A 71419-nucleotide genomic window follows, 5' to 3' on the forward strand; every position below is an offset into this window, starting at 1 on the left:
TAATCAGGAGATGAATTACAATTTTAAATAGGACAAAAGGTGACTAGAAAGTAGAAATCATGAGTTATGATTTTAATTTTTTAATTTAAAAAATTATCATTTTTAAAATGGTAAATTACGATTTTTTTTATTATACAAATTAATCTTCACTATTTATGTTGTACATTGCACTTATAAAATACACTAATTTAAATTCATATTAGTGTACTACACAACTTTATCGATTATATAAAAATAATTAGTAACCTAGAGAATTAGCACAATTTTTTTAAAGATTACATTATATGTATATTATAACATCCTATCATAGAGAGTCTTATGCTTAAGTTATAAAGTTGAGGTAGCAAGGTATTACGATTTCTAAAAATAATATATTAGAGAACCTGTTTTTTCAAGTCGACCTCTAAGAGGGACAAAAACATAAAATATACCTAGTGGATATATAATAATATCTATTTGTACAACTTAACCAAAACCTAAACCCAAAGGACTAGGATCTTTCGTTGACAGAAGCTCCCCGAATGCTTTAACGAGGTGCGTCTTGACCTGCATTTGAAAACCATAACATATATATGGGGTGAGAGCTAGAGGTTTTCAGCATGGTAACAGTTCCTACATAACTAACATATAAGGTCTCGAAAAAGCTAAAGGTGATCCTAGAACTTCCGACAACAGATTATAAAACTTAAAGATTTAAAATGGAAACCATAAATAGGGTGGTTCCCTAAGGTTCTTCAATTTAACTAAACTCTAACTAAAACTCTCGACTATTCCCTCTTCCTTCACAATTCTCTCAAACACCAGTAAAACTACACAGACAAACAAAATAGATAAAGTAAACACAAGTAGATTACAGATACGACAGGTAGCAATTATAGCAGGTAAGCATAGATTATCAATTAGGCAATCCTAAGAAATGCAAACTCAAACAAAACAAATAAATGCATATGATGAATGCCTACCCTATAGTTGATGATATCATATGTCGGTTATATAGCCAATCCGACATGTCCTGGTAGCTAACTATGAACTGAAACACCCATTGCGGAGCAAATGAATTTGAGTTACAACCCCCTTACTACTACCCGCTTAACCCCGAGCTAGTGGAATAACCACTACTGTGACTACTACCCAAGCGGGTGTTTAAAAGCTCAACTTGGAGCAAGTGGAATGAACTACAATCCTTGCTACTATCCAGGCATCACAAACATTGACCTGGAGCAAGCGGGACGAACGACGAACCACAATCCTTACTACTACTCAGGTATCTCATTCAAGAATTCATTCGATCTCAAGTCAAACATTCAGTGTAATTCATAATCATTTCATCATTAATCATTCTCACTTATCATGTTCATTAAAAATTCTATAATTAACTCAGTTTTTCATAATTTTCCTTTCTCATCTCTTATCCGGAGCAAGTGGACAATGCCACTGCCTACTACCCGGTCATATATATCTCTTTAAATTACAAATCCTCATTGCTCTCATTTTCCTCGTCAAATTAAGCATCCATTTCCTCTACTCCTTCGACACCAATTCTATCTTTTCTCACTCACTGACCCTTACTTCCTAACCCAAAACCTAACTAATAGGCCTTAAACAGAGTTTCTAATTTTTTCTACAATTTTGAAAATTCAGTTTTTACACATAATTTTTTACGTTTATAATTTTCTCTACGAAAATTTGTTTTTCACAAAGTTTATACCATCTTAAAGCCTTTAAAACTATCTTTAATTTGAATTAAAATTCACTCAAATTCAATATCCGAGACTCAGGTTATGGATTGACGAAGTTCATTAAAAATCTGCTTTTACCAAAAGAGTTCAAAACCTTTATTTTTTAAATTCTCATTTTCAAACCAAGTTTCACAACCCGAAACAACATTAATTAAATACACTCAAAATAATTCTATAACCATTTTCTTCATTCTGCAATACTTCTAACACTAAATTTCATTAACTCTAACCCACACAATCATAACCAAAGTAACAACACTCATAAATCATCAATATAACATCATCATCATTTATAATCAAACTCAAACCTCATCATTACTCAATAATTCAGCAACACATTCACATATTCAACTCCACAGTTTTACTAATTCACTAAAGTTTAACAAGTCATCCTGGTTCAACCTAACCTAGGGTTAACTAGTCTAAGTTTTACAAGACATTATATTTTAATTACGAGAAGCCGAAATCATATCTTGGCTGATTCCTCCCTAATGCTCGAAACACCTCAATTATCCACCGTTCCTCAAGTTCCAAAGCTCCAACTCCTCACCAATTGAATTTTCAGCTTTTCAGGATTCAATTCCAAGCTTCCAATATCCACCAATTTAACTCAAATTCAACAAGATACACGATCTAATTCATACAATATCACAATAATCAACACTGAGCTCACTAAATCACCTATCCACAAGGGTTATTTACCGTTACTCACAAGTCAAATGGACAAAATCCGGTGATTATCCATTCTTCATTCTTCATTCTTAAAATTTTGAGAAAAGGACAATTCCATTTCCACTCCTAGGATTGCCAACAGTAAAAGTCTTTTTTTGTTCTTTTCATATTTTATGAAACAATTTTTATAGCAATTACTTTTGACAATATTATTATTTTTGACAATATTATTAGTAAAAGTCCTTCTTTGGTTCTTTTCTCATTGAAGTTGTCCATGGTTCCTTTGAAAAGTATTCTTTGATTTATTCTCATTTGTTCTCATCGATAGTTGTAAACATTCAAGCATTTCTTCTGTCAATATTTCTTTTTTGATTCTAAAAGGTCTAAACTAGACAGAATTGAAAAGGAAAAATAAAAGCTAATTGTTGCCAAGCTATGTATTCTATGAGGCATATCCTTTTTGGCACCTCTTGCCTAAAGGTGTGTCTTTATTTTACCAGTTTAAGTTGGAGTGAAAATGAACCTAATCCATTAATTCTTTTATCTCGTATTATAAAATTTCTTTTCTAACAGAAGAATTTAGAAGAGCATTTGGAGAATACCAATGTGGATGATTCCAGCTGCTGTTTGTAGTTTTTGCGGGTTTGATATTTACTTCTAAATGATGCATTGAAGCTTTATAATATATAGAGCATGAAGTGATAAATTATCCAACACTGACAGTAAGTGCTACAATAGCAACAACTAATCCTATTTTATTTGCAACATGAGAATCCAAAACTTCTTACCATTAGAAAATGAGGTGGATCTATTGTTAAGTGAATACAAAGTAAAGAAATGACTTCCGATATCAATGTTGGATGAGGTTATTACTAAGAAATTAAATGTTGAATCCATCTCTCTATATATAATAGGAGAGCAGTACATGGTTCATTACTCGACAAGTGTTTAGCCTCTATAATCGACACGTGGCAAAGCAACAAAAGCAGATCTGTGAATAAGGTAATTGAGCGGGAGTTTGATTTAACTTCAAATTCAAAATCATTTTTCAGCTTATTCTTATCCTCATATATATACATTAAACGCGAAGAGAAGACCAAAAAAATTGTTAAACGCAAAGAGAAGATGAGAGACAGAGCAGCAAGTCTTGGTAGAGGGAGTAGTTGGCGCTGGCAAGGGAAAGACTTCCTCCAGCGACTTTGTAGAGATGAAGAAAACGGGAAAGACTTCCTCCAGCGACTTTGTAGAGATGAAGAAAACAACGGTGAAAAAAGAAAAGTCGAAGGAAGAAGGAGAAGAGGGTGGCGAGGATGACAGTGACGGTCACAGAGAAGGAAGCTAAGTCTACAGAGAAAAGAAGAGGAATGAGGCGACGGCGGTGATAGAGTCCACGGTCGCTGTTCGATCCGTAGAGCTACGTCCTCCGTAGGATGGTGTCGCAGCTATTTTTTCGCCGGTGGATGTTGCGAATGAAGAATGGTTAGTTCTCTCACTCGGACATACTTTATTTTATTGTTTGACTGGTTGAAAACGCTAATTGAAGTTGAATATGGCTTTTCATGTTAATATCTTCAAAATGGCGTGCCGCACTTGAAGAAGAGAGATTACGAGATGTCGACGTCGGCGATGGTGGAGCTAGCCTCCTATCCTCGCCAATGACACCTATGAAATGATGCAACAAAGGAGTGGAGCAAAAGAGACAAGCTTTTGGTGGTTTAAAGTCACTATCTCAAAGCATCAGAAGTGGCCAAGAAAAAAACAATCATTTTGGGACTAGAATCCTAGCAGCAAATTGATGACACCGGTGATGAAAACTGAGAGCTTTGATATCCTATCTTGGGCGGTATTACAGAGGTAATTCACTTTTAAAAGTTAGAATAGCCACACAAAATCATTGTGTTTCTATGAAATCAATGAAACTGAGGAAGTATTTCCTTGATCTTTAAACTTTACCAGAAGGCTGTGTTTTCATATATCTGAAAAATTACAACACATTTAGAAAATTTATGTTATTTTTTTTTGTTTGCAGTGGTAGCAGGTAATTAGGAGCTAAAATCATGTTTAGGAAATTCACTAAATTTTGCTGTTGTCAGTGAATATAGTTGTGAATGAACTAGACAAGACCTTGCAACACCAAAGAAAAAGCCACTTTCTGAAGGTGAGAAGAGGTATATATCTTTGGTTTTCTTTGTTTTATTCAAATTTTAATTGATGATTTCATTCTAATATTGTTTTGTTCTGGGAAAATAAAGGAAGAAGAAAATTGTGCTTGGGAGTTTAATGAAAGCGTGGTGAGGCCTGGTGGTGATGATCAGGTTATTTTTGTCATATGTAAATATGTATTTTTTCTAATATATAATAGGAAAAATAAAAATTCTTTCCTTATTAATGCCCTTGATTAAATTGGTGAGTGTTAGTTATAATGTTGGGCATTTTGTTCAAAAAAGTGATTGCTTCAATCCTGTAATTGTGGTAACTGATTACGTATTTTTTGGCCTTTTTTGTTTAATAGTTAAACAAGATGAGGTATTATTCTTTTGTCTTCTAAACATTTGTAAATCTAGACTTGGATTCCATTGTTTGTTTGAAACTCTATATGCAAATTCATAATAAAAAGCACTTATGTAAAATATTTTGGATCTATTTTTTATTTTTAAATTTTTTGCTTTTTTATTTATTTAAATTTGTTTCAGATTTACATGTGCTTCCCATAAGTTGACAAGGAAAAGTGAGATAATAACATACTAAATTTTGTAAGATAATAACATACAGAATACGACATACATATTTATATACTAAGATGAGATGCATGATAGTAAGTTGGGTGTTTTAATATTAGTATTGGTATTTGTATTTTGATATTGTCCCTTAAGTGTTCGTTTATTTAACATAGCTTGAAGATTTAGAGATTTTTAATTTAATTCTTAGCTATCATCGTTATTTTTAGGATAAGGAAATAGAGTGGAGCAAGAGGCCAAGGCTTGGCTCAGAAGAAGAAATTTAGTTTAGCATCTGTGTCACTCTTTGTATGACTACAAGCTATATGGAGGGTTAGTATATAATTTTATCGATGTTATATATATACATTCTTATACTTTACAACTACTTTACTCCCCTTTCTATGTTAATCTGATTAATTCTGTTTCAACTCATGTTGTTGGATCTTCATTTAAACTCAGCTTGCCTCCCTTATAAACTATGGAGATGGTCCCATCTACTGCTGTTAGCAAAGTGTTACGTAGAGGAGGGGCAAATATAACTAATTTCAGGAAGATATGTTCTCCATAGTTAAATTTATTTTTTTTCACTAAATGTTTGAGGGGTTGAATTGTTTGTTCTAAATATAATTAAAATGTAAAATATATGCAAAATAAAATTTATTTTCTTAGCTTAGAATTGTGACTATCTTCATTGTGGATGATATTCTTTTTGACAGGTGAGGTGGTTTCTGAATTATTTTTGTCATTTTAATTCACTTTTTACTATTTTTTCATGGTTTGGTTTGTTTTCATGATGGTATAACTAATAATTTGTTTCCTTTTGTTGTTCATTATTTTATCTATTTTTGTTTGTTATAAAAATGTAATTGAAGCTTAACGATTATCTCACTAAGTATATGTCTTTAAGAATACATACTTCATCATTTAAAAGCATCGATAAGAACTAAAAATAGTTATGGTTAATACTACAATTGTATAGATAGCCATTGCTTAGTCAAGCATGTAATGCATTTACAGTGATGAACAACTATGCATTGATCTATATTCCTTGATATTTTATGGGTCTTGAAGTGTGGATCTCTCTTTGCATCCAGCCAATATTTTCAAGTTTGGTATTTTTTTAATTGAGCTTGAGATATGACTGCATGATGTAATATTGGCAATTTATAAGTAATCCTGTTTATTTGAAAGATTTTTGGTTTATTTTCAAAATTGGGTGGTGGTGTGTAATTTACATTTTGTTTTCTCATGATTATCTGATTTCTTCTAGGCACATGGTAGTTTGATGTGTGTGCTTGGTTATATTTTTGTTGAAAATTTATATCTAAACTTTAATTCTATTCAGCCACACCTATAATTGAGAGAATGGAAAGTAGCCATGAACAAGAATAACATTTCAAATTCTAATGGATGCCTGGACAATTTTGCAACTTTGGAGAAGAAACTTTAATCTATTTATTATTATTTGGCATTTGTAATAAATAGTACTCAAATAATATAACAGATAAAAAGAAGAGTAAATATTTGCTGGCTTTAATTTTTGTTTTTGGAATTACCTGATTTTTTTCATTGGTCTATTTATATAAGTTGTTGCATTGGCCTCTCTTCCTTAATTAATTTCTTAAAATTTAAACATAATTTTCAATGTGCTGATAATTTGTGTTTTGTTATTTTTCAACTATTTCTATTTTATGTTATATTTACACAACCTTCCAAAAAGAACCAATTCAAAGCAAGTATTAGATTCATCCTATAAAGAGTTTTACTTGCAGTTGATATGTTTTACTAAAACTATAACCAAGATTCACATTATTATCTCAAATTGCTTGGGTTGTTGACATTCATGTTGCAATTGGGGATTTAGATATATTTTTCTTTTAGCAATGATAGTGATAGCAAGTAGAAGATAGTTACTTGAAAGTTTGTCTTAAGGCTTCTCTTATTGACAGTATCTTAAGGTGGGATGTCAAGGTTTTGGGGCTTAGTTCGGAGTTGGAGAGAAAGGGGAAGAAAATGGGCAGCTCACCAAGGAGGTATTTTATTTTATTTTATTTGAATACGAATAAAATATTTGTGAATATAGGTAGGTAATCAGAAGTTCTATAATTCCAATGGAATGATAACTGGAATTCAAAATGAATTGAAATGTTCAATGAATATTGGCATTGTTTTTTTGTCTTGCTGAAGTTGGATACTAACATTTTTTTTTTGTTTTCTACGGAGAGTAATGGGGCATTTTCTACTGACATGAAACTTCTTCATCCTTTTTGCCTTAATGCTTATGTTGTCTAGATTTAACTTTTGAAATTTGAAATTAGCTGAGCGTAAAATTTCCCAAAAGAGCTTTTGAATATATCATTTGAAAATTCTCCATGCTCTCATTCCTTCATTTTGTTTCTCTCATTCCACCGGGTGCTTCTACGTGATGAAGGTGGTGGACACGGATGCGGTGCAATGAAACTAAAGTATATATATTCTAAGTATATGGGTTGGGCCCAGTTGTTGCTATGCTGTGTCGGATAGGGCATCCTCCTAGCTCGAAGAGGAAGCCAAGTCATCCTCCAAAGGCTGCTCCTGTTTTATTTGCAACATGAGAATCCAAAACTTCTTACCATTAGAAAATGAGGTGGATCTATTGTTAAGTGAATACAAAGTAAAGAAATGACTTCCGATATCAATGTTGGATGAGGTTATTACTAAGAAATTAAATGTTGAATCCATCTTTCTATATATAATAAGAGAGCAGTACATGGTTCATTACTCGACAAGTGTTTAGCCTCTATAATCGACACGTGGCAAAGCAACAAAAGCAGATTTGTGAATAAGGTAATTGAGCGGGAGTTTGATTTAACTTCAAATTCAAAATCATTTTCAGCTTATTCTCATATATATACATTAAACGCGAAGAGAAGACCAAAAAAATTGTTAAACGCAAAGAGAAGATGAGAGACAGAGCAGCAAGTCTTGGTAGAAGGAGTAGTTGGCGCTGGCAAGGGAAAGACTTCAGGATGACAGAGCAGCAAGTCAATGTCTTAATTTTTGCTTGAAATGGTATTGCTATTCTAATTTAGCTTTTCACTATTGCTTTTGGTTTGTTTTCAGGATGACATAATTAATCATTTGTTTCATTTTGCTGATATTCATTGTTTTGTGTTTTATTTTCTATTTATTTTACTTTGTTTAAAAAATATAATTGAAGCTGAAAATTTCTGTTATTAGGTGGTAGCCAAGTAACTATGTTGAAGCATAATTTCTTATTGGGATTTTGGTCTCTAATCATTGCCTTATTTGATCTATACTTATTTCAGTTTATAGGTTTGGTGTTTGATATTGATAGAAATGTTTATATCACAAATTTCTTTTCTCTAGCAGATTCTATGATGAAAATGCCATGTCACTGACATTTAATATTTTTGTGGAGCTGATTGAGGTTTGTGTTTGTGTTGAAAAGTTAATTCAAATATGTATATATATGCTTTTACATGTAAATATAAAATTCCTTTTAAGAAGCTGTGGTTACTAGGCACCATCCTCTTTATATCTTTTTTATAGTAAGAAATATTTTTGCATTTTGCAGGAAATGCGAATTAGGTCATGTTCTATTGTGTTTGTTGCATTTTTTTGCTCTGTCAAAGGCTTGTCCATACAAGGTATTTCATGTAATTTTTAGTCATCTAATCTATCATTGACATATAGAGATTTGATTTATGACCTATTAAAATAGATATTTCCATTGCAATGACTTTTACTATTGAAGTAGGACGTGAAACTCCAATTCACATGGTAATTCATCTTTCTTTTTATCTTTATCTTAGGCTAATTATGAATTTTGCTTTTTCAAATTCCATGCTTTCATCTTCGATCGATAATATCTTTTACTGCAGATTTTATTAATACTTATTGGTTTATTTTTTTCTTATTGGGAAGCTTACATATTCCTTATCATTTTAATTGCTCTGTTGTTTCATGATAACATTTGTGCATTGAGTTGTTCTATTGTCTATATGCGGCAATTTCAGGCTATTGATACATTTTTTGGATTTTTTATTAAATTTGCAAATCCATTTTCTTGGGTGGTTGGATAATTTTTCAGATACATTTCTTGGATTTTTAGTTCTTGAGAAAGAGAAGATAAAAAATAAGTGTTTAATTTTAGCTTTGTTTGATGTTTTAAACTCCTAATGCATCCTCACTTTTGTTCTTCTCTTTTTAGCCATTGAGAATGCTATGACTATGACTAATATTCCAAAGGAAGAGGCAGTTTGTAAAATTTGTGCTCATTATAATAAAATATGCTTTACTGAATTTTATAAAATATTAGAGGTAAATATTAGGTAAGATATCAAGGACTTACCCAAGAAAATGATGCTTTCTTCGTTGATGGATTTATTCCTCTGTTTTTCACCTATTCTGTTTTTTTTTTCTTTTTTAATTATGATATTAATGCTGTTTTTGAATCAATTTGATGCAGGATTCAAATTTTCTACTATTATGAATTGTTACTATTTTGTGATGAAATTTTTTACTAACAATTTTGTCTTGGTGATTCTATTTTTTGAAAAGCTTTCAAGTTTAATGGACCATCAAAATTTCTATATTTGTTTTTTTGTGTGCTTTTCGTTATAAGAAGATTATTAAGTTACTTAAAGATCAGATTAAGAATTTGGTCCCTCAAAAGTACACTTGACATGAGATTAAAAAAATTTGTGGTATTTTCAATCTTAAAATGCATTTCATAGTTCATCTTAGAAAGATGTTATATCTATTTGACTAAATTTGGAATTTTAGACATAAATATACTCATTTTCTAAGGGTTTTCGACATCAATTTTTTTTACTTATATAAATCTCTATATATTAATATTATGTCTTTTTAGCAGCAGCAAAGACAAAAATTCTAGCAAACGAGTAAGAGGATCAATTCTAAGAAATAAGAACTTGCTTCTTTAATGATAGAAAAGCAGGCAGTCTCTTAGTATGTAGGATAATCTCCTATATTTCTCATACTGTTAATGAAGGGTCCTAGATAAATGCTTTTTGCTTATCTTACTTCATAGTAGTGTGTATTTATTTATTTATTTATTTTTGGTTTTTTGGAGACGTTCTGTGCTCTTTGTTGTTATTACTTTTAAAGTGTTTTGAGTTTTATTATTTCATTGTATTACTTTGAAGTTGAATCATTCCAATTAAAGTAATTTTAGCCCTAAAAGCATGAACTAGGAAATGGTAACTTAGAAATTTAGGATATATATGTTATGTTTAGGTTCGATCGATAAATATGTATTTGTAAGTCACACCAAAGATAGGTTATAGTTTTGTATTTGTTATTGGACCTATAAAAGTAATAAAAGGTTGAGGATAATTCTTTGACTTTTTTTTTTCCATGAAACCACGTATTTACAGACCAAAAGCCAAGATTATTTTCATAACTTTATTTTCAATTGATTTCAATTAAGCAACAAGTCATATAACTTCTGTTGAGATGCTGATAAATCATGTTAAATGTGAAGGCCATGGTTTTATTGAATGAATAAATTCTCTGTTTTGGTGTCATTTTGAGTGTTTTATATGTGAACATAATTTGATGATTTGTAGTGTTTTAAATTTTAGAATAATTTTTTTGCTATAATAATTAAAAATTTTGACATTTTAATTTAATAAAAAACGTTTGCATGAATAATAAATTTTTAGAATTTAAAATGATTAAAATAATTAATAGACAAACGTATTAGATTTTAGATTAATTTTTTTTGTTATGGAAGTAGAAGTGGTAATATACCTTAATTATCTTTGTATGGTCAATCAATGAAATGCAATTATAATGATTTCAAGTGTTTTTCTATTTGAGGTCTCATTCATTTTGTATCAAATATCAATATTGATATTTTATACATATAAAATGGATTGGTTATAGTAATTTGTGAAATAACATAAATTTAGTGTGGGATATTAAATTTCATGATTTTTTGTTATAAAAAGGGGCATTTATAATTTTTAACCTCTTATGAATATTATACAAAAAATCACTCAATGTATTCTATATTTTGAAAAGATTAAATAGCGTGTAGTAAGAAATTATCTTAAATTTTTTAAAAATATTTTATTGCTATTTTTCGATTTTAATTAATATACTTTTATATATAAACATTGATATTTATTAAATTTGTAAATTTTTTATATGAAAGTTGTGAAGCATTTTAGGTAATTGCTTTGTAAAAAAAGATAATTTAAATTTAAATAATAATATTGTTAAAATATTTGTTTTTTCCTTTAAAAATTATCAATTAAATATGTATTATCTATCTTAGATTAGAAATCACTAAACAAAATTATTAAATAATCAGGTTGAATATTAATTAGTATATCTATATACTAAGTAAATTATTTTTTCTCACAAATATGTAATAATCTTTTTGTGGCTAATTTTTTTTATATAGAAATTATTGTTGTATTATTTTCAGTTATGGAAAAGTAATGTATTTTAATTTAATACAGAGATAGTTACAAATAGGAGGATTCGATTTGTTGATTTAAAAATTAAAAAAAAAATAAAATTCACAAATTAGAGGATAAGGCTTTTAAAGGTCACAAAATCCAAAAATGGGTTTTGCATTTTAAACATTTAAAAAAAATTAAAATTTACAAATCTAACTTTTTGATTTGTGATCTCTCTATGAAAAAAAACACACAAAATATATATGTTATTAACAAACACTATTATAAATCTCTCTTTATACAAGTAAATAATTTATAAATATAATAAAATAGATTCTATAGATGACTCACGCAAAGCGCGGGTTCTACACTTTGCGCGGGTTCTACACTAGTTAGTAAATGATAACCTTCAACTTCAAATAGGATGCCCATGAATTTCCACGTAATGGCTTGTATTGACTGCAAGCAATATGAAGTCATTCAAATGGCAGAAGATTACTTAACAAATTTTGTAATAGGAAGTCATCCCCGGTACCATGGATTTTAATTTCTAGACATTCAAATGTGAGGTTATTAATTAATATAAGTCTAATCAATTAATAAGGCTCTTGCTAACGTTTATTGTAGTAGCCAGTTATACGGAACAATAGTTTGACTTGACCCAAACAAAGTAGTCATAATGAAGTAGCTACTTAATTCAACATGGTTGTACATTCAGGATAGCATCGCCATTGCATAAACATATCTTTATATAAGAATAATTAAAAATTATTAAATAATTAATATATTTGATAAATGAATATTTTTAGTTATCATTTAATTATTAATTTAATTCTTTTAATTTAATAATCTAACAACATATTTTATCATACTCTTTAAAATATATTAATAATTAACTGATAATTAAAAATAATAAATATTAATAACCCATAATATTTTTTTCGTTATTATTTTCACACCAAAGCATTTTTCCATAGGTAGTTAATATATACAACTATGAACAGGGTTTAGAGCTTTATGCTTTAAATAATTATAATAATGTCAAAAGTCTTTATAAAAGTTGACTCGTTAACAGAACCAAAAAATTCAAAAAGAGTGAACTAGCTTAAACAGCAGTTTCCCTCAGTCAGTTGACTTCGTAATACAGATCAAGAGTGAACTACCTTAAACATGCATTAATATAGAGACATCCAATGAGACAATTTAATTTGTTTATTTGTTAACTACGTATTATTATTTTTAGTTTAACAAAAAAAAATATTTCTAAGAGAGACAGACCAATTCAAACTCCATTTCCAATTTTCTCTATTACATCACGTGCAGGCTACCTGCCTGCCTTAGCTAATTAGTAATGCTTTGAATAATGTTTTGATATTGTTGCCAAGCTTTACAGGTTTAATTTCCAGTTAGGCAAATTTCTTCTCTACTCATAATATAATAACTTCCATTGCATATGTGTGAAAGGAAACCTTTGAAATTGAGACATTGGTCCAAAAGTAAAACTAACAAGCTAGATAAATAATAATAATAATAATAATAACAACAAGAAGAAGAAGATGGAAGAGATCAGATCAGAGGCATATTGTGATATGTTAAAAAAATGATTAAAAATGACCGAGATAAGGTTAAAAGGAAGAATTTGGTAGCTTGATATATTTTGATGGATGTGAAAGAAAGAATTTTGTATATAGTTTGATTGGTTTCTTTGTAAAATTAATTAATAACACCCACCTAGTTATATATACAATATACTTGTATTATTTGTATTAGTGATATTCCAACTAGGTAGCTGACTTATTCCTAACATGCCCCACAACAAACACAAGAAACAAAAGGCTAATTATAGTAAGATTTTTTTTTAATAAGCGCTAACAATAATATTTGTTAAGGTTTAAAAACAATTATAAAAAGGTATGTTAAATAGTTAAAAATTAATGAACACTCTTAAAATACTCATTATATAATAATAGAAAAACAATAGAAAACTATCAAAATTTATTATTTTTTACTATTACTTAGTTATTAACTAAATTTTTTTAGTTTAATTCATTTAGTCTAGTAATCCAATACATGATTTATTCTATATTTTTAAATATTTATGATTAATTAATGACTAATTAAAAATAATACATTTTAATGATCCTATATAATATTTATTTATTCAAAGTTCAAAGTAGAAATTGAAATGAAAGGTGATGAGAAAATAATAACCTTCAAAGGCCGCTACCTAACTCGGGCCAAAGGGTTAAAGTCAAAGAACAAATGGTGCCTTGTCAAACTTCAATTCAAAGAAATGAATAAGCAATTCCCACGCTAGCTAGTAGCTATATATAGAGAACTTGTTTCACTCTCATCATGCTTCACACCAACCCATTCCAATTCCAATATATATTGCTTCACTCAAGTAAAGTCCTTATTAAAGAAAAAAAAAGAAATGAAAGGTTACTACTCTCTTTCAGTGGTCATGGTCTTGTTCCTCTTGTTCCTCTCATATTCTATCAATACTGTTGAGGCCAGACCACTCCTCAAAGATCATCAATCTTCCTCTGCATCTTCCTTCATAACATCCATAATCAACCGGGCTTATTCTGGGCCAAGCCACAGAGGTATTGGTCATTGATCACCAACAAATTAAACTTCATTTTTTCATTTTCTTTACAATTAAATTATATGTATTACTATACACTAGGTATGGCAACTGTATGTGTTTAATTAATGCTTAGGAAAATTGGATTTTCTTCATGTAGACAAAACAATGATATAATAGTTGTAGCTTATAATGAGTAGGATGAACATGCACGTGACAATTTCACGTGACAATTTGCTCTTATTTTTAGTGTAGCATAAAGCAGTTTGTTCTTTTTTTTTTTTTTAAATTTATACAAATTTTATAATTAAGTGTGAAAAGACACACTTTCAACATACATACACGACTCTATTATGTTAAATTAAAACAAATAAAAATGAAGAGACATACAAGAGGGTGGTTGGTTGAAACATTTTTTCAAGAGTAATGAGTAATTCGTTCCTTTTTTGTTTTACATTCATCCATGCGTTCACATGTTACGTGCATACAATGAGCAATGAGACAATTGAACCCTATTTGATGTAAACAAATGTGGCTTTAATGAAACGCAAAATTGGAAAATATATTTAAAGGTTTCATCAGATTAAAAGGGATTACCAGCAAATACACTTGCATATATGAAAATTTAACGCAGGTTAAATAACATATATTCACATAATCTATATATACATATATCAGCGTGGCAGATCAATTTTCTGTTGTTAGAACTAACTGATACATTTTGCTAATCTATTCATACATGATTTAGTAAGTTGGGTTGGTTTAGTGGTTAGTTCACTATTCAGTTTAAGACTTTAAGCAAATGTCAGTGATTTAAATCTCACAGCAATCCATTGTATATAACAAAACCAATATATATATATAAAATTATTGTGTATAACAACAAAACCAATTCAAAGCCTATAATGCCGGCCACAACCAGTAACATTTTTTTATCTCGGTTTGAATTGTTCCCGACCATGTATAAATGTATGATTACAAGCAACATAAAGTGTCAACAGTCAACAAAATTTTATTAAAAAAATACTCTTTATACACCCAAATCAGTTATAAATATATTTGTGTATAAATATATGTATGGTTTAATTTATTTTCAATATGTATTTGTATTTTAACATGTATTTTATACTTGTGATCGACTTTAGTGGTTGATTTTGGTATACTAACATAGTCGAATTTTATATGCTTTATTTGCAATATGATTTTGTTTTATCTTGTGCAGAGAAATGAAAATCATATTCAACATAGAATTTCAAACTGAACAAAAATATGCATAAGATTAATAGAAGTTAGGCATCCTCAACTCTGGTTGATTTATTTACTTTTACTCAGATGATGCGATATAAATATGGTATTTACATAAGATATAAAACATGATACATGATGGGCTAGCTATATGCTATTTACATAAGATATAAAACATGATACATGATGGGGTAGCTATATCGAAAACCATAACTCATGATTCATATTTCCGAATTGCTGATACAATTTCAGCAATGCCTTCAAATTTTCTCCTTTCTTTGAGAATCGTCTTAGCTAAATCAAGTGCCCGCTTTTCACATGTTGCACGTTTAGCAGCATCAGCAATGGATTCAAAATCTTCAACATGTGCCACACCAACTATTCTCCTATGTATTAGATAATAATCAAAGTGATAAGTGTAAGCTAATATAAACAAAATAAGTATAACATTCTGGTGAAAAATGATGATAATTGATAAGTAATCTCACCTTATCATTTTGGCAGCACCAAACCCAAGACTATCATGAAACAAATCCGTCATGTATTTCTTCTGTACAAGCAGCTGAACCTCAGGATTGTTATAGATAGCTGGAAGATATGCCTCACCAGCACCATTTCTATGCTCATCCCAAAGAGCAGTGAATTTGTGCTGGAAAAGATTCCAGGTATCTTCAATTGTCTTAAGAATCCACTCCTTGTACGCCTGCATAACATAACATCAGTATATATCAGAATTCAGACAAGGAATAACACACTTTTGCCGCAGTAATCATTGGTCTTCGCCATTATCATCAAATGAAACTATAAAAATTCCCATCATGTCATTGTTGCAGCAAAGCTAAGCAATAGAATTACCAGAGCCACAAGTCCAGCAAAATGAAGAGGAAATACAGCAAAAGATAATGGCAGTTATAACTGACATTCCTACCGAGTCTTGTTTTATAACTAAGGGAGAGCTCATATTTCTGTGAAACTATCCCTACAACTTCTTAGATATCAAATGATATAACTCTGATTGCTCACCAATGTGCACAAAGAAATCCTTCTTAGGATAACAAAGCAAAGTCACTAGCACTACACAAACATGACGAGAAAACAGAACATTCCTTCAAACCTATAAAAATGCACAAATTTGGATCTGAAATGAACCAAAGAGAATCAAAGTGTTTAAGTCAGATTACGTAAAGTAGGAGGTGTGCAAGTTTTTCTGTTTCCTTCCTTTTTCTTTTACAGTAAAAAATTTTGGACTATATTAAGATCAGAAGGCACACAGAGCCACAGCAGCGCACAATCAATATAGCTAAAGAAGGAAACCTACTTTTCGATCATTTGCTTGATCAGCATGTCCATCTTGAGAACAGTAAGCCAAAATCAAATTTCCTAGGAATGCTCCAATATCATAACCCATTGGTCCATAAAATGCAAATTCAGGATCAATAACTTGTGTTGATTCATGAGTAACCATCATAGAACTAGTGTGCAGATCTCCATGTATTAGAGCCTGGGCCCTCTCACAGAACCTACAAAAATGTATATTCTTATAAAGTAAAAAAAAATCCTAACACCACAATTGCTGCTGCACATACTGCAGTAAAAGAAGAGTGTTGGTCATAATACTTGGATTTCAGCTCAGCAACTTCAAGCTTCAGCAAATTGTCTTCCCGTAAAGCCTCAGCATCATGATCAAGATAAGGGGAAGTCCAACGATTATATTCAGAAACTTTATAAGGGTCAGAGAACACGACCTGCTCAGTGAGTCTGCACATCTCCACATTACCACAATATTCGGCAACTGCATGAAGCCAGCATGAATTCAGCTTAACACAAACATGTCTTAAGGCAACATCAATAAGCAATGTTCCTCATACTCACAGAAGCAAAATATCAGTTTATCTATTACATCCATTTTCAAAGGGAGAATATACTACAGAGGCATCACAAATACAAATATGCAAAGTACAAGCAGCCAAACAAGGGAAGGGAACCATTTTTTCTAACGCAAAACTCAAACTGAAATAAAGGTTTCAGCTCAATCAACTTTGAAGCAGAGTAATAGATTAATGAAGGCGACACTATGAATCAGTGAACTTCTTAGTTCTTAGATAAACAAATGTACTGAATTGTACAACAAATGAATTGAGTGTGAATCAATCAATAACAATGGCTCACACATACCGTCCCTTTTGTGCTCAGAAGTTGTACGGAAAAGGAGAGAAGTGAAAAAGAGTGTCTTGGCCATGAAATCAGCCATGTGCTCTGCAAGCAAAGGGTACTCAATCCCAGCCACCAACCCTTTTCTTAGTATTATGTGCGGTGGTTCCAAGTAACGCATGCCGATCAATGACATTGTGCGGTCAAAGTGGTAGACTTCAGGAACATGCTCAGGGCACAAGCGACCCTTTTCTTTCAGCGCCAACCATTCAAAATATGATCTCTCCTTCGTCATTGCCCATGACTCTCCAATGGAACGAACATACGGCAAAGCCTAGAAAAAACTAAAACTTTGAATCAGAAAGCTAAAAAAAAAAACGAAATTTGCGAGTGCCCACGAGTTTTTGGATAAGTGGGGTAGTAGTTTTTTTTTTTTTTTAAATTACCTGCTTGATGACAAAAGAACCTGCGGAGTTGAGAACAATGAAGACGAAGTTAAGGTTGCCATCTCCAACTTCTTTGACGAACAAGTTGTCGAAGTCGTTGGCGATCTTAGAAGAGAGGGCAGGCACTGATTTTATGTAGTCGATGAGGGAGTTGTCGTGGAGTGGTCGGAACTCTGAGAAGGCCATTGAAAGCGGCGGAATAGTGATGGTAGTAGGGTACTAAGCGGGTGGAGAGAGAGCAATGATCCCCAAAGGTGGGAATCTTCAAACTTGTTTTGTGGATTTGGTGCGTTTTGCTTTCGGAGGAGGAACGCCATTAGCTAAAGGTAGAATGGGTGGACTGAAAGACTGAAACTTGGAGCGTCAATGATTCGAGTGCATTGAATCTGGTCACAATTTAGATTAATCAGCTTCGATTCTGTGGAAATTTCAATGCCTCATTCGGGTCTATGAAAGCTAAAATTCAGCACAGTCAATTGTTTTTAAAGTTTATAATTTAGAATTATTAAACAATTTAAATAATTTGACTCAATTTTTATGTAACCGTTCTTAATTATCAATTTTAGATAAAGTTAAGTCTCCATCTACTATATAAGAGGAGCTAATCCAGTTTCTGCACTTGGCAGAGTGATCAAAATTTGTATGCCTAATTTAAAAATTTAAACATATTCGTTTAAATAGATTTTCTTCGTTTCTTTTAGTAATATTTTTTTTATTCACGGTATTTCCTAACTCGACAGGTTAAAGATTAATTTGTCGCAGATCTAAATTTCATTTAAGGGTCTACCGCTAGCTAATAAGTTACTGCATGCATAAGGCAAAATTCGAATATTGGATACTTGATTAAACGGACGAATAATATTATTAAATATAAATTTTTATTATATAATATTAAGCTAGACCCATTATCAGACATAACTATGGATTATAATCATAAAAAGATTCTGGTGGGCGTCTAGTTATCCAGTTATGTTGCCTCCGACAAAAAATCCTAAAAATTAGCCACGAACAAAAATACATACTTACTACCATCCAGTTTGTCAGTTTTCAACCCAAAATCAATGTCAATGCCCCAAACACCAAACCCAAATTCAGGAAAACTACTTGCAGTACTATTTTGTAAAGAGAATATCCCCATGACCAAAAAGAAAAAAAAAAAACGAAAGAAAAGAGAATATTATCCCCATGAAAAAAAGAAACGAGAGAGTATATTATAAAACTTAAGAGATTTTTTTTGTTCACTCTTAAATTATCCACCTAAATCTTAATATTAGGTCCATCCACATACTTAGTAAATTAAACATCCGATAAATTCATTGTCCACATTATTTAGTATTTTCATTATTTACCTATTGTTCTTGCCTGGTTATGGCCGAACTTATGTAGCTCGTCTTCCCTTATTGGCTCAGCCGACCTTCTTGCCGAATGATGACGTATCTTGGTCAGTCGGAGGAATAATGGAGGAAGCACCTGCAAAAAGCACTCCGATGCTCAAGTCAATTAACGATTATTATCAGAGGGAGTTTTTTGGAAAGATAATCTACCTTCTTCAACTCTGACTGCTTCCTTATATAACTAGGAGAGACTAATAACCGTTTTCCGCTGAATTGATTATTTCTAACGTAACTGATCATATGTTGTTTATTGCCATAAAGTCGGCTGAATTAATACATCGGTTACTGCCAAGCTATAACTCGTAACCGATATACAACGGTTATATCACAGCTCCCAAGCGCGGCCTGAATTTGAGTGAGGCAGGTTGAGCTTTTGAATTTATTTACCCGAGTTATAGATCGGCAGGATGAGCCCCCAGTTCAACTTGACTCAACGTAATGAATATATAAATATAAATTTTTATATATTTGGAATGGGAAAAGGTATGATGACATGTATTAATGAGACTAGAGGGTTTTCAATGCTGGGTGCAAGTTCCTAAGTGGGTTTGGAACCGTTGGGAGTGGGTTATTAATGAAGGGTTCTGATTTTAAGTTGGAACTGAAAGGGTTTCATTAACAATCAATATTTATTTTGAAGTCACATTTTCATAAAGGGAAGAGTTGCTGCTCTGAACGGCGTTGGTCTTTGAAGAGTTTTTATTTTAAAGTATGAGTAAGAGAGGTTAGTAACAACATTTCTTTTATTCCTTTCTGTTTCTAATTTGTGGTTTATGAGGGGAAGTAATGGGAGATAAGAAGGTGAGGGTTGTTCCAAAGGTAGAAGATGACGGGTCCTATGAATGGGTCGACGCTGATGTGAAAATAAGAGCCTCTCTCTTTATTGATAAAGCGAGTGTTCATGGGGTGAACCTAACAAGGGTAGTCAGACCTAGTTTTCGTGTTGAACTGATGCCATGCAACCGCATGGATCGCATTTTTCACAGAACTAAAGATTTTGAAAAAATTTTTATGTATAGCTGTGTGCTTGAAGAATTGTCTGTCAAACTTTCCTTTACTACTTTTGAGTGTAATATTTTGAAACAGATGAACTGTGCACCGTCGCAGGTTCATCTAATGGGTGGGCTTTTATTAAATATTTTCAAATACTGATGGATTTTCTGTGTATGGTTTCTAATTTGGAACTGTTTTTTTTTTCTCTTTTTCAAGCCAAGGGTGTTTGAAAAGGGCTTTGGATTAACTTGAATAGTACTCCTGGATTTGCTATTTTTAAGCTTTACAAATCTTCTTTCAAATATTTCAAAGAAATGTTCCTTAAGGTAAAATCTGTAGAAGAGGATTTTCTTTTTTATTTAGATGAACATCTCGGGGAAAAATTCCCCCTTTACTGGTGCTGTCAGCCGAATCATATACTGGGTCCCGAGCTCATAACACCTCGCAACGAATGTATAATAAGTTTTCTGATGGAAATGGTTAATACTGAAGGCTTGTTATCCGTATCGGATTTGCTTCCATGGGAGGAAGATAGATCGTCTGTTTTAAAGTATTTTGGTGAGGTGTTAATGTTTTTCTTTTATTTGGACTTTATATTGATAGTCATCTAAAAAAAAATTTTTTTTTAGCTGGCAAATATCCTGGAGTTTCAGCATCAAGCCTAAGGGCTCAATTTAAGATGAAAAATTTTGAAGGATCTTCGTCAAATCAGGAAAAAATGGAAGGGGAAGCCGAAGTTAATCAACCTCCACCGAGAAAAAAGGGGATTGTATTTAAGAAGAGGAAATCTGACTTAGTTAACCTGAACGAGGGAGAAGATGTTATTCATCTTACTGAGCTGTCGAGTTTTACTGTGAAACAAGAGAAGCTGCACTCTTTTGAAGAGGAAGGTGATGGGTCATCGGTTTGGGATAAGAAATTTCCTTTTAACGTCATAGCCGATGAAGTTATTCAGTCTGCTTCGGATATGTCTCGTGTGGAAGAGGTCGGGGATCTTGGCATAGATCAATTCATGCAGGTCGGTTTTTATTATTATTTTTAACACTATAGCTAAGATTAGTACTAAAATAAGTTTTATTCTTGTTTGTGCGGCAGGTTCTTGGCTTTCGGTTGGCTAGCATAGGCCGAAGCCAAGAGAAGAGACATAGAAAAATGCTGCAAAGTTCTGTTAAAAGTGCTGACCTTAAGGGGCAGCTGGAATCAAAAGAGGCTGCCCTAGTTAAGTTAAGGAAGGAGGTTTCTACTGTGAAAGAAGAATTAAAGATGGAAAAGGAAAAATGTGGTAGAGCTATAGAATTACTGGAGAAAAGGGAAAATGAGCTTGCCAGTATGAGTGGTCAAATTATTGAGGTTACCTCAAAACTTAAACAAATGGAAACTGGTCGTGAGACTGAGATCCTTGATGCCTTTGCTGAAGGCTTTGAACGTGCTATCATCCAGGCAAAATTCATTTGTCCTGAGGGTGACTTTTCTGCTATGGATCCGAGTAAAATAGTTCAAGATGGCAATTTAGTTGATGACGAGGAGGTTCCAGAGGAGGGGGGTGATAACCTAGGCGATTTGAAGAACGTTTAACTTTGTAAAGCTGATAAAAATTTAGATAGAAACTGTTTGTGTTGAATGGGGTGTATGGGATCCCCTTTTGAACTGTGGTGATTACTGTTTGGTTTTAGGGTATTATCACTTTTGCAACCTTATGATAGTTGAGAGGTATATATGCTCTCATTTAAACTGTTTGTTTTGAGTATGGGATGTATAATCCCTTTTATGACTGTTGTTTTGGTTAATGGCAATATATTTGTATGTATTTGCTCCAAAAATTTTTGGCATATATCCCCATTTAGGGTCCGGTGATTGGAATGTGCTGAAAAAGTTACCAGCTTTTGAATATGCACACGCGATACTAGTGCGACTTTTGATTAATTGTCTTTGTTAGTTGTTTAACAAAAGCATGTAATGGAAACAAAAGAAACCATAGTAAAAATAAATATTGTTTTGATTCAGTACCTTTACAACTTGAATTAAGTAAGCTAGCCAACCTCCTTGAGAAAAACCCTAATTTGGGAAAAATCTCGAGGTAGGAAAAAGAGTACTAGCCTTCTGCAGTTAACTATAGTATTGTTTTAAGGAATCAACATTCCAAGTGCTAGGTAGCTTTGTTCCGTCTAATTGCTCCAAAATGTATGCTCCTCTACTGAGTACTTGGTGGATTCTGTATGGCCCTTCCCATGTCGCGGCAAGCTTGCCATGTGAAGGTGATCTCCGTGCTTCTTCAATTCTTCTTAATACCAGGTCGCCGGTCTGAAAGAGTCTCGGCCTCACGTTTTTATTGTGGCGCCGACTAATTCGTTGCTGCAATGCCTTCTGACGAATCGCCGCTGTGCTGCGTACCTCTTCAATTAGATCTAGCTCGGTTCTCCGAGCATCATCATGGTCTTCTACCTGTGTTTTTAAAGAGCCTTGTGATATTTCAATTAGAATCATTGCCTCTGATCCATACACCAAACGGAATGGTGTTTCTTTTGTTGATGAGTGTTCTGAAGTGTTGTAACCCCATAAAATTTCTGGAATAAGCTCGGCCCATAGACCTTTGGAATCTTCGAGCTTCTTCTTTAGAGCTTGAAGAAGGACCTTATTCGCAGCTTCTGCTAAACCATTGGATTTAGGATGCTCTACTGAGGAGAAGTGCTGTTTAATTTTCAAGTTCTACAAAAAAATCTTGAAAGTATGGTCAGTAAACTGGCGACCATTGTCAGTTATAATATGACGGGGTATACCGAGTCTGCAGATTATATTTTGCCAAACAAAGGATATCATCTGTGCCAATGTGATTCTAGCTAGTGGTTGAGCCTCAATCCACTTAGAGAAATAATCGATTGCCACTACTAAGTATTTTACATGTCTTAAAGCTGTAGGGAATGGTCCGAGAATATCAATTCCCCAATGATTAAATGGCCAGCTTACCACTGACTAGTGCAGATCCTCGGCTGGGATGTGAATAATCGGAGCATGTTTTTGACAGTGGTCGCAAGTCCTGACCTTTTTCTTACTGTCGTCCCATATTGTCGGCCAATAGAATCTAGCACGGAGAATTTTCTGTGCCAGGCTTCTTGCCCCTGAGTGTGTCCCACAGCTGCCCTCATGAGCTTCGGCTAGGGCTAAGTCTGCTTCTGACCTGTCCAAACATTTCAACAGTGGTCGAGAATAACCTCGCCGATACAATTTATCATTTAGCAACGTAAAGAAAGAGGCTTGTCGTTTAAACTTTTTCAGGTCCTGGACATCTAATGGAAACTCTCCATTCTTTAGGTATCGTATATATGGGTGTTGCCAGCTATCCTTATTATCTATATGAAAGGCGCCGATGATGTTTATGCTCGGCTCATGAAGGGTTGATTGCAAAAGTGATGCAGTTTGTGACTGAGTAGTGGCTAACTTAGACAGTATATCTGCCCTATGATTTTGATCCCTAGGTATGTGAGTAATTTCAATTTTTGGAAAAATGTTCATGAGGTTTTTTACCATGTCTAGGTATTTTAACAGGATAGGGTCTTTAGTTTGGAAGCACTGATTTACCTGTTGAACAACTAACAAGGAATCACAATAAACTTGTAAATTAAGAACTTGTAATTCGATGGCTAACCTGAGCCCTGCTATTAGGGCTTCATATTCGGCCTGATTATTGCTGGCTTTGAAAGAAAATCGAAGAGAATGCTCAACAACAACTCCTTCAGGATTTTCCAGCAGTATTCCTGCTCCAGACCCCAGGGGGTTTGAGGCTCCATCCATAAATAGTTTCTAGCTTGCGGATGCTGCATTCGAGCTTGGTCCAGTGAATTCGGCAACGAAATCGGCTAGGTATTGTGACTTGACAGATCCTCTCGGTTGATAGTGAATGTCAAACTCTGAGAGTTCACTGGACCATTTAATCAACCTACCTGCCAGCTCTGGCTTGGCAAGTATTTGCTGCAGCGGTTGAGAAGTTCTAACATTGATCGTGTGGCTTTGAAAATAAGGACGTAAACGCCTTGCCTGCGACAAGGACAGAACTGATTTCCATGTCAGTAATCGATAAATACAAGTATAATGGTTCACCGACCTTAGGTTTTTGTAAAATAGGGGGTTCAGAAAGAATTTGCTTTAGACTTTTAAAGGCGGCTTCACAATTTTCATCCCATTGAAAAATTGTATTTTTTCGTAAATATTGAAAAAAGGTTAAGGATTTGGATGCTAAACACGGCAGGAATCTGGATAATGCTGCCAAACGCCCTATTAATCGTTGGACTTCTTTGATATTTGTGGGACTGCTCATATCAAGAATTGCTTGACATTTTTCAGGATTTTCCTCAATTCCTCGGCTGGTAAGGATGAAGCCGAGGAATTTTCCTCCTCGAACACCGAAGGCACACTTCTCTGGGTTAAGCCTCATATTGTAAGCTCGGATTTGACTAAATATCTCGGCGAGATCGTCAACATGTGAATGGCCGACCTTAGTCTTAGCGACCATATCGTCGACGTATACTTCAATGTTCTGCCCTATTTGCCGGTCAAAAATTTTGTTCATCAGCCTCTGGTAAGTTGCACCTGCATTCTTTAAGCCAAAGGACATGACATTATAGCAATAGTTGTCATATTCAGTGATAAAAGCCATTTTTTCTTGGTCTGATGGATGCATAAAAATCTGGTTATAGCCAGAATATGCGTCCATGAAACTCAAGGTACCATAACCACAAGAGTTATCTACTAAAGTATCAATAGAAGGGAGAGGATATGCGTCTTTTGGACAAGCTTTATTTAGATCAGTAAAGTCAACGCACATCCTCCATTTACCATTGTTTTTCTTTACCACGATGACGTTGGCTAACCAAGTCGTGAACCTGATTTCTCGGATAAAGTTCGCATCAATGAGCTTCTTGGCTTCGGTCATGGATGCCAGCCTTTTCTCGGTTCCGCGATTCTGTTTTTTCTGAGACACTGCTTGGGCCGCCGGACTTATGGCCAGTTTATGAGTGATAACAGATGGGTCTATGCCTGGCATATCTCCTGATGTCCAAGCGAATAGATCGGCATTCTGTCGTAGAAAGCAGACGAGCTTATCCTTTTCATCACCTATGAGGGAGGTTCCCACAAAGGTAAACTTCGTAGGGTCATCAGTCAATGGAAGTTTCGTTAGCTCTTCATTTGGTGTAGGACGATCTTGAAAATCGGATCTGTGGTCTAGCTCGGCTAGTTTTGATTGTTTGACACCTATGGAGTTTACTTGCTGCTCACTGCTTTGTTTGATAGGCTTGAGACTCGTATTGTAACAATACCGAGCTTCCTGTAAGTCGCCATGAATTGTGGCCACAACATTATCCTGCACAAAAAACTTTACACAAAGGTGGACTGTGGAAACAATTGCAGCAAATTTATTTAAAAAAGGTCTTCCTAGAATAAGATTATAAGGACTGAAACAGTCTACCACAAGATATTGAATATCGTGAGTTCTAGATAGTGGTTGCTCACCAAGTGTGGTTTGTAACCACACTGAACCCATGACTGGCACTCGTTCTCCTGAAAATCCGACCAAGTCTCCTGCAGATGGTTGCAAAATGTTAACACTTAATTTCATCTTTTCAAATGTTGCAAAAAATAACACATCAGCACTGCTGCCTGGGTCCAGCAGTACTTTCCGAACTATTAAGTCTCCCAATTGTATTGAGATGACAACAGGGTCATCCAAGTTTCTGTCAGTGCAGCTAAAATCGTCAGGGCGGAAAGTCATTTCAAGCATCTCATGTTCGGGCTGAGGATTATTGGTAGTATCTCCAAGGGCCAACATAGCCCTGTACGTATGTTTCCTAGCCGAGCTTGTTTGTCCAGCCCCAGCATAGCCTCCAGAGATGCAGTTGATTATGCCTTTGGGCTGAGCAGGGGCTTTTTCTTTGTCCCTAGATGATGATCCCACAAGGGACGGATCTGTACTAGTAGCGTTTCTCTTCTGCATATGCCCTGTGATATCTTCATCAAGATGTCCCAGTCGGGCTAGGCATTCAAGAAGATCTTTTTGCGATCACGCATTCATCGGTTGTATGGCCATACTTCTGATGAAATGTGCAGTACTTGGACTTGTCAGCGTTCTTAGGCTCGGGATAGCTGCCGGCCTTACGAGGAGGCTTGATCAGCTTGGAATTCAGTATCTCCTTAATAATGTCGTCTCTATTCGTGTTGAACTGTGTATATGACTCATATCTGGGTGTGGGCTTGAAACCCTTCTTGTTATCGCGCGGTTTGTCATCGTCCTTGGTATTTGCCGACCTTTTTGCCTTCCGAGCTTGACGAAGCTCTTCAATGTCTATTTGCCCTTTGGCCTTTTCGCGAAACTCGGCTAACGTCTTCGGCTTGGCTACGGCAATGGTCTCCTTGAATTTTCCCGGACGCAGGCCGCTTTTGATGGCATGCAAGTGGACCTCGGGATGGAGGTCGGGGATTTTCATAGCTATCTTCGTGAAGCGGGTGATGTAATCTTTCAAGCTTTCTTGAGGACATTGTTTGACGGTGGTTAAATAGTCAGAATCATGCAAATATATTGCCGATGCTACAAAATGGTCTTCAAATTGCTTTGACAACTCTTGGAATCGTGATATAGAATCTGCAGGCAAAGAGCAAAACCAGTCAAGTGCAGGACCATCAAGAAAGGACGGAAAACAACGGCATAAAATAGGATCAGATGCACCGTTAACGATCATAATAGATCAAAATTTCTTGACATGTTGCTTTGGATCCCCTAAACCATCATAAGGTGTTAGTGACGTAGGCAAAGTAAATTGTCGAGGAAGCTGAAAATTCATAATGTCGGCTGTGAATGGTCCTGCCGAATTGTCAGGCTCGTTATCCTCGTCATCGGGGGAAGCTCCATCATTCCGAGGGCCACCACCTTCATCGTCCTGAGGTGTTTCGGAAACATGGGTCGGCCCGGATCGACGCTCATCATTGTCTTGATGAGTGTCATTATTCTCAATGCGGGCGTTGACTAGCTGTTCAATTTGTTGTTGTATCCTCTGGTTTTCCTCCACCATATGTTGATTTGCCTCAGCCATCCGTTGGTTTGCTTGTTGAAGCTCGGTTACCATTCGGAGGAGCTCGGATGGAGTGGGAGGAGGTACATCAGCCATTGGGGCCTTTTCAATTTTTCGGTACCCACAGTGGACGCCAAATGTTCTTGCTTGGTTATGGCCGAACTTATGTAGCTCATCTTCCCTTATTGGCTCAGCCGACCTTCTTGCCGAATGATGACGTATCTTGGTCAGTCGGAAGAATAATGGGGGAAGCACCTACAAAAAGTACTCCGACACTCAAGTCAGTTAACGATTATTATCAGAGGAGAGTTTTTTGAAAAGATAATCTACCTTCTTCAACTCTGACTGCTTCCTTATATAGCTAGGAGAGAGTAATAACCGTTTTCCGCTGAATTGATTATTTCTAATGTAACCGATCATATGTTGTTTATTGCCATAAAGTCGGCTGAATTAATACATCGGTTACTGCCGAACTATAACTCGTAACCGATATACAACTGGTTATATCACCTATATTTTTCTTTTTTCTTTTTCTTCTTTTCTATTTTTTTTGAACAATTCACACACACTCTTGATAACTTTCTCACGTTTCAACTAAACTTGTACCACTAATTACTAGGTTTATTGAGCCAAAATCATAATATAACCTTGTATTGAACCAAGTTAATTAAAGATGACTACTAACAAACCTCAACATGAAAGAATTACTTTCCAAGAATATTCTAAAAAAAATATTTCCATAGAGACTTTTAAGGTTTCCTTCTAGGTACAAGCTAGTTTTGTTTCATTATTTAAGCTTAATTTTGCGAGTCAAGTAAAGCAATCAAACATTTTGGTACGATTAGATTTAGATTTAGATTTAGTAGTAAATTATTTTATTTATTTTGAAGAGAGAAAAGACAAGAAAAAACAAATGAATTTTTTAGGGGAAATGTTAGGTAAATAATGACTATTTTAAATAACTTGAACAACTACCAATCAAATAAAGATATACTACATCCTAATTTAATGCTACTAATTTAAATTTATTCTTTTAACCCTATTAATTCACATTATTCATACATTGTTTAAAAATATTGTTGTTATCTATACTTTTCTATTTTTTAAATACATTCAAAATAATCAAAGATTGATATTGAGACACGATAAAAGGAAGCAAACACGGACATGAGATGAGATGAGGAACTAGCAAGAAAAAATAGTAGGGTAGCCACAGGAGAATAGATAATAAACTTGTCGTGCCGGTTTTAAATATTAGTGTTAAGGACTCTCAATATTCAATATTGACTATAATATAATGCGGCGGCCAGATAATTAACCAAGAGAAATTGACATATGTCCGTAAATTAAGGGTGCGCGCCTCATATTTATTTTGAACAAGTCAGTCAACCCAAACGACCTAGTGAGTAATGACGGTCTTATGAGTTTGTGGTATCTACAATCGATTCTACAAGGGGGATATATTAAGAGGCCGGTTTATCATTTTTTAATTTTTGTTTCAATCATAATTAACCTTGAAAGCATTTATTTAATTTCCTTGGAGAACTTCTTGTAAGCAGTTATGTGTATATACATATAGTATATGCTAACAGAGTTGTTATGTTTAATAGACAGTTCAACTAATAAAAGTTTAATAATTTAGCGTTGGTTGCGTCTCATTAATTGCGCTAGCAAAATGAAATGCAACATATTTTTCTTTCTTATCCACTAAGATATAAGAACATATGTCTTTCCTCATCACGTTAGCAACCTAGAAGACTTGACCAGGTCATATAATAATTTAATAATGGAGTCTCGCTACGGAGTCGATAGAGTATTTGTATAATATGTATAATTAACTATTTATTTGGCTTAATATGAGTTAAAAAATAAACATCTAAGATAAAATACTACTAATTTTTCAAACACAATACATTCATACTATTTAGAATAACCATCCAGGTACAAAAAATAATAAACATCTGATATCCTACTGAATCAAATATCCTTAAATCCCATTGTACATATTATAAAGATACTCCATTAATTTTCTATACTTCCACTTAATAATAATAACAAATGGGACGGAATATAATGAATACTCAGTATGTAGAGTTAATAGTTGAAAATAATTAAATAATTTAATAAATTTAATTAAATTATCATCTCAATTATAGTAAAAATTTAGATGCAGTTGAATTCACCTGAAATAGATAGCCGAGAATTATTAGATAATTTGACTAATTTAACTAAATTTTCATTTAACAACTCTCAACTATCAACTTTATGTGAAGTTAACTGCACCTGAGTTTCCACCCTCAATTATACCTGGTTTCCACCAACATCAGCATAAGTTGAATTAGTAAATGTAATAATTGACCGCTTGTTTTTCTCTCTATATAAAGCACCCTATAATGCTACATAAATGTGTCACAAAACAATAAGCAATATAACCTGAAGAAGCAAAGAAAAGCATGATGAAGCATACTCAAGAAACCACGCTGTGTTTGTTCCTAGTAATCCTTGCAGCGGGAAGAATGCAAGGATCAAGTGCAGTGGACTACACTGTAACGAACAGAGCCCTCTCAACTTCAGGGGGTGTCCGATTCCGTGACCAAATAGGTGCAGAGTACGCAAGACAAACCCTTAACAAAGCCACACAATTCATATGGTCAGTGTTCCAACAAAACAATAACCCCTCTGAGAGAAAAACCGTCCAAAAAGTGAGCTTGTTCGTTGATGACATGGACGGTGTTGCGTACACCAGCAACAACGAGATCCACCTTAGTGCAAGATACGTTGGAAGCTACTCAGGTGACGTGAAGACAGAAGTGAGTGGCGTGTTGTACCATGAGATGACTCACGTGTGGCAGTGGAACGGGAATGGCCAAGCCCCTGGTGGCTTGATTGAAGGGATTGCGGATTTTGTCAGGCTCAAGGCTAACCTGGGTCCTAGCCATTGGGTCAAGCCTGGCCAAGGGAATAAGTGGGACCAGGGTTATGACGTCACGGCTCGCTTTTTGGATTATTGTAATGGCCTCAAGAATGGCTTTGTTGCTGATTTGAACAAGTTGCTTAAGAATGGTTATAGTGACCAGTTCTTTGTTCAGTTGCTTGGCAAGACTGTTGATCAGTTGTGGAAGGATTATAAGGCCAAGTATGGCAACATATCATAATCATTTTCAATATCTAACAAAACAATAAGATCAAATCATACTGCATATGTATACGCTATACGTTATACCGTAATTTATAATCATCAATAAGTGTTGTATGTTCTACCAATTATATTATAATGGTTTACTTATAGCTTGTTTGATTCATCTTGTGTTTAGTTATTTCTCTGAGACTAACTTAGCATATCACCATGAATACTAATGAGATTTGAAGAAAGTAATAAATAATCTAACTTTCTTTAGAAAATGACATACTATTAAAGGTAAGAAAAAAAATTAGTAAATTTTAAGGCAATCGTTTATATGCAATTGTTTTTTTATAAAATTGATAATTGATAATTGTTAGATGATAATTTAGTCAAATATGTTATAGTGACAATTGCATACGAGTTTTTTCCAAATTTTAAACTTTCAATTTTTTAAAACCTTATCAAAAGAGTGGTTAATTTGATTAGCAGGTTATTCTTTTAAACTTGAATTATTGACATAAAATATATTACGTAAAAGAGTTAATATTTATTTAACTAAAGGTAAAAATAAACTAATGCACCAAAGTTAAGGTGACAATAGGCTTCGACGAAAAGTAATTATGCAAAAGCTAAAGCTTTATAACTATTATTACTCAAACATGCATGCACCTAATTAAGCATTCTAATGCTAAAGCAGATTGTAGTATTATCTTGTGAAGTTTTACAGTCTGGAAATGGGTTTGTGGTGAAATAATGACAAGACAGGCTTATTAAGTTATTGATGCATTTTTTCAGCTAGTGGATTAATTAAGTGCCACTTACCCATTATTCCAAGTGGGGATTGGGGAACCTGCACTCTATCTGCCATAATCATGTCTCATTAAAGTAAACTCTATAAAGCCCTTCTGTTTCAGGGTTGGATAGTGTTTTTGATAAAGAAATTAAGTAGCAACAACTAGTGTACCGATTGTTGTTTGGAACCGAACATTTTGTTTTGAAGTCGTACCAAGCATGATTACTATCAAAGGAGATTTTAGCGTTGATGATCAACCTTTGACTAATGTAACATCGATCTATTTGTAGGGCCGGTTTCCAACAATTGAGAAATTGAAAATTTCTGCATATGCATATTCTGAAGATCTATTTGGACTTGCAATATGGAAACTGCCTGTTGGACAATCTTTGTTCCTTCTATTAAAGCCAAACAGCAACTCAGACGATCTCATAGTATTCCCAACACAAACAACAATGGCTCTAAACCTCAATCACATGATCCTGTGTCTTGCACTAACTCTAACAGCTGCTACCTTGGGGAATGCAATTGAATACGTTGTGTTAAACAATGCCCTCTCCACCCTTTGATCAGGAAATTGGTGCTGAATATGCCCAGTAAACGCTCATTGCTGCCACCAACTTCATAGACAGATTATTTGGCCTAAACAGCAATCTTGCAGCAGTCAACAAAGTCTCCATCACAGTTGAGAACATCGATGGAGTCGCATTCACTACCAGCGACAACAACATTCATGTGAGTGCAGGGTACATTGAAAAGGTACCCTGCTGGTGGTAGGTATATCAAAAGGGAAATAACCGGGGTCATCTGTCACAAAATGGCGCATATATTGCTATCCGATGGGAGTGACAGGGCCGGCCGCCTTCAGGACTTGTTGAAGGCATGGCGGATTTTGTGAGGTTGAGGGCTGACTATGCTGCAGATAGCTGGGATGATGTAGGTGAAGACCCTAATTGGGACCAAGGATACCAAGTCACTGCATACTTTCTACACTACTCTGAAAATATCTGAGCTGGGTTTGTTGCAATTTGAATAAGTTGATGATGCAAAATGGATACAGTAAGAGCTACTTTGTTCTGCTTCTAGGGAAGCCAGTTGCTCAACTTTGGATTGAATGCCTTATATGATCTCAACAACTGATCAATCCTTAGTTTGTAGCTTTGTAAGAAATACGACATAAGAATAGTTTAAAGTGTTTTTCTAGCCTCACTCACAAAAAGGTATGTACAAGTTATAAAAAGAAAAGCAAGTATATATTAAATAAAGTTAGTTGTAACTTGCAAGTGTGCCTAAATGTGATATATTAAATGTGTGTCCATGTAAAAAGTAGTTTGCACATAATAATATATCTACAATATAATAAGTAACAACTGAGCTGAACAAAGTTGTGTTAACAAAACGTCCTTGCTGCAAGTAAGATGTAACATAAAACTGTAATTAGTACACTCAAGCAGAAAATTTATATTTTTGATACATAATGTTGACAGTGAAAGTGTTAAATGTAGCAGAACACCAAAATCTCGAGTAGTGTATAGGAGGAAAACGTGATACATGATGAGGTATCAATATGGAAAACCATGAATCAGGATTCATATTGCCGAATTGCTGATACAATTTCAGCAATGCCTTCAAATTTTCTCCTTTCTTTGAGAATCGTCTTAGCTAAATCAAGTGCTCGCTTTTCACATGTTGCACGTTTAGCAGCATCGGCAATGGATTCAAAATCCTCAACATGAGCTACACCAACTATTCTCCTGTGTATTAATGATCAATTGATCATAATGGAAGTGTTAGCCATGCCTCCTAAGAATTTTCATGTTCCTCAAATCATAAATACAAGCCATTGCTTCAGAATCATACTGTTCAAGTTCAACAAATATATATCTTACTGAATATAAAATCAGAACATGGCATGCACAATGGAGATAGTTCTAGGGCCGGGATGACCTCAACTAAACATCAGTGTAAATGATTATATATGCATTTGAAAGTAGAGAGCAATTCCAACATTGTCACTGAATTTTATACCTAACATGTTTCCTCACACGAGCACTTTAGACTAGAGTCATGCAAAAGACACATTCTAATATTACCATTCCATATTTTTATAGGAAGAATGCAAACTACAATCAAAATTGTCGCCATTTTGGTCAAAAATGGTCTGATCAAGTCAATTGCCTAATTTAAGCAGAAGTTCTCAAATAGTTTTATATCTAACTAACAAAATAAGTCCCATTAAACATATAGCATTCTGGTTAAATATGATGATCAGCAATTTCACCTTATCATTTTGGCAGCACCAAACCCAAGACTATCATGAAACAAATCTGTCATGTATTTCTTCTGTACAAGCAGCTGAACCTCAGGATTGTTATAGATAGCTGGAAGATATGCCTCACCCGCACCATTTCTGTGCTCATCCCAAAGAGCAGTGAATTTGTGATGGAAAAGATTCCAGGTATCTTCAATTGTCTTAAGAATCCACTCCTTGTACGCCTGCATAATGTAAATATCAGTATATATCAGACAACGAACAACACACTTTTGCCCCAGCGGTCAACGGTCTTCACAATTATTACTAAATGCACAACTATAACAAATCCCAGCTTGTCACTGATGCTGCAGTTCTAAGCAATGACATTACCAAAGCCACAAGTCCAGCAAAATGAAGAGAAAATACAGCAAAAGAAAATGGTATTTATAATTAGCATCCTACCAAGTCTTGTTTTATAACTACAGCTCGTATTTCTGTAAACTATCTCTATGACTTCTTGGATTTCACATGATTTAAATCTGATAGCTCACCAATGTGCACGTGCACACCAGGAAATTCTTCTCTTCATTAGTATAATAAGGCAAAGTCACTAGCACTACACAAACAAGACAAGACAGGACAAAACAACAGAACAGTCCAAGGTATTTCAAAACTGTAAAAATGCACAGATTTGGCCTCTGAAAAGAACCAAAGAGAATCAAAGTGTTTTAATCAGATTATGCAGAATGGGGTGTGTGTGTGTGTGTTTTTCTGTTTCATTCCTCTTTTTTTTTTCCGATAAAAAACTTTGGACTATGCTAAGAGCAGAAGCTGCAAAGAGCCACAAGAGTACACAACCAATATACATAAAGAAGGAAACCTACTTTTCGATCATTTGCTTGATCTGCATGTCCATCTTGAGAAAAGTAAGCCAGAATCAAATTTCCCAGGAATGCTCCAATATCAAAACCCATTGGTCCATAAAATGCAAATTCTGGATCAATAACTTGTGTTGATTCACGAGTAACCATAACAGAACCAGTGTGCAGATCTCCATGTATCAGAGCCTGGGCCCTCTCACAGAACCTACAAAAATGTACATTCTTATAAAGTATAAAAACCCTAACATCACAATTGCTACACATAATGCAGTAAAAGAAGTGTGCTGGTCATAATACTTGGATTTCAGCTCGGCGACTTCAAGCTTCAGCAGATTGTCTTCCCGAACAGCCTCAGCATCACGATCAAGATAAGGGGAAGTCCAACGATTATATTGAGAAACTTTATAAGGGTCAGAGAACACGACCTGCTCGGTGAGTCTGCATAACTCCACATTACCACAATATTCGGCAACTGCATGGAGCCAGCATGAATTCAGCTTAAAGCCAACATGTCTTAAGGCAACATCAATATGCAACAACGTTCCTCATACTCACAAGTAGAATATCAGTTTATCACTTATCACTCACTTTCAAATGGAGAATAAACTACAGAGGTAAACTTCCACAAGCACAAATAACTGAATAAGCAAAGCACAAGCAACCAAACGAAGGAAGGGAAACATTTTTTCTAATGCAAAACTTAAACTTAAATAACCAGTTTCAGCTCAATCAACTTTGAAGCAGAGTAATAGATTGATAAAGGTGATACTATCAATCAGTGAAGAAGACAAATAAACAATCTTCTTAGTTCTCCGATTAACAAATATATCGAATTGTCCAAAAAAAGAGTTGAGGAGTGTGAATCAATCAACAACAATAGCTAAAGAAAAGAGTAACAATGGGAAAGCTCAGACATACCGTCCCTTTTGTGCTCGGAAGTTGTACGGAAAAGGAGAGAAGTGAAAAAGAGTGTCTTGGCCATGAAATCAGCCATGTGCTCTGCAAGCAAAGGATACTCAATTCCAGCTATCAACCCTTTTCTTAATATTATATGTGGTGGTTCCAAGTAACGCATGCCGATCAATGACATTGTACGGTCAAAGTGGTACACTTCAGGAACATGCTCAGGGCTCAAGCGACCCTCTTCTTTCAGCCCCAAGTATTCAAAATATGCTCTCTCCTTCGTCATCGGCCATGACTCCCCAATGCAGCGAATATAAGGCAAAGCCTTAAAATAAAATAAAAAATGGAACTTTGAATCGAAAGCTACCAAATAAACTAAATTTGCGAGTGCCCACGATTTTTGGATCAGTGGGGAGAAGTTTTTTTCTGCATATATATAAAAAACGTTACCTGCTTGATGACAAAAGAACCTGTGGAATTGAGAACGATGAAGACGAAGTTAAGGTTGCCATCTCCAACTTCTTTGACGGACAAGGTGTCGAAGTCGTTGCCGATCTTAGAGGAGAGGGCCGGCACTGATTTTATGTATTCGATGAGGGAGTTGTCGTCGAGTGGTCGGAACTCTGAGAAGGCCATTGGATGCGGCGGAGTACTGAGGCGGGGGGAGACGGAGCAATGATCCCCCCAAAAATGGGAATCTTGTTTTGTTTTGCTTTCGGAGGAGAGACGCTAATAGCTAAGCTAGAAAGGTTGGACTTAAAATTGAAATGTCAATGATGTGAGTGAGAGATAAAATTTTCTTTTCAGTATTAACCAAAAATTTTTAAATGAAATTCAATACTATGATATACTAGTTATTAACTTGTTTGATTGGGAGATAGTCTAAATACCTCGAGTAGCAAAAAGAAATGATGCTAGTGCATTGAATCTGGTCACAATTTGGACTAATCAGCTTTGCTTCTGTGGAATAAAATGATGGAATCTAATTATTAGTATTTAGTAATTACCACCCAAAGGAAATTATGAAAGGGGGTTGTAGTGCAATTGAGTCTCGCTGGGTTTCCCACTCATTTGATTATTTCACATCATCAAATTAAATTAACTTTAATAGCAATATATTAAACATGCTGAAGCATGCTTCATTCTAGCTTTCCGAATCTATTCGGTCAACTCTAAACTCTTATCTGTCAAGGATGCGTTTATTCATAACCACGTGATATTGAGATAAAAATATAAAATTTTATTTGATAAATAAAATATAGATTTTATAATTTATTTTAGTTTATTATCAAACAAATTATAAAAATATTAATTTTTATATTTCTATTATTTGTGTCTTATTTTTAATGTTCTATTTTATCCTATTTTTATAACCAAACCCATCTTAAGTTACCACATGGAGTATTCTTTTAAATTATTTGAGACTTTATTTTCTAATCTTTTATTAATTAATTTTAGGATACTCACTGAAATTTACCTCCTCTATTTGGGTCAGGATGGGACCCTATTCGATAAAAGCTACTAAAAACGAGTAAGCCCAATAGTGATTCTCCTTTTTGTTCGACAGGGTGATATCTCTTTTTCGGCCAACAAAATACGAAACACTAAGCCCAGAAAGTTAGTTCCTGGATGGGCCTAATTTGATGAAATTCATGGTTATCACTTCATTGTTGACAACCAAAAACAAAAAAAGTAAAAGGCAAACTAGAACGAGTACCCAAAAAAAGAAGAAACATCTGGCGTCCTGAATTATTGATAGATAATAAAAAACATAAAAATAATAAAATTGTGATGGAAGTGGATAACTTGTTTAAAAGAAACACAATAATTAGAGTTTTGATTAGGGGATGACGTACCTACTCGCTAAGAAATTGCGCGTGGATTTTCACTCCAACCAGAGCGAGCCATGTTTCATCCCCGCCAAAGAGCGGTGGTTGCGGTTGGCCATCAACAACCACCTCTACGGTATACTTCCATGTCCATGAAACTTCCCTTAACCAAGCTACTTCGAAAATTTGCAATACAAAATTAAATGCAACGTAAACACCCCCTCCGTAAAACCAAGCTACTTAATGCGCCGTTCCCCTAAGCGTCATTCATACTCTACCCTTAACATTAACATACGTTAACGGAACCACCGATATGAAATGAGAATAACAGTGTGAAGAAAGAATCGCAAATGAATAAGTTGGAGTATTTTTAACGGTAAGCAGATAAGCAGTTGCAAATAAATAACTAACTACTAGTACTGTACTGTTGAGATATGAGTATTTGGTAGTTTTTTGCATCACGCGCCGTTAGGAGCGCGTGGTCGTGTCCAATCCCGCTGCTATTATAATAGTGCTTCTCTGAGGCTTACACTCAGAAGATCGTAGACTCATCCTTCCCCTGCGATTGGGAGGGAGCGAGGTGCATTCAATCTTTCGTCATGGCGCGGAGGTTGTTGGCGGCACTGGCAGCCATTTCCATAACCGTCTCTGTACTTTTCGGAGATTCCGTTGACTGCTTCGACGGTGGCGGCAAATCCGAACCACAGCCCACTCTCTGCAACGAGCTCATTCTCCCCGCCGGTTACCCCTGCTCCGAATACATGGTAACCCCTCACTCTCTATACCTTACTTCAACAACCAATTCACTCAACCTCTTTTTTCCTTCTCTCTTAAACATCGAATATTTGATATTATTTGCAGTTGCAGAAATTCAACCTTTAATGCTAAAATTGGATCATTCAGATTATTATTCATTTGTTGTTATTATTGTCATTATTCGTCTGCTAATACTGATAGTGTCTTTTGGTGTCAGCTAATAGCCAAGTGTTGGAGGGTTGTTATTTTAATTTGTCCTGTTTTCTGTGTTGATTTTCAGATTCAAACGAAGGATGGTTTCTTGTTAGGTCTTCAGCGTGTGTCTTCTTCTTCGTCTTCTCTTCGTTTCGGGCATGCAGGAGAGCGAGGCCCTCCGGTTCTGCTTCTGCATGGCCTATTCATGGTTGGTGCCCTCTCCTTCATTTCATCACTTTACTCTTTGTAATAGATATATCTTCTTATAGCAAGTTACAGTGTGTTTCAACTCACTCCACTTTATCATAGGGCTATATTTGGATAAGAGGAGGGCTAGGGGCCAGCAACTTTTATAATTTGTAGCCATCAAGTAGCCATCAATGATGTTTTTAATGGTGTGAGATTTCATCCAATGGTGTGGGATTACTCACTTTTCTTTCGCTGGTTACATGCTGGCCAGAATTTAATAAAGTTGCTAGCCCCCTAGACTTTTCCTTTGGGTAATTGGATTAATGTTACAAGTTTACTTGTTCAGGCTTTAGTGAAGTTCCCTTTTGAAGTTTTAAACAATCTGATTGAATCTCCATTTTGATATGTTGATGTTATTTGACTTGATTAGGCAGGTGATGCATGGTTTCTAAATACTCCTGAACAATCATTGGGCTTCATCCTTGCAGATCAAGGTTTTGATGTATGGGTAGGAAATGTACGGGGAACACGCTGGAGCCATGGCCATAGGTCTTATTCAGTGAAGAATAAGGTGTGTGGCTCTTCTTTGGCCTATAGAGATGCTGAGGGGGTGTGTGATTAAACTGAAAATAATATCAGTGCATAAAGTTCAGTGCTAAAAAAATTATGAGTCAAAACCAAGATCCAGATGTTCATTTATTCTGAATTTGAATTGGGGGAAAACATTTGCAATTGATATGAATGAGGTCACACTTTAGTAGGTTTTATCATTCGATTATTTAATAGTAAAAGGGTTGGTGCTGAATGTTATCAAGCCTATTCTATTTACTTTGATATGTTTGAAATAAGAATCATTAAATTATTCTCAGTGCTGAAGCTACTTATATTCAGCACCAAATTGAGTTCCAAAGCACTGTTGATGATCACTAATCACAAGAAGGGAAGAAAGCATGGAGGAGAAGAATTGCAACATCCATAAGATTGTTGATAACCACTGATCTTGAGAAAATATTCTAAATTGTCATGATACTTATATTTTCATTTCACTGTCATTTTCAGTGTATATTATTTTTATTGGAATCATTAGAGCCAGAGTTTGTACAATGCATCATGTGATTGATTCAACTTTGGTCCCTTTATATAGAAATTCTGGGATTGGAGCTGGCAGGAATTAGCCCTGTATGATATGGCAGAAATGATCAATTACATATATTCAGTAACAAATTCAAAGCTATTCATAGTTGGGCATTCACAGGTAGTTATGATTCTGGACATCATCCTTTTCAGTTGCTATTTGGTGGTTGTTGTAGTATGCATTTTATTAATTTCTCTTATTTCCAGGGAACAATTATATCTTTTGCTGCCTTCACTCAACCAGATATAGTAGAAAAAGTTGAAGCTGCAGCCCTTCTTTCTCCAATATCATATTTAGATCATGCCACTGCACCTCTTGTGCTTAGAATGGTTAGCATGCACATCGATCAGGTATTTCTTATTTACTCTATGACTACAAGTTTCAGTCTGAAAGCGGGCCTTTGAGATTAGTAATGACTGGTTTTATTCAGATGGTTCTTACCATGGGTATTCATCAACTGAACTTCAAAAGGTGATCCTCCCGTCACTCTCTTTTCCTTTTGCCTACATTTCTTGAGTGTATTTCTAGTTCAGTAAATGTTTAACTTTTCTATTTTCCATACTCATTTTCAGTGAGTGGGGAACCAATCTCTTGGTTTCCTTGTGTGATACGCGTCTAAGCTGCGGTGACATGCTTTCATCCATAACAGGTTCATGTGCCCAACACTATCTCTGTCCTCTATGCTTAGAAGGGTTTGACTTTATTTCAGATGCTAGGCTATGAATGTTATTATTGGTTTATGTGTTTGTTCATGGTGTTGTTATATTCTCCAATTTCCGGAACTCAAATATGTGGTGTTCGTGGTACTGATGAAAGTGATTAACTATCCAATCCAAATAATTTTCTCCAGATGAGAGTTTTCTATGGTCAATCTTCATGGGGTGATGGTCAGTGGACTATCTTTTTCTTCTTGTTTAGATCCACTGATGTAAGCTTGTTCTCTTTTCCAGTATGTGAATTGTGAAGTCTGTATCTACTTGAGTGGAGGTGAACCCTAGTCTGATTTAGCTGTTAGCTAAGTGTTCTGCTGATAAGGCGGAGTTTGCAAACTTACAACCCTATCTGATTTTTTTCACTCACTAAATTTTCAGCTTGCACCTTGCATATCAAATATTGATATCAATGAATCACCACCTTGCACTTTTTTCTTTCACTAAATTCAATTTGGAGTTGCATTTCAATTTTGTGTAGGAATCCTTATGTGCATTGCCTGTCTTATTGAGATATCATGTTTACTAGGTAGGAATAGTGGTCAGCGATAAGGTAGTATGTTCTAAAATAAAATAAAAATCCTCTCATGAGCCTCTTAATTCTCTTGCTGCTTTTCCATTTCCTGGACTTGCAGCTGGGTATATGGTGGAATGGAAATAAAGGTATGCCTTGAACAGAATTATAAAATACTTTAAAGGTTAAAGAAGTGGAATTTATGGTGTGGACCACGTTGATGTGTGCTTCCCTCAAAAATAGTTTTCCTGGACTTCCATTGAAGTTAGTTACTTCCTTGACCTGAAACATTATGGTGAAATCTGTTTCGCTCTAGTTATAGTGAAGGCAATGGCATAATGCATTGAGAAAATCCAAAGGATATCCTCTCTCTGCCTTTAAGAGCTAGTAGATGTAATCTGCGAACTGATTAACTAGTTCAGTAACTCATTTGGATCAAATAATTGGGAAGTTTCCATTTGGCTTATTCCACATGCTTTGTTGATTTTTTGTTTCGTTTTTTGTTCACCACCTGGGAGCGTGGGGGTTTGTTAAATGTTTTTTTTTTTTTTTCCCGTCATCTGCCAAAAACTTGAACCACCTTTTCCAGAGTATGCTCCAATATCCTTATTCAGTAGACTGTAGCTTTAAAGATAGCACGCATAGCTTATGAACATTACTACTTGTTATTTCCGTCATAGGTTTTCATCATATCTGATACCTCTGTTCTTTTTTCTTTCTTTCTCTTTTATTTGCAATAATCATGACTAATTATGACCATGGCATTTGCATGATATAAAGTAGCTAAAGTAGTCTCCTAGATAAATATATATTGTAAAACAGGTATGAACTCTCAATCAATTTTAGCTTGTGGCCTTTTGTTATATTATTATCATTATTTTTATGGTTTACAGCATTGTTCATCTCTTAATGTGTTGGAAAAATGCATGTTAGTGAGAGTAAGGAGAATTACTGGACTATGAATTAGTGAAGCAAATTCTATTACGTATCTTGTGTTCAATTATGTGTACCTAGCATTATTGGCACGGGATAAATGTTTATGTTGGGTATGATGTGTTTTGTCTTGCCAAAAGCTGAAAAGCCACATCCATAAAATAATGAATTTCTAGCTAGTTGGCATGTGCATCTTATAATGTTGGTTTCACTTTTGATGTAATGGTTTGAATTAAATACTTTTACGGTCTCTCTAATAATGCATGTGTCTACAGTGATCCGCGAAGGTACTTTCTCCAAGTATGATTATGGAAAGTTAAAAAATGTGAAAGTGTATGGAAAGTTCAAACCACCTAAGTTCGATCTTAGCCGCATACCAAAATCATTGCCTTTGTGGATGGCTTATGGTGGAAATGATGCTTTAGCAGATGTAACGGATGTCAAGCACACTCTCCAGGAATTGCCATCCACACCGGAGCTGGTTTATCTTGAAAACTATGGCCATGTTGACTTTATTTTAAGCTTGCAAGCAAGACAAGATCTATATGATCCTATGATTAATTTTTTCAAGTCATCGGGCAAATATAGTAGCATTTAAGAATACAATATTATAATATTTGCCGTTATTACTTGCACCATGTAATATAGTAACGGTTTATTGATCCGTGAATCCCTCCACTTTCTCCCTAAAGTTAATATTCTGTGGAGCCTATCTCTTGATCTCCTTCCTGTAAAAATTATGAACCATAGAGGAAAAGATTCAATGGCAATGCAAGCACATACCTTCTGTAATCTCTAAAGCATCTTTTATATGATTATTGTTATTATTATTATGACGAGGTTATTTATTCCTTCATTAATCATTATGGTGTTGCTCTCTCCTTATCCTCCGTCTAACCATTGCTTGCAAAAATATAAGCAAGCAAAGTATCTTTTGTACCCTTATTCTATCTCTTGGTATCAAAATTGTGGTAAATTATTGATTCGTCATGTGTCTAAATACGGGATTTATTTATTATAAAAAAAGAATTTTAAACTTTTTGTGTTAAAAAAATATCATTCTGGATCCAATGGCACATTCAATAAAGATTTGATAGATATGTGTTCGAATATTCCTTACTATTGTATTAGAAAAATGGTAGAAGCATATGCAATAATAATATTAAATAAAGGTGGAAACTCAGGTGAGATCGACTTCACTTAAAGTTGATATCTAAAAGTCATTAGATAAAAATTTAATCAAATTAGTCAAACGACTCTCAAGTATCAATTTTACGTGAAATAGACTGCACCTAAGTTTTCACCTTAGATAAATACAAAAAAAAAGACAAACTAAAAATACTTTTATTTCTGTAACCTCAAAAGCTGTGTAGTACTGTGTACTCGTTAGTGTTTAGTCATGATTTCTTAAGACACTGGGCGACAAAACATTGATTTTTGGCCAGTATCCGATTCTCATTTCTGATTTCTCGTTTCTCATTTGAAATTGAATCAACGTGTTTCTCATTTCCGTCTCTAGGACCGTTTCACCAGTGCCTGAGTAAGTGCCTCACCAATAATAAATAATACACCATTATATATAAATAAACAACAATCCTATATTTCCAATGATTATTAACATTTTGAGCCAATATTTAATTAATAATAATTTACATTCACACTTATAACAATTTATTCATATAATTTATATTTATATTTATATTTATATTTATTAAAGTTAGTATACATAAATTAATAAATTTATACTCATTTATTAAAAGTTATATATATAAGATCTATTAAAAATAATTTAATATTTATACCTACTAAATCTTAAAAACTTACAACTCCCAAAATTTTCTCATGAACAAACGTTAACATTCTCTCTCTCTTTACTTACCCTATACTACGGCCATGGTTGTCTCCTATAAAGGTATTGAGTAAGCCTAGGCATAAAAAAAAACGCACGTGATCTGAGCCCCTCCCATGTGCATTGTACGATGGTGCTAATTAAGTGCTAACCTTATAAATGATTATATATTTCGGTGATAAACTGATATTAAACGGGATCACTCATTCACTCACTCACCTAACTCTTTTCTTCTTTGATTTCTTTGTTTACCTCACCTAACTCTGCTCTTGTAACAAAAATAAAGTAAATTCTTCTGGTTAGAAGACTAATATTCTTACCAAAGTCTTCCCCTACTTTCTTCTTTTCTTGCATGTGGATTCATTAATAATGTATCACACGCCAACTAGAATTTCAATTTATGTACCAGACGATAAAAACAAATGAACACGTACAACAATAATTCAAATACCCAAAAAGGAAACAATTTTTGGAAGTGGGAGAACTAGTAGGAACAGTTCTTTTTGGAGGCTTTAGAAATGGAGAAAATAAATCTTCATAATTAATCTTGAATACGTTAATTCCAACAATAATAATGCATTAGAAACACTTAATAACAATCTGGTGATGAGAACAAAATGTTACAAATACAAATAAATCTTTTTAAAAAAGGAACAACATTAGTCATGATTCCCTTAATATGGAATCTTATTATTATTATTATTATTGTTGATGCTGCTAATGACATTAAGAGCAGCAGCACCACGGTTCTTGATATCTTCAACAAAGGCATCAAGATTCCGATCAGAAGAACCACCGTCAGAGATAGCATCGTCAGCCGCCTTCTTCCACTTCAACGCGTTCTGCTTCAACTGCTCTGCTTTTTCCCCAACCATGGCTTCTAACAAACACTTCTTAACCTCATCTCTGTTAACGATCTTATTCTCTGCTTGGCTATAACCCAACCTGATCCCAGCGCCAAAAACATCGACGATGAACTTGGCATTGGTGTTCTGGTCACCCCAGGCAGGAAAAGTCAACATTGGAACACCAGAAGCCAGTGATTCCATTGTAGAGTTCCAACCACAGTGAGTGACAAAACACGCCACAGAAGGATGAGACAGAACCTCCTCTTGTGGACTCCATTGAACCACTTTTCCCCTTTCAGCAGTTTTCTCAACGAACCCTTCTGGAAGAACATGTGGCTTCACGTTCCAGTCCTTAGGTGGCAGCTTCAAAACCCACAAAAACGACACCTCAGACTCCAAAAGCCCATGGGCAATTTCGTCTATTTGCTCCTGCGGGTGGTACACCAAGCTCCCGAAGCTTATGTAAACCACCGAACGCGGTTCTCTCGAGTTCAGCCATTCAACGCAGTTCTCTGACTTTGTTATCATGTCTCCACGAATGTTACTTCCTCCCATTCTTGCTTTCGGGTTCTTGAACAACGGGCCCACGGGCCTTATGCACATTGATTTCGAGAAGAAGCTGATGAAATCCTTCTCTAACTCCTCGTATGTGTCCACCAAGATGCAGAAGGGTTTGGACAAGTTCTTGAACTGTTCTAATATGACTGTTCCCAGAATCGGGAAGGGACTGAAAGGGTGCAAGAAATCTGGGATCTCGTTGTGTTTGAGAGTAACGGAAGGTAAATTAACATCGATGTAAGGTTGATCGTGTGAAGGGAAGCTAACCAGTTTGTGGTGGTAGTGATAGTAAGCGGTGAAGACTGCCGTTGACTGAATCCATAAGAGAGCAGAAGGAACACCGTGTTCTTCAGCAACGTCGCAAACCCACGGGAAGAAAGGGTTGTTTATGATGCAAGAGATTGGTTGGTTTGACTCTGCGTGCTTCTTGATCATTTGAGAAACGAATCTCTTTCCGACAACTTCCAGATGCTTCGTGTGATCCCCCAGATTCTTCCTGATGGGATCGTCGTCCTGTAAGCCATCGTCGAAGAACTCGAATTTGAGGAAACCATCGCCGACCGGAGCAACGAACTTCTCGGCGATGTTGTTGGCGTTTCTGATGTCCCTGCCGGCGTCCTCGGTGGTGGAGAAAGTGACGAATAAGCCCCTGGCGGCGAGGCACTTTCCTAGCCTCAGGAGAGGGTTTATGTGTCCCTGTGCTGGAAACGAAATCAGCAAGACGTGTATGGCAGCTTCAGACCCCATTTTTGTGCTTCTCTTTTCTTTCTTTCTCGCAAATAACACTCTCTTATGTTTTCTTCCACTACGTTAAATATACAGGAACACTCTCACCATATATCTTCACATCAAGATGCAATTAAAAAGAGGGGAATGCTAAATTTATTAATTTTATAAATAAGATTAAAATTAAATATAAAAAAAATAATAAAAAATAAAAAATCATAATTAATAATATTTATTTTTTTTTAATTGAAGAGGATACACACTTTTTAATTTAAATATAGAAGTAATATCGGTGTTGAACATATACTCCCTTATAGTAGAGTCTATCGTCATGATAAATTATATTATAAATTAATTTATTACTTCTAGAGCAATGCTCTTGTACAGTTGTACTCTATAAAATGTCCAACTCTGAGAAGATATGAATGTATACTTCCATTTATTTTGTTGAGTAATATTAGGGGTATTAATTTTTGTGATTGTTAATCATCAATTAATTATTAATAATGATTTGATGGTATGAAATTAGTGTGAGATTTTATCTAATAACTCATCTTTTTCTAATTATATGTTAGCCAAAAATGTTATTTTCCGATAAAATAAATTGAAAAGAAAAAACTTAAAAAAAACATGTAAAATCAAAGTGAGCTACGGTAGTTATTTGCATATTCAAAATTCCTCACGCAAGTGATGATGAGGACACACTATAATATTATAATATATGTTTCATCGTCATCGTCATAACTTATTGTTTTCTCTTTATATAGTTTTAACTATGCGACACGAGTCCTTTTAATGAATTTCCTTCTTTTTCTTTTTTTTTTTGTCAAAGATGAAAAATAATTCCTAACATAATTAATATAGTAAATATTTTTTATATTCACAACTCTAAGAACGTTTAACAAAAATAACAATAAGAAACTTTTTTATTTGAGCTGAAAAAAAAATAATGCATATATACAACTGCTGCATGCGCGGAGGACTTTGTATAAATATAGACAACAAGAGTATATAATTAAAATAAATATTTTAATGAGCATGAATATGTTTTCTATTTTATTTTTTTAGTATATATCTAAATACATCTTTTGAAATCGAATATTTTTTTCAAAAAAAAAATTATTACGTTAAAAATTTTGGACTTTACAAAAATAAACCATATAAATCTTCTTTCGTCATATTTTTAAAAATTTATTTATCTAAATAAAAATAATAAATCTAACTAAAATATAGATTTAACTAATATTTACCAAAGTGATTTGACCAAAACAAAGTTTAACCAATGCTATGCATGCGTGCTTAGCTGTAATGTGAGAACGACAAATTTAATTAGGTGATGAAAGCAGCTTTTAGGTTCGCATTAAGTGTTACATATACACGTAATATGTACGAAATAGATTATTTGCTCTTTTAACTATTTGAAAGAGAATTTTTTTTTTATTTCACAAGAAAAAGAGGGAGGGGGGAGGAGGGGAATCCTTCTAACTTCATGAAATGAGAAAAAAGAATTAATGAAAATTTTATTTTTCATAAAATAACTTAATAGACAAAATAAGATAATTAATAAGAACCTCTTAGGGATTATAATGTGAAATAAAAAATTTTTCAAATATTAATATATTAAGAACTCAAGCGTTTCTTTAATTTTTTTCATGAGAAATGTGAAAATCATGGGCAGCTGCTACCCCCTGCTAATACGGCCCTAACTCCTGACGTTATTTCAAATTATTAAATCAATTATTATATATTTACTGTATATTTGCATATAAATATTTAATTTATTTTTAATATATTTAATATTTTAACATATTTTAAATCGATAATTAATTTGATAATGATTTTTAATATGGACATGTCATCATAGTTTATATATATGTATAACTATAGATATATGTGAATTCAGATTTAATATTTTAATGTCATTTCTAATCAAATCATCGGGCGGACAAAAACGAGGTTAGGTTTAAGAATTAAGATGTTATTTTTATAATTTAAATTTTAATAATTAATTTTAAAATAAAAGATTTATTTTAAAACAAGCAAAATAATTTCATATTTATCAGGTTTTCATCCTCATCAGCACACAGTGTAACTTGCCATGGATAGAGAAGGGAATTAAATGAGCATCATTAATACGATAATGAAAGGAATTGCTAAGTATTATAAACAGAAAATGCTATTTAAAACATTTATGGACGGAAATCAAGGATAAACGTAGATATTCAGTTGATTTTATATAAAGTTGATAATTAATAATTATTAATAATTTGATACTAAATTTTTATCAAATAATTTTTAATTATCAATTTTATATAAAGTTGACTGCAGTTGAGTTTTCACGTAAATGTAAGCATGCTTCACAAACTCAACTCAAACAATTACTTAGATAATTACTAGAATATTCAATCGGTATTTGACTATTTTGTTTGAATTGTTTGAGGCATATTAGCAATTTTAGCACAAAATTCACCTTAAAAAAAAATCTTTTTTATCCGAGATTATTTGTAAAAAGAAAAAGGGATAAATAAAATAAGTGGCAGCCTGGTGGGTGCGTAAATTTCTCTATTTTAACGACATCTTTTCTTAGTCTGGAACAATTTCTATAAATAAAAAGATTTTAAATTAAATGACTAGGGCCACTAGGGACTATGTCTTGTCTGTTTCCATTTATAGATTTTATTTCTTATTAAATTATGTCCCACAGTTTACAATTGGACCTTGTATTAGTCATTTAGTTGTGTATAACTATTATTACACGAAATATATACAAACACTAAATAAAAACAAATTCATTGATCCTCAGCATGATGATGAGATATTATTCACCAATGCATGCATTAGATTCAACATTGTTTATATCAAAGACATTCGATTCAATATTACATAATTGATTACGTCATAGGAATGGATATCCCTTCGTATCAAACATTGACGCATAAAATACGTAATTTGAATATCCCCGACAGTATCGAACTTTCATGTAACATACGGAGCAGTGTATAATTTTACAGTGGAATTAACTATCTTTTAAATATGATTTTTTATTTAATTTTTAAAAAAGAGAAAATAAAAAGTAAATAATTTTTAATTTTTGATCAATTAATACGTAAAAATATTTTTTGACCAATTAATGCGTAAAATTAGGTCTTTAAATAAATTAAACAGTACAACTAAATAGTTTTTAAATATTATCTTTTATTCGACCATTAAAAAAAAGAGAATAAAAAACAAATAATTCTCTTAAATTTTTAAATAATTAATACATAAAAATAGATATTTAAATTAATTAAATAATAATAAATTTTTAAAAAAGTTAAATAAATACTGAAAATTAAAAGACAATTAACATTTTTTATTGAATAATAATAAATTCTTAAAAAAATCGACTAAAGACAAAAAATCAAAGAACAACTAAAATTTCTCATCATTCTATTATTAGTTGACCTCTTTTAATTCTTTTTGCTTTTTGTACATTTTGTTATACTTTATCTCACTTTTCTACTAACGAAAAATCCGTGCCCGTATAAAATTATGAGGCCTTGCGTGCCCATATACAGAAAATATTACAGCGTATATACGTATATAACAAGAATTCAACTAGACTAATTATTTTTCAATCAATATTAATTACTTTTTTAAAATCATTATTTTTTATTTTAAATTATCAATTTAAAAATTTCCTGGAGAATAATAAAAAGTTGTGGTAGTTGACTTGCGTGGTTCAGTTCAAAATAACGTGTTTCTCTAATAGTGGCCACTACAAGTTATGATGATCACAAATAACGTGAATTATTAGCCTCCAATCCGTAAATAGTAGTCAAGGACGCTTTGTTTGTTGACTTTCTTCATGTTACTTTCTTATAGCTTCATACAATCATGCTTCATAGTTCATACTTATTAACTCAATAATAAACTGCAAATTTAATTAGTTTCTAGAATATAAGTCTAGTATCAATTACTATTATTATTGTGGAAAAAATGGTATCAGATGAGCTATTAGATAGCATTTATTTTGAGGTACTGAAACAGAAATTATGAGATAGAAACTGAAAAGTTGAGATTTAGTATTATATTTGTTAATTTAGAGATTGGTATTAAAATTTGTCTTTATTTTCAAAAATTCAATATTTCAGTACCTCTAAAAAGTAGAGATACAGGAAATTAAAATTTTTAGAGATGGAAATTGAAACTTTAATAACATTTTATACCTAAAATATCCTCATTTCAATTAATTAATTCTAATTTTACTTTTTGTGCAAATTAAATTAGAGTTTCATTATTCTTATTTCAATTTCTATCTCTCACTTTGCACCAAACAGAATACTGAGATTTATTTCAATTTTTATATCTAAGTCTCTGTCTCTCAATATCAATCTTTTCGTCTCTGTCTCTTCACCAAATACTACCGTATTGATCTTGATAAAACAACTTTATTAGATAATTAACTAAGATACCAGCCAACTATAGTTAATTAATAGATGAACTGTAAAAAAAATCTAATAAAAAAATTATAACTCTAAATCAAGAGTAATCCTAATTAATCTCATTTAGTGGTGCTGTTTAGTATCACTTCCAATGGTTTCCGTCAGTGTGTCATACCATCACTGTACCACTATGTCGTGCTGTCTATTACTGTCCGTCGCTCAGCCGTCGTTCACTGCCAATAGATTTTTTTGTTCCTGCGAATGTACAATAAAAAATAAATAAAAGAACATTATTAAAAAAGAAATCATTTTGAATGTTTCTCACATCCAAATTTTGGATGTTTAAATTTAAGGGATATTGAATAATAAAAAGAAATATTCAAAATATAAGAGAAAAACACATTCAAAAACTAAAAAAAAGAAACATCTAAAACTATTAAAAAAATAATTCAAAACTAAAAAAAAAAAAAACATTCAAAACATAAAAAAAAAGAATGGAAGAAGTGGCAGCGCAACAAGGGGAGTTAGAGGGAGATGACACGGTTTTGCAGCGAGAGGAGTTCGACGCAAAGAACACGACGACGTAGCGAGACGAGTTAGAGAAAGAAAGCGCAGTATAAGAATTTGAAAGAAAAGATCGCAATGCGATAAATTAAAATGAAATAACACGTATTTTTTTAGCGTAAACTTAATTTTTTAAAATTTTAAAATAATTTTAAAAAAATTGACTGCTAAGTTTATCGGTTAATTACTTGTTACATATATTTTTTATTTTTTATTTCTAATAATTAAGTGGCAAGAGAAAATATAAAGTAACATGGGTAGTGCATCAAAATAGTCAATTAGCAAGTTGCTTCTTACTCAAAGCCATGCTACTACATACTACATTTTGTTAAATATAGTTTCTCACTCACGTGATTTATTTAATATTTACAAACTTAAAAAATGTTACGAGAATTGAGATCTGAGCCGCCCACTAAAATAGAAAAGGTATTTAGCTTTACCACGTGACTGAAAAAATTCTAGAAGCATTATTATTAAAAGTAGGTATCCTTTTTTAATTTGTTGGTGAGGATTCGGGAGAATTATTACTTGCTGCTTTGCATATTAGTTAGTAATAAAATATAAGTATATTTGAGGAATTCTAAATAGTTTATTACGACTGTTTGTGGTTCCTAACTTCCTATAATATATGAGCAGGTGAAGGCAACGGGATGAAGTGTTTTGTTTTATTCATATCCAGCAGTGGGACATGTGCAAATGGCCACAGTTGCATTAAACAAAATAAATTAAGAGAAAAAAAAAATAAAAAAAATTGTTCATCAAGTGGTGTAAAGTGAGGTAGGTAGAGTGAATAAGTTAATACCTAATTGCTGTCATGTACATCTATATCTTAAATTTTAAATTCGACATCGGAATGTAAAACAACATATATTAAAACAAAATAGATACACGTACATGGTGGAGGACTTGCTAATTAATTAATTAATGTAAAAGTAGTTGTGTTTAGATATATGGTCGTTAATATTTTCATCTCTCCATCCAGAAAAGCTGTTGCGTATGTATAATAATAATTAGGGGTGTTTAAATTTAAACCGATTTAAATTAAACCGTTAATCTAATTCAATCCAATCTAAACCGCACAATGTACTATAATATTATTATTTTATTATTATATTTACAATTATACTTATAACGTCTTTAAACTTCTATAATTTTATTTCTATCGTTATGTTATTGTTGATTATTTAAAATTTGATGTTGAGACTTGTTATATGTATTTAATTTTTTTAATTTATAAACCGCAAATCTAATCTAATCCAAACTGCTTGAAATTGGATCGGATCGGATCGAATATTTTTTTTAAAAGCATCAAATTCAAACCATACCGCAAGTAAAATTATTGTTCGAATCGGATGAATTTTTGACTCAAAATCAATTTAAACCGTACCAAAACACCCCTAATAATGATATATGGGCGTTTATTATTAGCTTAATCAAATATATATATATATTTTGTATGGTATTCGGATTCATGATTAATTTATTATTAATTAAAATTTTATTTAAAAATTTATTATTATTTAATAAATTACTACATACATACTTAACTTAGTTAACTTAGTTAAATTAACTTAATTAAATCATTTTTAACTGACAATTAAGCACTATCAAATATTGATATTAAATTTAATCATGAATAGTGATTCAATCATTATATTTAGGCTAATTTTAACGCATAACTCGATAAGATTAGTATTTTCTTTATATTATACACATTGAAATTTGGCAAACAAATTATTTTGTTCTTTAAGATTATTTAATTACAAGTCGAAAACTAAAAAATGGTAATTCATAAGCCAAAACACTTGTAAAAAAGCACCCAAATCAGAAAAAGAAATATTAATGTGAGAATAAAGGATATTTTTGTTTTCGACTTTTTTTTTGCGGACATTTTTATTCTCAAAGAATGGAAAATACATTCAAGCCCTTGATTTCTGAAAAATGTGGACATTTATGTCCTTCCGTTGAATTCAGCCGTTTGCACTGAACGGAAAAGGATGAGTTGGCAGAGGTGGCGCTGAGGTGACCGTAACGGAGGTCAGGTGACATGGAGCATTTCGTAACAGGACATATAAGTCCCTAGAGACAAAAACGACGCCGTTTTTGTAACCTCCCCCAATCTTTCAAATTTCTCTGCCCTTTTCTTCTTCCTTCGTCCTTTTTTCCTTCCATTCTTCTTTCTCGGCCCCTGCCTCCATCACCGCTGCACAGCCGCGCCTCCGTCAGCCACCATCAACGCCGGCGACCTCCTCCTTCCTCTCTTTTGAGCGATCCTCAATCTCATACCCATTAATGGATGCTTCCTAATCAGGACAACTTTTTCGGATAATGGATCTTCAATGCTACAAACATCAAAATAATCAGGGTAATCGGCCAAAAGAGTCTTCACATAATCATGAGAAAGACCCAGATCTCATTTTAGCTTCTCAATTACATAAAGTGGCAATTTTTCCATGCCAGCAAGTATCAGAAGCATTGAAATCCTATGAACAATGTCTACACGGTTAACGAGACATTTGTGGATATCTATTTTTTTGTGTAGGCATAAAGTATGAGGTGTGAGATTAACATGTGGAGGAAAGCCACAATCTAGTTGAAATTGCATGAAAATACAATGATACTTGTCTATAAATTTAGTGGTTGTCATGAAAAGGTTGAGGGGTTCTTTCAATAGAGAAGCATTGTATAAGGAGGGATTTGAAAGTAGATGAAACTATTTTATTCTTGAAGGAAAGGACCTGTTTAAAATCTTTCTCTTTAAAAATTGCATTCAACTATGTTGACCAAAGGACAAAACGTCCAGCACAAATTTTTGTGCCATTCAACTATGTTCTATTTTAATAGAATGCTATAGCATTGCCTAATCCACTGGAATAAGGCTTAATTATTTTTGTTAACTGTGTTCAATTAAACCCTAATCTACTCAAATTGTGTAAATATAACCTACAAAAGAATTCTCAAATTATAAAAAAATTGCAACAGATGAAGGGAGTGGACCAAGTCAAGCTGTAAGGGTCATATGTGTAGTTGAAATATTTAGTATGACAGTTAGCAACATCACAACATCCCCTTCCCAATGCAGCAAACAAAACTTTTCTGAAATTCGGCAGCATCTCAGTAGTACATAGTACATTTTTCAAAGTCAAACAAACAATGAATTCAACAGTCAATTATAGGTAGAGAGTGTAGATCAAATAATCAAGTCTCACTGAATCAAAATTGAAGTTCAATATGCATTAAGAACTCAGCATCACTAAGCAAGAACAAAAACAAGTAATATGAACCATAATCAAGCATAGTGAAAACCAAGTAGCACAATCAACATAAATACAACACAATGGCTTGAAATACAACACAGAGAACAAAAGCACCAGATTCAAGCCGCAATTCTCATCAAGTTCAACAATTATATCAAAAGTAAGCTACATGAAACCTAACAAAAGTGCATCATTGAATCAAAGGAATTAGCTCATTTTAAAATAGAGATGTGGCATCAGACAGTAAAATGAGCATATAAGAATTCATTGTTAACCAAAACAGACAATGAGAATTTACACAGCAGCAGTGTAAAACATCAGTCTCAGCAATTTTCATTAACCAACCCTAATCCTAACAACTCAAGAACAATTGAACAAACTAAATATAATGAACTACAAACAGTGATTGCACAGACAGCAGCATTAAGCAAGCAAGACCTAATCCACTATCCATGCCAGATTCTCTAACAACCTAATGTAACTAACTAATCTAACCAAATTGAAATTAGCTAAACAAAACTAACTAAACAATATTAATTAACTAATTGCAATAACAGAGTGAATTAAACAGAGAGAAAGAAGACCTGGGAAGCACATGAGTGGTAATGAGAGAGAGAGAGGAAATGATGGTTGGGCCCTAGTAGCGACAGTGGTGTGCCAGTAGAGAGGCGGCGGTGCGGCGGCAGTGGGTCGCCGAGAAGGTTGTCGCAGACGAACGGTGGGTGGAAGGAGGGTGAGAAGAGAGAGAGACTAATGGGAGTAAGGGAGTGAGAAAGGGAAGAAGACGCGAAAAGAGAGGAAGGAGGAGATCGCCGACGTTGATGGTGGCTGACGGAGGCGCCGTTGTGCGGCGGTGATGGAGGCAGGGGCCAAGAAAGAAGAATGGAAGGGGAAAAAGACGAAAAAAGAAGAAAAGGCAGAGAAATTCAAAACAGGATTGGGGGAGATTACAAAAACGGCGTCGTTTTTGTCTTTAGGAACTTATATGTCCTGTTACGAAATGCTCCATGTCATCTGACCTCCGTTACAGCCACCTCAGCACCACCTCTGCCAGCTCATCCTTTTTCCGTCCAGTGCAAACGGCTGAATTCAACGGAAGGACATAAATGTCCACATTTTTCAGGGGTCAGGGGCTTGAATGTATTTTTTATTTCTTGAGGACAAAAATGTCCGCGAAAAAAAAGGTCAAAGACGAAAATGTCCTTTACTCTATATGTTATTTAGGAATTTTTTAGAATGGTAAAAAAAGGATTGAAGGAGTTTAGGAGGGATTTAATTTATTAAAAGTTAAAAATTTTAACGGTAGTTTTAAGTAAATGGCATAAAGAGAATTTTAGTGATATTAAGCAGAGAATAAAAAAACTGAAAGATAAACTCAAAGGTAGATAATATAGTTAGCGATAGAGTTTAATTTAAGGGAATATTTGAGGTAAGAAGAAGGATTTTTGTTAGCTTTTGTGAGAAATAGTATATTAGAAAATAACTACATTAAAAATAGTTGTCAAGATCTCGGCATGCTAAGAATATGGATAAGAATATTAGATATTTTTATAATTTAATTTCAGCAAAAAGAATGAATAATCGAATTGATGCCTTAGTGATAAATGAAAGACTAGTGAAAAATCAAGTTAGGATCAAGATTGATATAAAAAATTTTTTATAAGAACTTGTATTATCAGGAAGCGTTGCCTTTGATAAGTTTTCGTGATGGACTCATTAATCAGATACAAGAAGAGGAGTCGTTTGTGGAATTGGAGAGGATACTATTGATTAAGAAAATAAAGGATGTAATATGGGATTGTGAGTCGTCTAAGACTCCTGGTTATGATAGGTACAAATATGAACTTCATTAATAAGTAATAGAAAAATATTGGTCAGAATTCATTAAAGCTATCATGGATTTCTTTTAACCAGCTAAGCTACCAAGAAATTTTAATGTTACATAGGTGGCTCTAATTGCAAAATTTGTTGGAGTTAAGGAGATTAAGGATCTTCGACCGATTAGCATGGTAGAATGTATGTATAAGGTCATATTAAAGATGGTAGTTCAGAGAATGAGGAGGGTAATGGTAGGATTAGTTGGGGAGACTCAAAGTACTTTTGTGAAGAGAAGGAAGATACATAATAGAGTTCTAATTGCATGTGAAACTGTGTAGTGACTGAAAATGAAAAAGAAGAGCTCGGCAATAATTAAGTTGGACTTCTAAAAAAATCTATGATAGATTAAAGTGAAGTTTTGTGGATATTATATCTCAAAAGATAAATTTTGGACAAAAACGGATAGGATGGACAAAGGAATGTATATGCACCGCATTTATGTCAATTATGATAAATGACTCGTTATCTAGATCTTTTAAGATGGAACGAGACTTAAGACAAAGAGATCCTGTTTCTCCATTCCTATTTATTCTTATTGTTGATGTCCTCCATAGAATGGTAGGAGAGGCAGCAAGACATGGAAGGATTACTCCTCTGTTAGTCGGGAAGGACGACAATATTAAGTTGTCTCACTTGCAATTCGCGGACGATACCATATTTTTTTGTCCTCAGGAAGAGGAGTCTATTAGAAACTACAAATGACTACTGTGGTTTTTTGAGATGATGTCTGGCCTGGACATTAATTTCGATAACTCTAATTTGATTTTGGTTAATTGCGAGCAGAAGTGGTCACAAAGGATGTGTAAATTATTAGGGTATAAAGAAGTTTTGTTGCTAGTTAAATATTTTAGTATTTTTTTGTAGCAAACCCGAAATTAGTCAAGACATGAAAATAGATAATAGATAAAATAGAAAGGAAACTCAACTTGTGGAAAGCAAAAACACTTAATAAAACTGGTATGTTGATCCTCATCAAATTTGTGTTTAATAGTCTGCCAGTTTACTATCTCAGTTTATATAAGATGTCCAAAACAATGACAAAGAAGTTGATTTCTTTGCAGAGAAAATTTCTGTGGAGTAAGGAAGGTGGCAAGCATAGAATATCTTTGGTGAGGTAAAAAATTGTACAAATTCTAAAAAGATTAGGAGGTTTGGGTGTGAGTGATACAATTATTTAGAATACAGTTCTGTTGTTCAAGTGGTGGTGGCGATTTTCGAGAAAAAATTGTTCATTATGACAGAAAATTATGTGCTCATATAATGATTTGAATCTAAACATAGTACTCTCTTGTCACGACTAAAAAAAGAGGTCCATGAAAGGATATATGCTAGTTATAGATAAAGAAGCAACATGTGAGAGATAATATGATCAGAAGAATGTCTTTGGAGGTACAGATGGTAGAAGAATTTGATTCTAAAAGGATAATTGGCTACCATGTGGTATGTTAAAGGTCGTTTTTCCAAGGTTTTTTCGGTCTCAAACCAAAGTGGATCTGTAATAAGGGATTATAAGTTGTGGGATGGACTATAGTAGATATGAAATTTTTAATGGAGAAGACAACTATTTCAATGGGAGTTAGAATTAGTTAACTAACTCTATATTCAGTCAATCAAATTAACAAATAAGAGAGAGGACCGACTAGTGTTGAAATTTAATAAATAAGACGTTTATTCTACTAACTCTTTTGCGTAGATTTTACAAACTGAAATAATACCAGAAAATATTATAAGTTATAGTTTGACTTAGTACCACCACAAGTTGAGTTATTCATCCGGTTTGTATTAATGGGTAGGATCAATACCAAAGAGAGATTAAGTAGATTTAGTGCTATTGATTAAAATGATAATATTTGTGTTTTATGTAAATAGAATACTAAGAATAATTACCACTTGTTTTTTTATTATGAGTTTACTTGGTAGATGTAGTGTGTTTGGTCGTTCGCCTATAATAAACTATAGTTTATTCCAAGAACAATTAAGTAATATTTTAATAGTTAGACATGTGTACCTGTAAAAAAGAAAGTCTGTAATAAGTAGTTGATTAATTTTTTTATTATTATTTAAAATACTTAACTGAAAAAAAATAAAATGACAAAAGTAATTAATAAATTGATTAGAAATTACAAAAAATAAAATTATAATTAATTTTTATAACTATTAATGATAATATCAAAAATAACTNTAAATAATATTTCCATTGACTTAGGATTGAAATACCTTTTGATATTCGCATATTTTCTTTCGCCAGAATAAATACCAAACCTAACTTTCTAGAAGACCAGCTATATTTCCTTATACTTGAAATGCACAATAACAATTGGATATGCCAAATTGCCAATCAATGATTCTCTCCACTTGAGGCACATGCAAGAGGCTGGCCCCCCACTAAAGTTTGTAATTCCTTTACTAATATATGCCCCCTTTTACTTTAATTATTAGCTCCCACTGTTAAAAATATTTTGAATTTATTTTTATATTAAATCTTAAAATATTATTATTTAGATAAATTTTAGTAATTTATTTTGTTATTTAGTAATTTATTTTAACAAAAAAAAATACAATGACTTTTTTTGTATGCCTTAAAAATAAAAATACAATAATCTCCTCTTAATTACTTGTTTATTTTTTTAAAAAATTACATTTTTTAAATTAACGATAATTAAAAAAAGATAGAATTAAATATACTATGTTTAATGATGCTAAAAAATATTTTGGTATTATTCTGAAAAAGAATAAATGTAATATATTATTGTTGGTTTTGTATAAAAAATATTAAAATTATTATTTAATATTTTGATAATATAAAAAATGAAAAATAATTATAAATTCATTTTTTAATAATATTTTACTAGTTACTATTTTCATATATTAAATGAAATATTTAAATTAATATAGTTAATTATGCTTAAATTTTATATTTTATATATACATACGTGAGTGCAGACATATATATTAATTTTTTCTCCTATTGATTAAAACTTATGAATCCGTCGCTATCCACCCAAGAACATGTATTAAATATTACTCCATTGTCAAATTCTTTGGCTCAAAACTATAATTCAACACATTATTATTATTAGTCCATGGCACTAATACGAAAATTAATGGGACCAACTAATAGTGCTACGATATGGCCAGGGTCCAGGGAGAGGAACCAAAGGAGGCTTGAGAAAAAAAAAAGTAATGTTATATATTTAAATTTTTTTTATGAATCAAATCTAATTAAATTAAATAATAAAATTTAAAATATTATTATTAGTCATAACTGATTAACAGGAATGACGATAAACCATGATTGAACAAGGATGCTCAAGCAATGCATGAGGGTGTCGTTAAGTATAAACTCTTATTTAGGATCGTTACGTTATATATTTTTTGGTGAAAATTTAGGTGTAGTTGACTTTACGTAAAGTTGATAATAGATAGTCATTAAATAAAAATTTAGTCAAATTAATTAAATCATCTAACCGTTCTTAACCATCAACTTCACGTAAAATCAACAACACATGAGTTTCTACTATTTTTTGGCATGTTATTTTAATTTATCTCTTGCTGTGAGATTTGATTTAATTGTGTGTTGTTACCATAAATGTATTTATACTCTGCTGGTCCTTGGTCTCACATCCCTTTACTGAAAGGGCATTACTCGTAAAAAGACGGTAAAAATATATTTTTTTTTAAATATTTATTTGATCACATTAAAATAATTATTTTAAAAAATTTGAATAAATAATAGAAACGTAAATTATGAAAAAAATTGAATTAACAAATAAATTAAAAGATTTTAAGAGAAGAAAAATAATAAAATTATTTAAACAAATAGACCAAAAATTAATGATTCTAATTAATATTAATTCAAATAATATTGAATTTTTTAAATTAATACAAAATATTTTTTTAATCTCAATTTTATAGTAAATTACTAAATTTTATTCAAGAAATTAAAAAATAATAAAAATTATTAGACTAAAAAATAAAACAATTAGCAATAGAAATTAATATATTAAAATATAAATCTTTAAAATTAGAAAAAAGAATTATAAAATTATAAATAAAAATTAAACTGGTAAAATAATTTTTAAATTTGCAAAAAATAAAAATATCAAAATGATAATAAGATAAAAATAAAAAATAAAAAATAAATAATTCTTCTAATTTTTTAATTAACTAATACATAAAAATAAGTATTTAAATTAATTAAATAATATTAAATTTTTATAAAGACTGAAAATTAAAAGACAACCATTTCTTTTAATAAACTAGATCCGACATCTTTATTTAAAGTTCCGTGAGATGTTAAGTTATCAACCAAGAAAAATCTGTCCTTTTGTCGATTGTCAGCTTGCAAAAAGAATATAACTGCCTCCCATGTAACGGGGGAGAATCTTATATATTCCCCATCCAAACAAAATGTCGCTTTTTCGTTATTTTAATTGTATGTTATTGTAATTGAATTGTATTAAAGGTAATTAAACTTATTTATCAAGAATTTAGATAATATATTTCCATTTTGGAAAAATCTAGTGGACCAGCAGTTTTATTGAAATCTGGCCAGCAGTTAACTAGTAAAAGCAAAGTGAGTGATCTCTCACCTTTAGATGAAATCTCACACCATTAAAATCACAAATAGAGGCTAATTGATGGCTACAAATCACACAACTTGCTGGCCTCCTAGCATTCCTCTTCGATTAAATTTGATAAATTTTTTAGTTTTTTTTTTAAAAATCTATTAAAACTAGTTATTTAAAAATAATAATGTTCCGAAATACTTAATTGAACTAACAATGGAAATTGGGTTTGAAATAAGTGTATGTGGTTAGTAGCTTTTGGATCTTTCCAACAGGATGCTTTGTGTACTTGTGTGATGGTCGATTTGATGCTCGGATTCGCTTTTTCTTGAATAAGAGAGATGATACGTGGTTTTTTTCAAGAACGGCCACGGTGGACACCTGCAAAAACACTCCAACGTTCAAGTTAGTAAGAGTAAAAGATAAATATTAAATTACTCAGAATGAATAGTGTACCCCCTTTCATGTCAATAGTAAATGTATTTATAGAATTGTTGTGCTACATGCGGTTACTTAATGGGTCTAATATTGTGGAGCGTTGAAAATGTGAGCCTAATTATGTGATAAAAAGATTAGCACGTTAGGAGAGCAAAGCACGTACTCCATGTAGGAGCACGTGTTTATTTATTTAGTTCTAAGAAGATTCCGATTTATAGTTTTACTTGAGTCAGGTTATAGTCAATGGAACATAGCTCCCAAGTTTGACCTGTGAAAGTTTTCAATTAAATAGGTTGAACTTCCAACCTATAAATTAGACTTGTGATTATAGCAGCTCCAAGATCAACATGTTGGATTGAAAAAGAAAGAAAAAACATTGGTAGTGAAAAAGTTAGATTGAAAGATTGTGAATGATTGAACAAATGAAATAGATAAACAAATAAATAAATAAAGATGGATAAAAAAGATTAGAAAGTGATATAGTTATGTCTATCTATATATCGGCTATGCAATGATTGATAGCCCCCCAAACTTAGTCAGTTAGTCGATATTTATTCAAAAACAATTGAATAGTAAGAGTTGTTCGATCAATATAATTTTGTGGAGAATATTTTTCTGCTTGAGAACAATTTTTTATGGATGGCATATAGTATTTGATTGACACAAATTGAAAAGTTCGAAAATATGTATTCGTTGACCGAATTGATTGTATGATTCGAGGATGTAATGATCAATTGTCTTGAGAATTTTTTCAACCCACAATAACTTATTGACGAATTTCTTGCCCAACAATTAATTATTGAATATTGAGTGAATAATAGAGATTTGTAACATAAATAAAATGGATTGAAAGTAAACATGCATAAATTATTGTAAAATAGAAAAATAAAAAGGATGAACCAATCACATATCAAGTAATTGAGTTTGTTTTTTTATTGGTAAAAAGCCATTTTTTGTTGGATTGATTAATAGCTAATTTTGTTTTTGATTGATTGATTGATTTGATACATGAAATGATAAAATACATACATAATACGAAGCAATTCGAATATATAAAGTAGTAACGCAAATTAGATCATGCATATACATGATTTTAGCGAAGTAGAATTGTCAATCTTGACTTATAGGATCTAATATGGCCGTTATGTGTTAGTTACGAGTTATAACTCGGCAGGCCTCCTTATAACCGACACATTGACTCTGCCGATTTATGGCGATAAATGACCTTTATTCGGTAACTTCGAAAATCATTAATCCAGGAGAAAACGGTCGTCTTCGTCTCCTGGTTATAAAAGGAAACAATCAGAGTTTTAAAGGTATGCTCTCTTTTCCAAGATAAGAGTTTTTTATGAATATTCCAATTTGCTGACTTGAGCGTCGGAGTACCTTTTGCAGGTACTCTCTCCCCATTCCATCTGTGGCCGACATATATCGTGATCCAACCAGGAAGTTGATAAACACCTACTGGAGGACGACCTATACCTCGGCGAATCAGGCAACAATATTTGACGCCCACCGTGGGGCCGAAAATTTAGAATACCTCCCTTTATAGGCCCCAAATACCCCCAACATCCGTCAATGGCTGATGTACCTCCTCCCACTCCATCCGAGCTCCTTCGGATGGTAACTGAGCTTCAACAGGCAAACCAGCGTATGGCTGAGGCAAATCAACGTATGGCGGAGGAGAATTAAAGGATGCATCAACAAATTGAGCAATTAGCCCATGCTCGTCTTGAACACAATAATGATCGCCACGAGCGGCAGACAAATGACGAACATCATTCTGCGCCAACCCATGTCTCGGAGATGCCTCAGAATGATGATGATGGAGGTCCTCGGAATGACAAAGCTTCACCCGAGGGCGAGGATGATGAGCCTGATAATTCTGCTGGGTCGTTCACAGCCGATATCAAGAATTTTCAACTTCCCAAACAATTCACCTTGCCGACAACTCTAACTCCGTATGATGGGCTGGGAGATCCTAAGCAACACATCAAAAAATTCCAATCTATTATGATCGTTAACGGTGCATCTGACCTTATTTTATGTAGTTATTTTCCGTCCTTTTTAGATGGCCCTGCACTTGACTGGTTTTTCTCTTTGCCTGCAGATTCAATTTCACGTTTCCAAGAGCTGGCGAAGCAATTCAAAGATCACTTTGCGGCATCGACAATATATTTGCACGATTCCGACTATTGACTACCATTAAGCAAGGTCAGCATGAAAGTTTGAAAGACTACATTACCCATTTTACCAAGATAGCTATGAGAATTCTCGACCTTCACCCTGAGGTCCATCGAACTCTCAGAATTTGATATTCAGTATCAACCTAGAGGATCTGTTAAATCCCAATATTTGGCTGACTTTGTTGCCGAGTTCACCGGACCAAACCCAGAGACAGTGCGGGGTGGGTACTATTCATTGACAAAGCATCAAACCCCAAGGATCATGAGCAGGAATACTCTTGGAAAATTCTGAAGGAGTTGTCGTTGAGCATTCTCTTTGGTTTTCCTTTAAAGCCAGCAATAATCAGATCGAATACGAAACCTTAATTGCTAGGCTTAGGTTAGAAATTGAATTGCACGTTACTAATTTAAAAGTTTATTGTGATTCCTTGTTAGTTGTCCAACAAGTAAATCAATGTTTTCAAACCAAAGATCCTATTCTGTTAAAATACCTAGATATTGTTAAGCACCTTGTGAACAGTTTTTCAAAGATTGAAATTAATCAGATATCTAGGGATCAAAATCACAGAGCAGATGCACTATCTAAACTAGCTACTACACAATCACACACTGCCACACTTTTGCAATCTACCCTAGATGAGCCGAGTATAAATATAGTCGGCGTTTTTCATATCATCAATGAAAGTAGTTGGAAACAGCCATATATTCACTACCTTAAAAATGGAGAACTTCTGCCAGGGGTCCAAGATCCAAAAAAATTTAAACGACAAGCATCTTTCTTTACGCTATTGAATAACAAATTGTATAGGCGAGGTTATTCTTGATCGCTGTTGAAATGTTTAGAAAGGTCGGAGGCCGACTTAACCCTAGCTAAGGTTCACGAAGGCATTTGTGGAATACACTCAGGGTCAAGAAACCTGGCACAAAAAATACTCCGAGCTGACTTCTACTGGCCTACCATATGGGAGGACAGCCGGACAAAGGTCCGAACCTGTGATCACTGTCAAAAGCACGCTCCGATCATTAACATCCCAGCTGAAAATCTGCACCATTCAGTGGTAAACTGACCATTTAATCAGTGGGGAATTGATATCCTCGGGCCTTTCCCCATTGCCCCAAGACAGGTAAAATATTTAGAGGTGACAATTGATTATTTTTCTAAGTGGATTGAAGCTCAACCTTTAGCCAAAATTACATTAACACAGATGATATCCTTTGTGTGGCAAAAAATAATCTATAGATTCAGTATAGCTCGTCATATCATAACTGACAATGATCGCCAGTTTATCGACCATAATTTTAAAGCTTTCTTGCAGAACTTATAGGTAAAACAACATTTTTCATCGGTAGTGCATCCTCAATCCAACGGGTTAACGAAATCTGCAAATAAGGTCCTCCTACAAGATCTAACAAAAAAACTCGATGACGCTAAAGGCTTATGGGATGAACTTATTCTAGAAATCTTATGGGAGTATAACACCACGATACACTCAACAACCAAAGAAACACCATTCCATTTGGTGTACTGGTTGAGGAGGTGCGAGCCACAGCGGCAGTTCGTCACCAGGCTTTTGCAGCAACAAGTAGGTCAATGCCATGACAAAAAGGTGCAGCCGAGATCCTTTCATGTGGGTGACTTGGTATTGAGAAAAACTGAAGAGGCACGAAGACCCCCTTCGCATGGCAAACTCGCTGCAGCATGGGACGGTCCTTACAGAATCTATTAGGTGCTCGGCAGAGGAGCTTATAAGCTAGAACGATTGGACAGCACAAAACTACCTAGCACTTGAAATGTTAATTCCTTGAAGCAATACTATAGCTAACAGTGGCAGAATGCTAGTACTCTTTTTCCTACCTCGAGATTTTTTTCCAAAAATGGGTTTCGCTCGAGGAGGTTTTAACGAGACTAGCTTACCTGATTCAATTTGTAAAGGTACCACATTGAATAAAAAGTATTTATCTTTTTGTTATTATCAATGTTTACTTAACAAATTGCTTATTCGACTTAAAAGCTTAAAACCAATTAAACCTATTACTGTCCGACCACTGTTACAACAGTAAAAGGTTATTCCTCATAATCAAAAGTCGCATTGCTACTATATGTGCACAAATTAAGCTGACAACTGTCTAATCAACACACTACAGTAATTAGACACTCTCTAGGAAAATATACAAACAAAATAGAAGCAAACACATCCTAATTTATCAGAAATATATCAGTAGCAGTTTCATAAACCAAACAAGTTTAATATACCAGTTCTTACAAGGCTTCCATATGCTCTATTCAAAATAACAGTTTCTACAGGGTTTTCATATCCCCTACTTATTGCAAAATGCCAAAAGTTGAACACAAAGCCAACATTCTATAATATAACAATCTTCAATAAGCTAAATTATCACCCCCTCCTCTGCGACTTCTTCATCGTCAACCAAATGACCATCCCGAACTATCTTGCTCGAGTCCATAGCAGTAAAATCGTCGTCAGGGGAAAGGAACTTTGCCTGGGTAATGGCACGTTCAAAGCCCTCAACAAATGCGTTAAGGATCTCAGCTTCTCGGCTAGTTTCCATCTTTTTTAACTTCAATGTCACCTCAATCATCTGCTCACTCATGCTAGAAAACTCATTTTCCTTCTTCCTCAACGATTCTATGACCTTTTCGTGCTTTTCTTTCTCCAACCTTAACTCCTCTTTCACATCGAAAAGTTCTTTCTTCAGCTCAGATATGGTCATATGGTAGTCTCTTTTGATTCCAGTTGCTCTTTCAGACCAGCACTCTCCACAGTAGTCTGTAGTATTTTTCTATGCCTTTTTTCTTGGCTCCGGCCTATGCTAGCCAGCCGAAAGCCCAAAACCTATACAACAAACACAGATGACTGTTAGTCCTTAAAATTTTTCTTTTGGGAAGATAATTAAGCGGGCTATAAGAAACATAAAACAACTGACCTGCATGAATTGATCTATACCAACGTTCCCGACTTCGTCAATATGAGACACATCCGAGGCAGATTAAATAACCTCGTCTGCCATAACATTAAATGGAAACTTTCTGTCCCACACTGATGAACCATCACCCTCTTCCTCAAATGAGTGGAGTTTTTCTTGTTTAATAATGAAGTTTGCCAGTTCACCAAGCTAAATCCCTTTTTCTTCTTCATCAACATTGATCACATCAGACTTCCTCTTCTTGAAAACAATCCCCTTTCTCTTCGGTGGTGGTTGATTGACTTCGGCCCCACCCTCCATCTTCTTTGGGTTTGAAAAAGACCTTTCAAAATTTTTAGACTTAAACCGAGCCCTCAGAGTCGATGCTGAAACTCCAGGTTATTTACCAACTGAAAAGAATCAAACTGAATGAGTATATTTAACATACTATATAAATAAAAGGACATAGCTCATAACACCTCACCAAAATAATTTATAACAGACACCCTATCTTCCTCCCACGGAAGCAATTCTGAAACATATATTAAACCACTCCTGTCAACCATTTCCAACAGAAAACCTATTATGCACTCGTTCCGAGGAGTTATAAGCTCAGGAGTCAGTATGTGATGAGGTTGACAACACCAATAAATTGAAAATTTCTCGCCAAGGTGTTCATCTAAGTAAAATGGAAATTCCTCATCTACCGATTTCACCTTAAGAAACATTTCCTTAAAATATTTGAAAGAAGATTTGTACAATTTAAAAACAGAAAATCCAGGTGTACTATTCAAATTAACCCAAAGGCTTTTCCAGACGCCTTTGGCCTGAAAAAGAGAAAAAACAGTTCTAGTTCAGGTTCAATCTCTAGAAATTGCATCAAGATTTGGAAACATTTTAAAAACGCCCATCCATTAGGATGGACCTGAGAAGGTGCACATTTCATCTGCTTTAATACATCACATTTAAAATTTGTAAAAGGCAGCTTGACAAACAATTCCTCAAGAACGCAGCTATACATGTAAAAATTCTCAAAATCTTTCTTCCTATGGAAAACACGATTCTTGCGATTGCATGGCATCAGTTCAATATGGAATCCAGGTCTCACTACTCTTGACAGCTTAACCTCTCCAACACTCTCTTTATCAATGAACAGAGAGGCCTTTATCTTCACGTCCCCATCAACTCAATCATAGGATTCATCGGCTTCAACTTTAGGTAAAGCCTTTAACTTTTTCTTAGCCATTCTTTTTCTTTCAGAAAATAGGAATTAAATAAGGTAAAAAGTGCAGGAATGTTGTTACTAACCTCTTTTACTCATTCTTTGCAACTCTTTGGAAGCAACACAAGTTAAAGCAGCAATCTCTTCCCTCAGTGAGTGTAACTTGAAATAAATTTTTGTCCATGCATTTAATAAAACCCTTCAATTTCAGGATAAATCATGACCCTTCATTAAAAGCCCACTCCCAACGGTTACAAGACCACTTAGGAACTTGCACCCTACTTCGAAAACTAGTGTCATCATTAATTTTCGTCATCATGACCCTCCCCATTCTAAATAAAAAGTAATAATATATATTTATATACACATCATTCTATCTAATGAGTCAAGTTGATCTGGGGGCTCCCCAATGCCGAGCTATAACTCGATTACGAAAATTCGAAAGCTCAACCTGCCTCATTAAGTCCAGGCTAAGCTTGGGGGCTGTGATATGGCCGTTATATGTCAGTTACGAGTTATAACTCGGCAGGCCTCCTTGTAACTGACGCATTGACTCTGCCGATTTATGGCGATAAATGACCTTTATTCGGTAACATCGAAAATCATTAATCCAGGAGAAAACGATCGTCTTCATCTCCTGGTTATAAAAGGAAACAATCAGAGTTTTGAAGGTATGCTATCTTTTTCAAGATAAGAGTTTTTTGTGAATATTTCAATTTGCTGACTTGAGCGTCGAAGTACCTTTTGCAGGTACTCTCCTCCTGTTCCATCTGTGGCCAACATATATCGTGATCCAACCAAGAAGTTGATAAACACCTACTGGAGGATGACCTATACCTCGACGGATCAGGCAAGAACAGGTTCATAAGTTATAACTCTCTGAGTTGCTAGAGGAGGACATGAAATTTGCTCATGAGCTATAATCGAGATCTACCAAAAAAAAAAAACAAATAGAAATAAAAATGTAGAGCAACATTACAGGCCTTTATTTTTGTAGATTTGGATTAGATAAGTCCTAATTCATAACACTATGAATGATAATGACAATTTCATCTACCAGAAATGTGGCTAAGTTTAACGACAAAGTAATATAGCAGTAGTAATAAAGTTTTGTTGAATCAATCATATAACATTTTTGTGCATAATTCATCAATAGGAATAAAAAGTAGTTATGTATTATGCTACTTTGCTAAAAATAAATGAAAAAGTGTCGTTATCATTGTAAGTTGTTTAAATTTTTTATTGTTGGCAACATAAGAAGAAAAAAGAGGAATTCGGCATAATAATAAATATTATGATTAGAGCAAAGTAATGTAAAATAAAGAATAAAGCGGATACTCATTCAGGAGTAATACGTTAATTTAAAATGAACATAAAAAAGATTCACTATCACTAAAATGATAGAATAAATGATAAGTTTGTAAAAATTTATTCAAAAATATTGTAAAAGATTGTTAAATTTGGTTAAAAAACTTGAATATAATTCTAACTTTATGAACTTCGGTGGAGCAGAAATTAGTTTATTCGGCCCCACCAAAATTAATTTATTCGACCCTTTCTTGTTTCCTTAGTTAGCCGTATCAGAAGATTGGTCATTTTCTTTACCTCCACTTAGAGAGTGATGTTCATTACCACCCGTTCATCATGAATAGGTGGGAGAACAACATTATCATCAGTCATGGACCTGCAAAATAATAACAAAAGATTGTCGTGGGATTATTTAATTTCTGCCTCACTCCAAATGTTCTTGTGTGGATAGCCGACTCCAAGGTATATAGCTCGTTTTCCTGATGCTCGGACTCGCTTTTTCTTGGACAAGAGAGACGATACGTCGGTTTTTCCAAAAATGAGGTGGGCACCTGCAAACCTACAAAGGCACTCCAACGGTCAAGTTAGTAAGAGTAAAAGATAAATATCAAATTACTCAGAATGAATAGTGTACTTCTTCCATATCAAGAGTGGATGTATTTATAGAGTTGTTGTGCTACAGGTGATTACTTAATGGATCTAATATTGTGGAATAGTTGAGAATGAATCTAATTATGTGATAACTTCTCTTTAGTGATGTTTGACTTCTTAACATAAGTACGTTAGGAGAGTAAAATACGTACTCCACATACTTCTAAATGACACATGTTTATTTATTTAGTTCTAAGAAGATTTCGATTTATAGTTTTATCTGATCTAAATTATAGCCAACGGAACATTTTGAAAAAGTGATTGGAGAGTACTTATAAAAAATTTCAATATCAAAATCAACAAATAGTTCAATAGAGTAGAAATAATTTAGAAAGAAAAATTACTTGGGAGAATATGATATTATAGAGAATAGACATCCTAAGATACCTAACAATTTGAGTGTGGAAAGTTCCACTATAAGTCATGCAAAGATTATCTCTCTTTTCATAAAAGTAGTTACATCCTAATTTTTTAACTTAAAAAAAATGTTACTCTTTCGAAAACCCTTAACTTTTTAACATTAAATACAAGTACATAATTTTTTAATTTACCTAACTGAATGAGGTGTTCAAAGTTCAAACTTTACTAAATCAGTTATTATTATTATTATTTCATGATAAGCCACAAGATACACAAAAAATGATTGTGATTGAAATGAACATAAAGCTAATTAATGAGATCACTCTACTCTGATTTTTTTTTAATTTCTTATTCGAACAACAAATAAAGATATATAATTACTCAATCTCACTTGCATATAAAATATATAATTTTTTTACAGTATTTTTTAGCTCAATAGATTAAAGATTAATTTGCTGTAAATTTAAATTTTATTTAAAAATTTGTAATTGGCCAATAAATTATTACATGCACAAATTAAATTTTAGACTCTCAACATTTATTTGACGTGTACCCCGCTAAGCTCGGAATTAATATCAACATCAATAACCGACCACAAATACCGGAAACAAATAATCAAAATTGAAGCAACCACTTGACCGAAAACACACACAAGTCAAACACTATCCCCTAGCCGTTACCAACAATAACGGAACTCACTATCCAAGCCACTAATATCAGAACAACCAAGCAACGGACAACACTTCATTCATCTATAAAATCATACCTAAATAAGCTAGAAAGGACAGGTCACATCATTCTCTATAGTTTATTTCTCACGCTCTCTGATAATTCTTATTCTAACTTGAGCGTCGGAGTGTTTTTCGCAGGTGCTCCCGCCGCTGTGTTTCAAGGTGTTAAGGTTCTCTTGTAACGCTGCTCCTTGGACGACTTATAGTTCTTCCGCAAGCCCAGCAGCTGACTAAGCATTGTATACCTCGGCTCACCTAGGACAGAACATTTGGCGCCCACCATGGGGTTAAAAAGTTACATTAACCCCACCCTTTTTCCCATATAGCACTTTGGGTTTTCCTTTTAAGCAGGATTTGTCAACCTTCACACATGGCCGATAATGAAGTTCGTCAACCCACTCAGGCCGAACTCATGGCCCAGATGGCCGAGCTACAAGCAGAAGTCAGGAAACTCGCCGAATTATCAACCCAGAACAACGCCAGTAAACAAGAAGACAATTCCAAAGGCCCAACCCAAGGCGGCGTAGACCTTTTGGGCGTCAACCCACCAAAGGAGAGGTTGACCTTAGACAACCCGTTCTCTGAAAAAATCACAAATTACCAGATGCCAAAACACTTCACGTTGCCTTCCTCGCTCGAGCCGTATAAGGGGATTGGTGACCTCCGAGCTCATATTAAGAAATTTCAGTTTATGATGTTTATTAACAGACCTAATAACGAACCTGTGCTTTGTAGAGCTTTCCCCACTTACCTTGACGGAGCTGCTTTACTTTGGTTTTTAAAATTACCTGCAGGGTCAATCTCTTCTTTTGAAGAGCTAGCAATATCCTTCATCGACTACTTCGTGGGAGCACGGATTTACGTACACGGATCGGATTTCCTCAGCACAATCCGCCAAGGTCCCCAAGAAAGTTTGAAAGAATATATGACCAGATTTACAGAAGCAACCATGGAAATACAAGACCTGAACCCAGCCGTCCACCTACATGGTCTCAAGGCCGGCCTACGACCCGGAAAGTTCAGAGAAACGATCGCAGTCACAAAGCCAAAGATGTTGGAGGAGTTCCGAGAAAGAGCAGCCGGACAAATGGAGATTGAAGAACTCCATGAAGCCAACAGGACAGAAAGAAAACCTAGAAGAGAGAAAGACAAGATACCAAGGTCAGCGAACAACAAAGAGCTCGGCAAACCATTTAAACTCACCCTAAAATTCGACAACTACACCAGATTCAACACAAGGAGGGAAAAGATAATCAAAGAAATACTCAATG

The 71419-nt window shown here is 33.7% G+C and overlaps 8 protein-coding genes and 1 long non-coding RNA gene across 11 annotated transcripts in view; 5 read left to right on the plus strand and 4 right to left on the minus strand.

Annotated features, from left to right (window-relative positions):
* The first annotated feature begins 3683 nt into the window (after positions 1–3683).
* On the plus strand, positions 3684–4850 carry LOC107467173 (uncharacterized). Its single transcript, XR_008002364.1, has 3 exons — positions 3684–3890; positions 4008–4265; positions 4441–4850. It is a non-coding gene; the product is annotated as an uncharacterized LOC107467173 (long non-coding RNA).
* A 10591-nt stretch (positions 4851–15441) lies between these two features.
* Positions 15442–18431, minus strand: LOC107467567 (methylthioribose kinase-like). Of its 2 annotated transcripts, none has more exons than XM_016086696.3 (6): positions 17995–18431; positions 17573–17882; positions 17015–17189; positions 16716–16917; positions 15886–16100; positions 15442–15783 (listed from the first exon to the last, which is right to left on the minus strand). In XM_016086696.3, exons 1-6 carry the CDS (start codon positions 18178–18180, stop codon positions 15612–15614), a joined length of 1260 nt encoding a protein of 419 aa, XP_015942182.1. In that variant the 5' UTR covers positions 18181–18431; the 3' UTR covers positions 15442–15611. The 2 variants fall into 2 exon arrangements, with proteins under 2 accessions (XP_015942182.1, XP_015942183.1); XM_016086697.3 differs by having other exon boundaries at positions 18015–18192.
* Positions 18432–26413: 7982 nt separating this feature from the next.
* LOC107467181 (uncharacterized) lies at positions 26414–27109 on the minus strand. Its single transcript, XM_016086221.1, has one exon. The coding sequence runs from the start codon at positions 27107–27109 to the stop codon at positions 26414–26416; it is 696 nt and encodes a 231-aa protein (XP_015941707.1).
* A 2742-nt stretch (positions 27110–29851) lies between these two features.
* Positions 29852–30739, plus strand: LOC107467576 (uncharacterized). The gene has a single exon (XM_016086706.3). The coding sequence runs from the start codon at positions 29893–29895 to the stop codon at positions 30592–30594; it is 702 nt and encodes a 233-aa protein (XP_015942192.1). The 5' UTR covers positions 29852–29892; the 3' UTR covers positions 30595–30739.
* Positions 30740–31905: 1166 nt separating this feature from the next.
* On the plus strand, positions 31906–32496 carry LOC107467182 (uncharacterized). Its single transcript, XM_016086222.1, has 4 exons — positions 31906–31952; positions 32007–32115; positions 32209–32328; positions 32443–32496. The coding sequence occupies exons 1-4, from the start codon at positions 31906–31908 to the stop codon at positions 32494–32496; spliced, it is 330 nt and encodes a 109-aa protein (XP_015941708.1).
* Positions 32497–32664: 168 nt separating this feature from the next.
* On the minus strand, positions 32665–36379 carry LOC107467343 (methylthioribose kinase). Of its 2 annotated transcripts, XM_021131313.2 has the most exons (7): positions 36285–36379; positions 35845–36149; positions 35410–35719; positions 34789–34963; positions 34495–34696; positions 33638–33852; positions 32665–33110 (listed from the first exon to the last, which is right to left on the minus strand). In XM_021131313.2, the coding sequence occupies exons 2-7, from the start codon at positions 36028–36030 to the stop codon at positions 32939–32941; spliced, it is 1260 nt and encodes a 419-aa protein (XP_020986972.1). In that variant the 5' UTR covers positions 36031–36149; positions 36285–36379; the 3' UTR covers positions 32665–32938. The 2 variants fall into 2 exon arrangements, with proteins under 2 accessions (XP_020986972.1, XP_052110129.1); XM_052254169.1 differs by lacking the exon at positions 36285–36379 and having other exon boundaries at positions 35845–36218.
* A 1235-nt stretch (positions 36380–37614) lies between these two features.
* On the plus strand, positions 37615–42447 carry LOC107467183 (triacylglycerol lipase 1). Its single transcript, XM_052254404.1, has 11 exons — positions 37615–37987; positions 38260–38382; positions 38794–38934; positions 39508–39618; positions 39705–39848; positions 39929–39969; positions 40071–40209; positions 40738–40761; positions 40844–40871; positions 41241–41312; positions 41931–42447. The coding sequence occupies exons 1-11, from the start codon at positions 37823–37825 to the stop codon at positions 42251–42253; spliced, it is 1311 nt and encodes a 436-aa protein (XP_052110364.1). The 5' UTR covers positions 37615–37822; the 3' UTR covers positions 42254–42447.
* Positions 42448–44060: 1613 nt separating this feature from the next.
* On the minus strand, positions 44061–45750 carry LOC107467443 (putative UDP-glucose glucosyltransferase). The gene has a single exon (XM_016086543.3). The coding sequence runs from the start codon at positions 45655–45657 to the stop codon at positions 44179–44181; it is 1479 nt and encodes a 492-aa protein (XP_015942029.1). The 5' UTR covers positions 45658–45750; the 3' UTR covers positions 44061–44178.
* A 24768-nt stretch (positions 45751–70518) lies between these two features.
* The window catches only part of LOC107467185 (uncharacterized), a 1050-nt gene continuing 149 nt past the window's right edge, over positions 70519–71419 (plus strand). The window contains exon 1 of the mRNA XM_016086224.1: positions 70519–71419. This exon is cut by the window's right edge and continues 149 nt beyond it. Within this exon, the coding sequence (XP_015941710.1) occupies positions 70519–71419 (901 nt within the window).

This window comes from Arachis duranensis, chromosome 9, assembly GCF_000817695.3.
Source record: "Arachis duranensis cultivar V14167 chromosome 9, aradu.V14167.gnm2.J7QH, whole genome shotgun sequence".
NCBI classification, from domain to species: domain Eukaryota; kingdom Viridiplantae; phylum Streptophyta; class Magnoliopsida; order Fabales; family Fabaceae; genus Arachis; species Arachis duranensis.

Coding starts and splice junctions, on each gene's coding strand:
- LOC107467567 (XM_016086696.3), bottom strand. CDS start 18,180: ATGGCCTTCTCAGAGTTCCGACCACTCCACGACAACTCCCTCATCGAC. Junction 17,190..17,572: donor TTCTGAGCACAAAAGGGACG/GTATGTGTGAGC, acceptor GGCTTCATGCAG/TTGCCGAATATTGTGGTAAT. Junction 16,918..17,014: donor GTTGCTGAGCTGAAATCCAA/GTATTATGACCA, acceptor ACATTTTTGTAG/GTTCTGTGAGAGGGCCCAGG.
- LOC107467181 (XM_016086221.1), bottom strand. CDS start 27,109: ATGATCGTTAACGGTGCATCTGATCCTATTTTATGCCGTTGTTTTCCG.
- LOC107467576 (XM_016086706.3), top strand. CDS start 29,893: ATGATGAAGCATACTCAAGAAACCACGCTGTGTTTGTTCCTAGTAATC.
- LOC107467182 (XM_016086222.1), top strand. CDS start 31,906: ATGCCCTCTCCACCCTTTGATCAGGAAATTGGTGCTGAATATGCCCA. Junction 31,953..32,006: donor ATTGGTGCTGAATATGCCCA/GTAAACGCTCAT, acceptor TGGCCTAAACAG/CAATCTTGCAGCAGTCAACA. Junction 32,116..32,208: donor GTGCAGGGTACATTGAAAAG/GTACCCTGCTGG, acceptor TGGGAGTGACAG/GGCCGGCCGCCTTCAGGACT.
- LOC107467343 (XM_021131313.2), bottom strand. CDS start 36,030: ATGGCCTTCTCAGAGTTCCGACCACTCGACGACAACTCCCTCATCGAA. Junction 35,720..35,844: donor GTTCTTTTGTCATCAAGCAG/GTAACGTTTTTT, acceptor TTTTATTTTAAG/GCTTTGCCTTATATTCGCTG. Junction 34,697..34,788: donor GTCGCCGAGCTGAAATCCAA/GTATTATGACCA, acceptor ACATTTTTGTAG/GTTCTGTGAGAGGGCCCAGG.
- LOC107467183 (XM_052254404.1), top strand. CDS start 37,823: ATGGCGCGGAGGTTGTTGGCGGCACTGGCAGCCATTTCCATAACCGTC. Junction 39,619..39,704: donor TCATAGTTGGGCATTCACAG/GTAGTTATGATT, acceptor TCTTATTTCCAG/GGAACAATTATATCTTTTGC. Junction 40,210..40,737: donor GGTTTGACTTTATTTCAGAT/GCTAGGCTATGA, acceptor CATGTTTACTAG/GTAGGAATAGTGGTCAGCGA.
- LOC107467443 (XM_016086543.3), bottom strand. CDS start 45,657: ATGGGGTCTGAAGCTGCCATACACGTCTTGCTGATTTCGTTTCCAGCA.